A 72,089-nucleotide genomic window follows, 5' to 3' on the forward strand; every position below is an offset into this window, starting at 1 on the left:
GGATGAGCACCATAGTGCCTATCATGGTGACTGGGCGGATGAGTGGTTTCCTTGGTAAGGAAAGAGGGAGGAATGAAATTCCGAAAAGGGAGCGCGAATTCACGGAAAAGAAAGCGGCAGTGTAGAGTTACAATAGGAGTGGTCCGTCGATGGTCTTGAGTAAGTGTGTTGCGGCGGTAGAATAAAGCTCATTCGACTTGATATGTTGTTCAAGGGCGCGGAGGGAATACCGCGGCGTAGAGTCAGAGAGAGAGTCTTGGACTCTCAGTGAGATTCTGATCAGGGTTTTGGGTATGTATCAGCGGTTCACCCTGGAAGGATGTTTGAGGATATCATCTGTGTATCAGGTTATCCAAGCCGGAGGGTGCTAGAGCTAGATCGGCATGTGTGTGGAGAACTCGGGTGAGTTGCTCTGGAGTGGAAGAATGGATCTTTCGGTCGACATGGGATGGATAGAGTGGAATTCGGATCGGGTATCCAATGGTTCGTGGCTTATTAGACATATGAGTCAAGTGAAGGATGAGAATTGGAGTGGTAAGGCATCATGGGTAATTCTCGGTTGTTGAGTGTGGTTATCGGAGGGTACAGCTGGAGCCCGGTTTGAGTAGGTGGAGGGGACACCGTATGGAAAGAGAAGGTGAGCTTCTGGGTTCTATGATTGTACCTTGAGGGACTTGGTTCGGTCAAGGTCAGGTGGCGCGTCGTGGGAAGTACTTTGAAGATGAGATGCCGTAGGCTTCGAGGACGAAGCCTAATTTAAGTGGGGGAGAATTGTAACATCCCGGAATCGCAAGAGTAGAGTCGAAGGGCTAAAAGTGTAAGTTTTAGAGGGTGACTCGGCGAGTCCATGGATAGACTCGGCGACTCAGGTCGCGGCTATGGTCGCGTGTCAAGTGGCCTACTCGGCGAGTCCAAAGATGGACTCGGCGAGTAGGTGCTGTATGAAGAAAACCCTAATTTTCGGGGTTGAGCCCTATATAAAGAGCATTATACCCCTCCACAGCCTCCCTTATTCCCCCCTTGAGTTCCAGAAACCCTAAGTTCGTGGAGAGTTCATTTGTGGAGCAAATTAGAGCTTGGAGAGGTGTTGTTTGAAGAGATCTTGAAGGAGAAGGGGCTTGGATCAAAGGGCTTTGCTTGGATTCGAGTTTGGTTGCTATTGAGACATCTTTTGGAGGTAATACTTTCGTTCTTGGGTTGTATCTTCCTAGTTTCTCATTTTGGGGTTGTGTGGGGTGCTTGGTTGTGTGACATTTTGATGTAGGAGGATGGATCTGAGGTTGCTACCTCAGATCTGGAGTGGAGAAGACCTTAAGAGCATTAAAGCCCCTGTTCTTGTGTTGTTAATGAAGCTACCATGTCCCAAACCTTGGTTTTAAGGTGAATATGGCTTACATCTCGTTAGATTCACGTAAAGTTTGCCACTTTACGTGATGGATGGATTGTAGGAGGTTGGATCTATGCTTTGGATCAATTGCATGGCCTGAGATGCTTCTGTATGGATTCAGACCGGTGGTACTCGACGAGTCACATGGGTGGACTCGACGAGTTGCTTGAAGATGGCCTGGAACTCGACGAGTTTGAAGAACAACTCGGCGAGTAGGTTGAAGATAGCCTTGGACTCGATGAGTCCATTTGGACTCGGCGAGTCTTGTCGAGGAAGTCCCAATATTTCTGGTTGAGTCGATGAATCGGTGAGTCAAGGGATGACTCGGTGAGTTGGGTGCGAGTGGACTCAGAGTTGTTGGACTCGACGAGTCTTGGGGTGACTCGGCGAGTTGGGTCACTGATTGAAGGAAGTTCTGAGCATATGGACTCGGCGAGTCATCAGGTTGACTCGGCGAGTAGGGTCAGTCGGGGGTTGGCTTTGACTTGTCCAAGGTTGACCAGTTGTCTTCCAGGGGTATTTTGGTAATTAAGGGTATTTATTGGGTTGTATGTTTTGATGTTCAGTGGAGGAGTTCGTGTCAGAGTTCGGAGCAGCGGGATCTTATCTTTTCAGCCGACAGTTTCGAGGTGAGTTATCCTCACTATATCAACAGGGTCTAAGGCACCAAGGCCGGCCCTTTATTGGATTGAGATTCGGATATGGTTATGATGTTATCGTTTGATGTGTCTGCATCCTGGTAGTTAGGATGGTACATGCTAGGAGACCTTGTTAAGGTTAGTTTCCCGATATACAGAGTGATGCTATGCTAGTGACCGGTTAGGTCGGTAACCCGGTTAGGGTAATGATATGCTATGTGATCTGCTTGCTCGGTTTGTTGACTATGACTGTTATATGATTGTATGTTTTGTGCACATGGTTGTTTGGACTGGAGATGGGTTGAGGCGGGTCCTGCTTTGTGCTGTAGGCCAAGATACCCAGGGCGGACCGGTTATTCCGAAGGCCCAGCGAGCGGTCCGGATAGGCTGTAGGCCCCTCGAGGGCGGACCAGACGTGCCGAGGCTCGGAGAGTGGACTAGGCCGACTGAAGGCCCGATGCGGGCGGACCAGTTACACTGTAGACTCAGAGAGTGGACCAGGTGGGTTGAAGGCCCGATGCGGGTGGACTAACCCCACTATAGACTCGAAGGACATGACTAGACCTGGAGGATGGGTGCGATGGACTGAAGGCCCGATACGGTGGACCAGTCACACCGTAGACCCGATATGCATGGCTGTTCTATGTTCTGTTATGTTATGTATGTTTTATATGTTTTGGACCGGAAGGTCGCAGCCTGGAAGGGCATATACGTGGTTGGTATTTTGGGGGTATCTCACTAAGCTTTCGGGCTTACAGTTGTGGTTTAATGTTTTTCAGGTTCTTCCGGAGACTGTGGCAAGGCGAAGGCGCGATCGTACCGCTCCTCATGATTTTGTAGCAATGTGATTCTGGGAATACTCTAATGATTTGTATTGAAAACCTTTTTGTAATCATTTTAATGAAAATCGGGTTGTTTTGAAAATTTTAAATTTGGTTGTATATTTCGGATGTTACAAGTTGGTATCAGAGCCTTGGTTTGAGTGAATTGGAGGAACACTTGTGTGACTCCAGTCTCATATCGAGGAGGGTTTTCAAAAAGAGAATTTAAAATGGTTTTCAAATTAAGTAAAGGAGGACGCGGAGGTACGATCAGCCGGAGCCAGTAAGTAACCCCAAAACACCATACATGACAATTGTTTTATTGAGCTTTGATAGAACAGCATGCTAGAGTAGGCTAGGGATCTTCAGGATTTCTTGATGAGTTGCCTAATTTATGATGCCTGCTAGCCTAGGGTTCCTTGTGAGAGATTTCTAGTGTTCCTCTAGTTGTGAGGATAGAGTGTTGTTATGTATGTCACTAGGGTGTTGTGGGAGTACTTCATACCAATATGGGTAGGTGTGGAAGGTAGTATGGGCCCGTACTACTGGAAGCACGGACTCATACGCGTATCAGGGAAACCATGACCTCTAGGGTTGGGATGAGAGCTGGTTCCCGGGATAGTGGAATATGTCTGAGATTTGGTGGTTTATTTTCAGTATGGAGATTTCAGGGCACGCTGGGAGTGGATCCGGGTCATGATCAGGAGCAGGAGAGGGAGTTCTGGGTGGGTCTGTACAACCCGAGGTTGTCAGCCAGATGAGTACGCACGAGTTGGATGCGAGGATTCGTGAGATCTTGCATGATGAGGTTACTGCATTGTTTCGGGCTGAGCTGCCGGAGTTGTTTGGGTCGATCAAGACCGCCATGGTGGAGTACTTTGATGAGCGCTATGCGACTCTCACGGAGACAGCTGCCGTGGCGGCTACAGCAACTGTAGCAGCGGCAGGGGGAGGAGCTAGTAGAGGTTTTCAGTATCGGGACTTCGATAATACGAAGCCTCCCACTTTCGATGGAGTTCAGGATCCGATCGTTGCTATGAGGTGGTTATCAGATGTGGAGGGATGTTTCTTCACGTGTTCATGCCCTGCTGATCAGAGGGTGAGGTGTGCTCTGAACCTGTTGAGGCTTGGAGCAAAGGATTGGTGGAGATTGACCACGGGGTCGTACTCGGATGCGCAGAGGGCTGCGATTTCATGGGATCGGTTCAGAGAGATGTTCAACACCCGTTATGTTCCGCAGGTCGAGAGGGAGAGGTTGGCTCAGGAGTTCTTGGAGCTGAAACAGGATTCGGAGTCGGTGACGGAAATCACCAGGATGTTTACTGAGAGGGCGATGTTTTGCCCTGAGTTCGCTTCGGAGCAGTCTCAGATGTCCCGATATCTGAGTATGCTAAAGAGGGACATCAGACAGTTTGTGTCTGCGCAGAGGTGCGAGACTTTGCTGGAGTTGCAGGAGGCCGCCAGGCGGCGTGAGTTAGAGATTGAGTTACAGATGCGTGAGCTGAGGCAAGCTCCGGTTCAGTCGCAGCCGGCGATGAAATGGTCTAAGACCGTTGATTCCAGGATGGGAGATCAGGGTAGCCACGTCTGTGGAAAGTGTGGAAGGGGTCACGCCAGGGTTTGCCGGTCCGGTGGAGCATGCCGCAAGTGCGGAAAGGAGGGACACTGTGCGAGGGATTGTCGGCAGTCAGTGCCGGTTCGGGATTTGAGGATATGCTATCATTGTCATCAGGTTGGACATATGAAGGCCAACTGTACACGGCTCGCTGCAGGACCGGTGCAGGCTCCAGCACCGGCTACGTTGAGGATCACAGGTGGAGGTCAGGGTGGAGCGGAGCCCTCGAGGGCTTAGGGTCGTGTTTTTCAGCTTGCTGTTGTGGGTATGTTTCTCTTTATTGTTTTGATTATTTATGATTGTTGTAGAGTATTGTTATCTGTTGGTTTTGTTGGTTGGTTATGGAATGGCGTTTCGGGTTTTCGTGTGGTATCCGTTGTCCTTGAGGGTTTGGTGAGTTGTGATCGAGATTTCGTTTTGGTATCTTTTGTTCCCTGAAGGATCGTTATGGTTATGGATTAGAACTTCGAGCTATCGTTGATTATCCTTGTGGGGATTGGTGGCGGATGCGGCGTTGGTTTGAAGGTCGGGTAGATTCTGCAGACTGAGGAATGGATATTTGAAGATTGGGTTCCTTTCGAGCGGGTTGTTTAGTGTGGAAACATGATATTTTTATGAAAGTTGTTGGCGCTGGTGAGAAACATTTTGCGTATAAGTGTTGATTTTCTGCAAGGTTACCTTGGGAGATTGGTGTTGGCGACCGGTGATTTATTGTCAGTATCTTAAGTGGGGGAGAATTGTAGATTCTCCGGATGATCGTTGGGTCTGAGAGGTTGTTTAGATGCTTGGGGAAATTCAGCGATATTTCTATCAGTCGAGAGCAGGCTCGTATGGGTGAGTAATAGGCGTGCGGGGCGGGATACAGACCAGGAGCAGTTGATTGTGGAAGGCATGGGAGCGGGCCGGGATCGAGTATGTATGATGGAGATAGAGTTCGGAACCCCTAGAGGGCTAGAACGGTATGCACGGGAGGATTTCCCGAAGGGATAGTTCGGAATGATGAATGTTAGTTGAGCGGTCCGGGTAGACTGAAGGCCGGTAGGCGTACCAGTCAGGCCGAAGGCTCGGAGGACGGTCCAGTCAGATTGGCTGAAGGTCCTGAGAGTGGTCCAGAATGGCTGAAGGCCGGGGGAGGCGGTTCAGTCATGCTGAAGACTCTGCGAGTATTGTTGGATCGGTTCAAGGTTATGGGTTGCGTATGTTGCAGTGGGATTTCATTGGGAGGTCTGGCCCCGGGTAGCGATTTTGAGTAGTAAATGTAGTGCATGGGCTTGAGAGTCCCTGCAATTAGAGTCAGAGTGGTGGTGATGCATGGATGTCGGGTACGCTTTAAGAGGTAATGTAGCGTGGGATGAGCACCATAGTGCCTATCATGGTGACTGGGCGGATGAGTGGTTTCCTTGGTAAGGAAAGAGGGAGGAATGAAATTCCGAAAAGGGAGCGCGAATTCACGGAAGTGAAAGCGGTAGTGTAGAGTTACGATTGGAGTGGTCCGTCGATGGTCTTGAGTAAGTGTGTTGCGGCGGTAGAATAAAGCTCATTCGACTTGATATGTTGTTCAAGGGCGCGGAGGGAATACCGCGGCGTAGAGTCAGAGAGAGAGTCTTGGACTCTCAGTGAGATTCTGATCAGGGTTTTGGGTATGTATCAGCGGTTCACCCTGGAAGGATGTTTGAGGATATCATCTGTGTATCAGGTTATCCAAGCCGGAGGGTGCTAGAGCTAGATCGGCATGTGTGTGGAGAACTCGGGTGAGTTGCTCCGGAGTGGAAGAATGGATCTTTCGGTCGACATGGGATGGATAGAGTGGAATTCGGATCGGGTATCCGATGGTTTGTGGCTTATTAGACATATGAGTCAAGTGAAGGATGAGAATTGGAGTGGTAAGGCATCATGGGTAATTCTCGGTTGTTGAGTGTGGTTATCGGAGGGTACAGCTGGAGCCCGGTTTGAGTAGGTGGAGGGGACACCGTATGGAAAGAGAAGGTGAGCTTCTGGGTTCTATGATTGTACCTTGAGGGACTTGGTTCGGTCAAGGTCAGGTGGCGCGTCGTGGGAAGTACTTTGAAGATGAGATGCCGTAGGCTTCGAGGACGAAGCCTAATTTAAGTGGGGGAGAATTGTAACATCCCGGAATCGCAAGAGTAGAGTCGAAGGGCTAAAAGTGTAAGTTTTAGAGGGTGACTCGGCGAGTCCATGGATAGACTCGGCGACTCAGGTCGCGGCTATGGTCGCGTGTCAAGTGGCCTACTCGGCGAGTCCAAAGATGGACTCGGCGAGTAGGTGCTGTATGAAGAAAACCCTAATTTTCGGGGTTGAGCCCTATATAAAGAGCATTATACCCCTCCACAGCCTCCCTTATTCCCCCCTTGAGTTCCAGAAACCCTAAGTTCGTGGAGAGTTCATTTGTGGAGCAAATTAGAGCTTGGAGAGGTGTTGTTTGAAGAGATCTTGAAGGAGAAGGGGCTTGGATCAAAGGGCTTTGCTTGGATTCGAGTTTGGTTGCTATTGAGACATCTTTTGGAGGTAATACTTTCGTTCTTGGGTTGTATCTTCCTAGTTTCTCATTTTGGGGTTGTGTGGGGTGCTTGGTTGTGTGACATTTTGATGTAGGAGGATGGATCTGAGGTTGCTACCTCAGATCTGGAGTGGAGAAGACCTTAAGAGCATTAAAGCCCATGTTCTTGTGTTGTTAATGAAGCTACCATGTCCCAAACCTTGGTTTTAAGGTGAATATGGCTTACATCTCGTTAGATTCACGTAAAGTTTGCCACTTTACGTGATGGATGGATTGTAGGAGGTTGGATCTATGTTTTGGATCAATTGCATGGCCTGAGATGCTTCTGTATGGATTCAGACTGGTGGTACTCGACGAGTCACATGGGTGGACTCGACGAGTTGCTTGAAGATGGCCTGGAACTCGACGAGTTTGAAGAACAACTCGGCGAGTAGGTTGAAGATAGCCTTGGACTCGATGAGTCCATTTGGACTCGGCGAGTCTTGTCGAGGAAGTCCCAATATTTCTGGTTGAGTCGATGAATCGGTGAGTCAAGGGATGACTCGGTGAGTTGGGTGCAAGTGGACTCAGAGTTGTTGGACTCGACGAGTCTTGGGGTGACTCGGCGAGTTGGGTCACTGATTGAAGGAAGTTCTGAGCATATGGACTCGACGAGTCATCAGGTTGACTCGGCGAGTAGGGTCAGTCGGGGGTTGGCTTTGACTTGTCCATGGTTGACCAGTTGTCTTCCAGGGGTATTTTGGTAATTAAGGGTATTTATTGGGTTGTATGTTTTGATGTTCAGTGGAGGAGTTCGTGTCAGAGTTCGGAGCAGCGGGATCTTATCTTTTCAGCCGACAGTTTCGAGGTGAGTTATCCTCACTATATCAACAGGGTCTAAGGCACCAAGGCCGGCCCTTTATTGGATTGAGATTCGGATATGGTTAAGATGTTATCGTTTGATGTGTCTGCATCCTGGTAGTTAGGATGGTACATGCTAGGAGACCTTGTTAAGGTTAGTTTCCCGATATACAGAGTGATGCTATGCTAGTGACCGGTTAGGTCGGTAACCCGGTTAGGGTAATGATATGCTATGTGATCTGCTTGCTCGGTTTGTTGACTATAACTGTTATATGATTGTATGTTTTGTGCACATGGTTGTTTGGACTGGAGATGGGTTGAGGCGGGTCCTGCTTTGTGCTGTAGGCCAAGCTACCCAGGGCGGACCGGTTATTCCGAAGGCCCAGCGAGCGGTCCGGATAGGCTGTAGGCCCCTCGAGGGCGGACCAGACGTGCCGAGGCTCGGAGAGTGGACCAGGCCGACTGAAGGCCCGATGCGGGCGGACCAGTTACACTGTAGACTCAGAGAGTGGACCAGGTGGGTTGAAGGCCCGATGCGGGTGGACTAACCCCACTGTAGACTCGAAGGACATGACTAGACCTGGAGGATGGGTGCGATGGACTGAAGGCCCGATACGGTGGACCAGTCACACCATAGACCCGATATGCATGGTTGTTCTATGTTCTGTTATGTTATGTATGTTTTATATGTTTTGGACCGGAAGGTCGCAGCCTGGAAGGGCATATACGTGGTTGGTATTTTGGGGGTATCTCACTAAGCTTTCGGGCTTACAGTTGTGGTTTAATGTTTTTCAGGTTCTTCCGGAGACTGTGGCAAGGCGAAGGCGCGATCGTACCGCTCCTCATGATTTTGTAGCAATGTGATTCTGGGAATACTCTAATGATTTGTATTGAAAACCTTTTTGTAATCATTTTAATGAAAATCGGGTTGTTTTGAAAATTTTAAATTTGGTTGTATTTTTCGGATGTTACAAGTTGGTATCAGAGCCTTGGTTTGAGTGAATTGGAGGAACACTTGTGTGACTCCAGTCTCATATCGAGGAGGGTTTTCAAAAAGAGAATTTAAAATGGTTTTCAAATTAAGTAAAGGAGGACGCGGAGGTACGATCAGCCGGAGCCAGTAAGTAACCCCAAAACACCATACATGACAATTGTTTTATTGAGCTTTGATAGAACAGCATGCTAGAGTAGGCTAGGGATCTTCAGGATTTCTTGATGAGTTGCCTAATTTATGATGCCTGCTAGCCTAGGGTTCCTTGTGAGAGATTTCTAGTGTTCCTCTAGTTGTGAGGATAGAGTGTTGTTATGTATGTCACTAGGGTGTTGTGGGAGTACTTCATACCAATATGGGTAGGTGTGGAAGGTAGTATGGGCCCGTACTACTGGAAGCACGGACTCATACGCGTATCAGGGAAACCATGACCTCTAGGGTTGGGATGAGAGCTAGTTCCCGGGATAGTGGAATATGTCTGAAATTTGGTGTTTTATTTTCAGTATGGAGATTTCAGGGCACGCTGGGAGTGGATCCGGGTCATGATCAGGAGCAGGAGAGGGAGTTCCGGGTGGGTCTGTACAACCCGAGGTTGTCAGCCAGATGAGTACGCACGAGTTGGATGCGAGGATTCGTGAGATCTTGCATGATGAGGTTGCTGCATTGTTTCGGGCTGAGCTGCCGGAGTTGTTTGGGTCGATCAAGACCGCCATGGTGGAGTACTTTGATGAGCGCTATGCGACTCTCACGGAGACAGCTGCCGCGGCGGCTACAGCAACTGTAGCAGCGGCAGGGGGAGGAGCTAGTAGAGGTTTTCAGTATCGGGACTTCGATAATACGAAGCCTCCCACTTTCGATGGAGTTCAGGATCCGATCGTTGCTATGAGGTGGTTATCAGATGTGGAGGGATGTTTCTTCACATGTTCATGCCCTGCTGATCAGAGGGTGAGGTGTGCTCTGAACCTGTTGAGGCTTGGAGCAAAGGATTGGTGGAGATTGACCACGGGGTCGTACTCGGATGCGCAGAGGGCTGCGATTTCATGGGATCGGTTCAGAGAGATGTTCAACACCCGTTATGTTCCGCAGGTCGAGAGGGAGAGGTTGGCTCAGGAGTTCTTGGAGCTGAAACAGGATTCGGAGTCGGTGACGGAAATCACCAGGATGTTTACTGAGAGGGCGATGTTTTGCCCTGAGTTCGCTTCGGAGCAGTCTCAGATGTCCCGATATCTGAGTATGCTAAAGAGGGACATCAGACAGTTTGTGTCTGCGCAGAGGTGCGAGACTTTGCTGGAGTTGCAGGAGGCCGCCAGGCGGCGTGAGTTAGAGATTGAGTTACAGATGCGTGAGCTGAGGCAAGCTCCGGTTCAGTCGCAGCCGGCGACGAAATGGTCTAAGACCGTTGATTCCAGGATGGGAGATCAGGGTAGCCACGTCTGTGGAAAGTGTGGAAGGGGTCACGCCAGGGTTTGCCGGTCCGGTGGAGCATGCCGCAAGTGCGGAAAGGAGGGACACTGTGCGAGGGATTGTCGGCAGTCAGTGCCGGTTCGGGATTTGAGGATATGCTATCATTGTCATCAGGTTGGACATATGAAGGCCAACTGTACACGGCTCGCTGCAGGACCGGTGCAGGCTCCAGCACCGGCTACGTTGAGGATCACAGGTGGAGGTCAGGGTGGAGCGGAGCCCTCGAGGGCTTAGGGTCGTGTTTTTCAGCTTGCTGCTGTGGGTATGTTTCTCTTTATTGTTTTGATTATTTATGATTGTTGTAGAGTATTGTTATCTGTTGGTTTTGTTGGTTGGTTATGGAATGGCGTTTCGGGTTTTCGTGTGGTATCCGTTGTCCTTGAGGGTTTGGTGAGTTGTGATCGAGATTTCGTTTTGGTATCTTTTGTTCCCTGAAGGATCGTTATGGTTATGGATTAGAACTTCGAGCTATCGTTGATTATCCTTGTGGGGATTGGTGGCGGATGCGGCGTTGGTTTGAAGGTCGGGTAGATTCTGCAGACTGAGGAATGGATATTTGAAGATTGGGTTCCTTTCGAGCGGGTTGTTTAGTGTGGAAACATGATATTTTTATGAAAGTTGTTGGCGCTGGTGAGAAACATTTTGCGTATAAGTGTTGATTTTCTGCAAGGTTACCTTGGGAGATCGGTGTTGGCGACCGGTGATTTATTGTCAGTATCTTAAGTGGGGGAGAATTGTAGATTCTCCGGATGATCGTTGGGTCTGAGAGGTTGTTTAGATGCTTGGGGAAATTCAGCGATATTTCTATCAGTCGAGAGCAGGCTCGTATGGGTGAGTAACAGGCGTGCGGGGCGGGATACAGACCAGGAGCAGTTGATTGTGGAAGGCATGGGAGCGGGCCGAGATCGAGTATGTATGATGGAGATAGAGTTCGGAACCCCTAGAGGGCTAGAACGGTATGCACGGGAGGATTTCCCGAAGGGATAGTTCGGAATGATGAATGTTAGTTGAGCGGTCCGGGTAGACTGAAGGCCGGTAGGCGTACCAGTCAGGCCGAAGGCTCGGAGGACGGTCCAGTCAGATTGGCTGAAGGTCCTGAGAGTGGTCCAGAATGGCTGAAGGCCGGGGGAGGCGGTCCAGTCATGCTGAAGACTCTGCGAGTATTGTTGGATCGGTTCAAGGTTATGGGTTGCGTATGTTGCAGTGGGATTTCATTGGGAGGTCTGGCCCCGGGTAGCGATTTTGAGTAGTAAATGTAGTGCATGGGCTTGAGAGTCCCTGCAATTAGAGTCAGAGTGGTGGTGATGCATGGATGTCGGGTACGCTTTAAGAGGTAATGTAGCGTGGGATGAGCACCATAGTGCCTATCATGGTGACTGGGCGGATGAGTGGTTTCCTTGGTAAGGAAAGAGGGAGGAATGAAATTCCGAAAAGGGAGCGCGAATTCACGGAAGTGAAAGCGGTAGTGTAGAGTTACGATTGGAGTGGTCCGTCGATGGTCTTGAGTAAGTGTGTTGCGGCGGTAGAATAAAGCTCATTCGACTTGATATGTTGTTCAAGGGCGCGGAGGGAATACCGCGGCGTAGAGTCAGAGAGAGAGTCTTGGACTCTCAGTGAGATTCTGATCAGGGTTTTGGGTATGTATCAGCGGTTCACCCTGGAAGGATGTTTGAGGATATCATCTGTGTATCAGGTTATCCAAGCCGGAGGGTGCTAGAGCTAGATCGGCATGTGTGTGGAGAACTCGGGTGAGTTGCTCCGGAGTGGAAGAATGGATCTTTCGGTCGACATGGGATGGATAGAGTGGAATTCGGATCGGGTATCCGATGGTTTGTGGCTTATTAGACATATGAGTCAAGTGAAGGATGAGAATTGGAGTGGTAAGGCATCATGGGTAATTCTCGGTTGTTGAGTGTGGTTATCGGAGGGTACAGCTGGAGCCCGGTTTGAGTAGGTGGAGGGGACACCGTATGGAAAGAGAAGGTGAGCTTCTGGGTTCTATGATTGTACCTTGAGGGACTTGGTTCGGTCAAGGTCAGGTGGCGCATCGTGGGAAGTACTTTGAAGATGAGATGCCGTAGGCTTCGAGGACGAAGCCTAATTTAAGTGGGGGAGAATTGTAACATCCCGGAATCGCAAGAGTAGAGTCGAAGGGCTAAAAGTGTAAGTTTTAGAGGGTGACTCGGCGAGTCCATGGATAGACTCGGCGACTCAGGTCGCGGCTATGGTCGCGTGTCAAGTGGCCTACTCGGCGAGTCCAAAGATGGACTCGGCGAGTAGGTGCTGTATGAAGAAAACCCTAATTTTCGGGGTTGAGCCCTATATAAAGAGCATTATACCCCTCCACAGCCTCCCTTATTCCCCCCTTGAGTTCCAGAAACCCTAAGTTCGTGGAGAGTTCATTTGTGGAGCAAATTAGAGCTTGGAGAGGTGTTGTTTGAAGAGATCTTGAAGGAGAAGGGGCTTGGATCAAAGGGCTTTGCTTGGATTCGAGTTTGGTTGCTATTGAGACATCTTTTGGAGGTAATACTTTCGTTCTTGGGTTGTATCTTCCTAGTTTCTCATTTTGGGGTTGTGTGGGGTGCTTGGTTGTGTGACATTTTGATGTAGGAGGATGGATCTGAGGTTGCTACCTCAGATCTGGAGTGGAGAAGACCTTAAGAGCATTAAAGCCCATGTTCTTGTGTTGTTAATGAAGCTACCATGTCCCAAACCTTGGTTTTAAGGTGAATATGGCTTACATCTCGTTAGATTCACGTAAAGTTTGCCACTTTACGTGATGGATGGATTGTAGGAGGTTGGATCTATGTTTTGGATCAATTGCATGGCCTGAGATGCTTCTGTATGGATTCAGACCGGTGGTACTCGACGAGTCACATGGGTGGACTCGACGAGTTGCTTGAAGATGGCCTGGAACTCGACGAGTTTGAAGAACAACTCGGCGAGTAGGTTGAAGATATCCTTGGACTCGACGAGTCCATTTGGACTCGGCGAGTCTTGTCGAGGAAGTCCCAATATTTCTGGTTGAGTCGATGAATCGGTGAGTCAAGGGATGACTCGGTGAGTTGGGTGCGAGTGGACTCAGAGTTGTTGGACTCGACGAGTCTTGGGGTGACTCGGCGAGTTGGGTCACTGATTGAAGGAAGTTCTGAGCATATGGACTCGGCGAGTCATCGGGTTGACTCGGCGAGTAGGGTCAGTCGGGGGTTGGCTTTGACTTGTCCAAGGTTGACCAGTTGTCTTCCAGGGGTATTTTGGTAATTAAGGGTATTTATTGGGTTGTATGTTTTGATGTTCAGTGGAGGAGTTCGTGTCAGAGTTCGGAGCAGCGGGATCTTATCTTTTCAGCCGACAGTTTCGAGGTGAGTTATCCTCACTATATCAACAGGGTCTAAGGCACCAAGGCCGGCCCTTTATTGGATTGAGATTCGGATATGGTTATGATGTTATCGTTTGATGTGTCTGCATCCTGGTAGTTAGGATGGTACATGCTAGGAGACCTTGTTAAGGTTAGTTTCCCGATATACAGAGTGATGCTATGCTAGTGACCGGTTAGGTCGGTAACCCGGTTAGGGTAATGATATGCTATGTGATCTGCTTGCTCGGTTTGTTGACTATGACTGTTATATGATTGTATGTTTTGTGTACATGGTTGTTTGGACTGGAGATGGGTTTAGGCGGGTCCTGCTTTGTGCTGTAGGCCAAGATACCCAGGGCGGACCGGTTATTCCGAAGGCCCAGCGAGCGGTCCGGATAGGCTGTAGGCCCCTCGAGGGCGGACCAGACGTGCCGAGGCTCGGAGAGTGGACCAGGCCGACTGAAGGCCCGATGCGGGCGGACCAGTTACACTGTAGACTCAGAGAGTGGACCAGGTGGGTTGAAGGCCCGATGCGGGTGGACTAACCCCACTGTAGACTCGAAGGACATGACTAGACCTGGAGGATGGGTGCGATGGACTGAAGGCCCGATACGGTGGACCAGTCACACCGTAGACCCGATATGCATGGCTGTTCTATGTTCTGTTATGTTATGTATGTTTTATATGTTTTGGACCGGAAGGTCGCAGCCTGGAAGGGCATATACGTGGTTGGTATTTTGGGGGTATCTCACTAAGCTTTCGAGCTTACAGTTGTGGTTTAATGTTTTTCAGGTTCTTCCGGAGACTGTGGCAAGGCGAAGGCGCGATCGTACCGCTCCTCATGATTTTGTAGCAATGTGATTTTGGGAATACTCTAATGATTTGTATTGAAAACCTTTTTGTAATCATTTTAATGAAAATCGGGTTGTTTTGAAAAAATTAAATTTGGTTGTATTTTTCGGATGTTACAATTATACATGAAAATATGAACATTCCAAGGCATTATCCTAACTAGCATATAAAACAATGATTCATATGTAATAAAGCAAGTTAAAAGACATACCTTTTGATGTAGCTTGATTCCATGGAGCTTAAGAGCTTAGTGCCCCAAGTGTGACACCTCAAATGATTCACACAACACCAAATACACTTAGAATAACTTGTGAGAAATGAGACAATTCATGAAATCGGCTATCCCTCTCCATTCCTTCATTTTGACCGATTTTTGGGAAGAATAAGATGCTTATATAGTGTGTCACAATTAGGGTTACACCATGTAATTTCATGGACTTTCATTTCCATGATCCAGGGGTACATAAACACCATGGAGCATCCTATGGGTTTTAAGCCAACTTGATAATCCATGGAGCATTAACCAACTATAAAAGTATGGATGATTTACACAATCAACCCATATATTTAATTAGTCTCCTTTTGATAACTTAATTAATTCCAAATTAATCCTTGATCAATACTAATTAAATAATCTTATTAATATATTAGATCTTATAATATATTAATTAACCTTAAGTGTTATTTCTCTCATTTTAGTCTATCCAAATGCATGATGCCATGCAACCCAAATGGACCATGCCAATCGGGTCAAGTACATACCAAATATAGTTATAGACTTAGACACTAATCCAACAATGTAATCTTGGACAACAAATGAGAAACCCATCACATAAGGTGGAAGCTTTGAGAGTTGAGCTTGAAAGAGCCCATGAAAAATTAGATCGTGAACCAGATAATGAAGAGATTAGTGTTGAGCATGCGGTGTACCTGGAAGAAATCACCAAAGCCTTATGTGAAGAAAAATGCATCCTAAGACAAAAAGAGACACTTAATTGGCTTAAAGAAGGAGATAGGAATACTAAATATTACCATAAAGTCATTAAAGAAAGACAAAGCAGAAATAAAATTAACTCCATCACTAATGGGGACAGTATGGTGCATGGGGCTGATAAGGTTGCTGATATTGTTGTTGCTCATTTCTCTAACTTCCTTGGAAAGGCTAGAGATGTTGATCCTTTAGTCTCTCCAAACGATCTTTTCAGCAATACCTTAACGAATGAAGAGGAAGACTGGATGGTTAGACCAATTGAAGATGAGGAAATCAAACAGGCCATGTTTGATATTGGGAATGATAAAGCACTAGGACCTTATGGGTTCACTTCTACTTTCTTTAAAAAGGCATGAGACATAGTGGGTAAAGAAGTGTGCAAAGCCGTCAAAGAACTCTTTCTTTTTGGATAACTTTTACAAGTTGTCAATCATACGATCTAGGCCCTGCTCCCAAATGTGGAAGTCCCTAATATTGTGAAGGACTTTCGCCCTATATCTTGTTGCAATTTCATCTATAAATGCATTACAAATATCATCATGACTAGGATGGCCCCTTCTCTACACAATCTGGTTAAGGTGAACCAATAAGTCTTTATTCCAGGTAGAGTTATCACCGATAACATCCTTCTTTCATAGAATGATTCAATGGATAATGAAGTGTGTTTCGACCTTTTTTTTTTATCTATTAGCATAAATGGAGATAATAAAGGGTATTTCATGGGGAAAAGGGGGCTTAGACAGGGAGATCCAATGTCTCCTTATCTCTTTATGCTAATCATGGAGGGTTTTACCCTTATGATCAAATGGTGTATACAACATAATCCAAAACACAAGTATCACTGGAGGTGCAGGAAGCAAAAACTAACTAATCTTTGTTTTGCAGATGATCTATTAATTTTCAGCCATGGGAGTATTCAAGCAGTCCAGGTGGTCAAAGACTCTTTGCAGGAGTTCCAGTCAGTGTCGGTTTTGATTCCTAGTCCTCCGAAAAGTTTGATTTTTTATGGAAAGATCAATGATGCTTTAAAAACCCAATTTTTGAATATAATGGGTTTCGTGGAAGAAAAGCTCCATGTTCTCTATCTCGGTATTCCTTTGATTGGTACTAGAATGCTTGTCAAGGACTGCAACAAATTGGTAGAGCAAAGTGAAAGCGCAAGTTCATAGTTGGAAGCATAAAGCTCTATCATTTGCCGGAAGACTACAACTCATTAATTTTGTGCTCCAATCCCTCCAAGTTTATTGGTGCTCGGTTATGCTCCTCCCCCAAACAACCATTAAATATATTGAAAAAGTATTTAAGAGTTTCTAATGGAGTGGTGGCGACTTGAAGAAAGGCAGTGCTAAGATTGTTTGGAAAATTGTGTGTAGACCTAAAGATGAAGGATGATTAGGAATTCGCAATTTGCAGACTTGGAATGAAGCTCTTTTATCTCGATAGATTTGGAGACTTTTTACTGCAAAAGACTCTTTATGGGTTGATTGGGTAAAAATCCACCATCTTAGACAATAAACTTTTTGGGAGGTTAAAAGCAAGGATCTAGAAGATTTCTCTTGGTCTAATATGCTTTCTTTGCGAGATAAGATCTGGAAACACATATGGAGAATACCCGGGGATGGAACCAATATCAATTTATGGTATGACAACTGGTATTCAGGTGGCCCCTTGATTAATATTATACCGGAATATGAGAGGGATATACATGGGCTATCTAGTGACCTCACCTTGAACCAATTTTGCAGTAATCATAACTCGAGGTGGCATTGGGGATGGGGATTTCATTTTCCTAATCTCCAACTTTAGGGTCTCCATAGTCTTTAAGTCAACAAAGATGAAGAGGTTTATTGGTGGGACTTGGAAGGAAAGAATGTTGAGTACTCTCTTACTCATGTTTGGAAGGATATTAGGATAGCTAGCCCAGTTGTTTCATGGTATAAGGTGGTTTGGTTTAAGCTCAACATACCAAGCCATGCTTTTATTTTTTGGCTAGCCATACATAACAGATTAATGACTTAGGAACGAATGCTTATATGGCAAAACTCAGCGAACCTCCAATGTTTTTTTATGTAAGATGGTGCCTGATTCGACGACCCATTTATTTTTTAAGTGCCAGTATTTGCGCGAGGTTTGGACTAAGGTGTGTGATATGTGTAACATCCAAATCCCCGATTTTAAATTGAAACAAATAACCGACTATCAAATTTTGTGCCTTCAAAGTAATCACATCCAAAGAGACATTGAAAGACTTGCTATGGCATCCACGATCTATTTTATCTGGAAAGAGAGGAACTATCGACATCACAATGGTACCACCATCACCAACGCTAAACTTGCGATTGAAGTTTTCAACACTTTGAAAGCTCGATTATATGGAGTTCCCCTCAAATGGCCAGTCCCTATGGAAGAAGTGTACAAAAGATGGAAAATCCCAAGGCCTAACAATTGGCCTCCAATCAACAATGATGGTCATGTTGCTTAATATCGTTTACGGGTTATGGTGTATCTTCAGCTATCTGGTCTTATGGCTTGTGGGCTTTATGAGTATTAGTATTTTTTGTGTAATTTTCTCACTTATGTTGCTATTTGGGGTCTAACAAATGGCATGACTTTTTGTTAGTTGGTTAACCTATTCTAACATGTACTGTATTTTTTTTCTTTTTTTCTTTTAATGCATTTACTGGAGGCGTTGCCCTCTTTTCCCTCCAAAAAAATTAGAATATTCAAAATGTATAATATCATTCATTTTTCAATCAAATGACATATTTCAAGCTCTTTCAATCAAATGACATATTTCAATCTCTTGTATCATATCTATTTCTCATTTGTTATCTTTATTTAACTTTTTAAAAATTTCAGAAAAAACTAATCATTTCTTGAAATTTCATAATAGTTTTGTTTTTTCCGAGAAACCAAAATTTTATGTTTGGAATTTCATTTTGGGATGTAATATTTTCTAAGAAAAAATATTTCTAATGGAACATAAAGTTAGTATGGATTATGGAATGTCGGAAACCATCCATCTCGAAGAAAGATATAATTTTTTTCAAAAAAACAAAATACTTGATTATTTTGAATTTTATTTTTTATGATCACTTCTATCTATATATCAAATTTCAGTGAGAAATCTTTAGTAGATTCGTTATATTTGGAAACCATATTCAATTAATTCATAATATTTTCTTTTAGCAAATAAACCTAACAAGCATACAATTGTTTACACATTTAGGATGTTATCTCGGTCAACAAGTCACCAACTGATTATAAAAGAAAGAGAAATTAAATTGATTCCTACTTTTTATACCTACAAATGTTCCTACCCAATAAAATTATGACAAGTATCATCTTTCCATATTTTTTAAACTAAATTATTAAGACTATATTAGGAATATATCAAATACAATTAAATTGAATGGTGATTTATCATAATTTTAGTGGGTAGGAATAATTGTAGGAATAAAAGGTAAGAGGCAATTTAATTTCTCTTAAAGAAAATAAGGATTTTTTCATAAATATGATCAAAATTTAAAAGTTTATTTAATCTTGCTTTTATTATAGTAATTATGTTTAAACTCGTGGAAATTATGGCTCATAATTTTAGATAGAATCATAATTTTGATTGACAGGTGATATTATCTTACTTATATTCTCGATAAATTAAAAATAATAATATTCTAAAAGTTATAAAAAATTTATCTTAAAAAAAAGTAAAAAACATTGTCAAAAAAATACATACTTTGTCGAAAATTATAAAAACACTAATTTTGAAGAGAAAAAAAAAGACTTCCACAAAAAAAATACAAATACATTTATTTTTGAAAATGAAGATTCTTTGGCACATAAAGATAATATCATAATAATAAATTAACATAATATAATTTTTCATACAAAAAAATATATTAAGATAATAAAATAATATTAAATAAAAATACATAAGTTTTTTTAAATATCTTTCGATTTTGACCGTATTTATAAAAAAACTCTTATATTTTATCACTCATTGGTGATTTGTTTACCGAGTAAAATCCCAAATGTATAAACAATTATAATTTTTTTAGGATTAATTGCTAAAAACATTATTACGATATAACTGAATATAAAGTTAAAATATAAAGACGGTTTTAAAGATTTTCTTATTTTCAAATACTAAATTTTTTGAAGTGTAGCCAAAAAATGTTGGTCTATCGGTATCAAATATTGATGACGAATATATGTTCATGGACTAAAAGTTAGATTTTCAAGTCTTGTTGTAATACAAGATCTAAATTAAAAAGTAAAATAATGTATTCGTATACAAAGCGTTCTAATGAATAAATTAAAATAGAGATATTTCATTCAAATAATATTAATCTTATAAAATACTAATTAAATGGCAAAAATAAAGCAAAAACTTTATAAGAACTTACGAAATGCTCTATATAAAAGCAATTCTTTTTTGGACAGCCAGGTATCCGACCCCTTGAAAAGCCGTAATCCCGCCTATAAAACCTAACGAATCTCCGTTTCTTCCGGAGAAAAAAAGTCATTGAGCGCCGCTGTGTCTTAAATCCTAAAACCCTTTTTATTTCCACAAACAAAATCAACGCTACTATTACTATGTGTCCAACCGGAACTTCCCTATCCCTATGGCCGGCGAGGAATATCTCCGACCTACGCTCTGCATTTGAGGTCCTCGACACCGATCATGACGGAAAGATTAGCCGTGAAGATCTGAAAACATCTTATGCAGACGCCGACGACGAGGTCATCGCCACGATGATGACGGTGGCCGATTATAACAAGGACGGTTACGTTGAGTATGATGAGTTCGAGAAAGTGTTGAGAAGTGATTACAGCGGCAACGGCGGCGTGATGGCGGATGTGTTTAAGTCTATGGACAGAGACGGCGACGGAAAGGTAGGGAATGGAGATCTTACGAGTTATCTCAGTTCGGCGGGATTTGAGGTTAATGACGATGAAATCAAAGCGATGCTTGGATTGGGCGGAATAGACGGTGGTGCCGACGGTGTAACGTTCGATGAATTTCTCAAGATATTGGCGGTTTGATAAATTCTATTGATAAAGATGTCGATGGTGCCTATTTTCTTTGTAAATCAAATTGAAACTAATCGAATTTTAATGTGGTAAAGCTGAAATCATCAATTGAAATTGATTTTTTTTTTCAACTTTTTGTTGTTTTTTTAGTTCATAACGATTGAAAGCTATTATATCAATTTGTATGAGAATCAGTTCCAAAGTTAGCTTATAATTTAGGCAACAACGCCATACCAATTATTCGAAAATGCAGAAATAAGATATCGGCCAAACTAAATTCTAACGCTTCTATGGTAAAGGTATCATAAAATAAACGACAAAAAAAAATACATGCTTTTACTTTGGGAACTGATTTCCATTGTACGTTCTTAGTTTTATTCTAAATTTACTATCACATTTTTCAATTTCATTTGTTAATTAGTTTTCTAAAACATAAACAAGTTTGGGTCTAGCTTAATTAGCTAAAGTTTTGGTTAATTAGAAAGAGGGGGAGGAGTTTCCAAGTTTGAAACCTCTTCTCCTATTTTTTTTCTAGCATTTATATTATTTTATGATAAATTTCAAGTGTCTTATGTTTTTTAAGTTTACATGTGTATTATTTTAATTTTTGAAGTTAATGAAATTAAAGTTTAAGAAAAAATATGTTTGAGATGTTTAGTTTTTAAAATTAATTAATTAAAAAAAAATACTATAACAAATGTGCAATAAAAAAAAAAATTACAGGGAATCTGGCAAAACTGAAGTTGCGTTTATATGGGCCTAGGGAGTGTATCAACACTCCACAGCCATGAAAAATCAAGAGGTTTCAAGTCCACCGGTTGCCTGCCACGCGTAAAGTATGATAATTTTGCTGCCAGTAGAGAGAACACGTAAGCGGTCTGATTCGGCGGTGGAGGCTCGTTTTCTCTATGTACATGGAAGAAAATGGTCAAACTTTTGCTGACCATCTTTAAAAAATAAAATCATTCAACACTCTTTTCATACGTCATCACATACGTTTCCATTCTATTCTTTCGTATTACGCACGTTTAAACTTAAAAAAAAAAAAAAAAAAAAAATCATAGGCTTAGGTTTAAAAAAATATTAAACGTCGATCGTAGTTTAAAATGATATCATTAATATACTTTTTATTAATAAATTATTATATTAAACATATAAATATAAACTGGTGTATAAGTGATTGTTACTTTACTTATAATAAGATTTTATATATTATTAATAGTTGCAGAAATAAAAGTGATACTTTAAATTTACATCGTAAAAGTTTCAAGTTTCAAAAACCATATCTAATATATCGGTATAAAGTTTCTTATGATTTAAAAAAAAAATTACATATTACATGTTAGTTAATTTTTATATCCAGGTTAGAGGATAATAACAAATTTACGTTTCAATGTATATAGTAATGTAACATCAATTTCGATACATCAACATTAATCAACATTTAAATATAATATTTTTGCAATATAATGGGAGGTTCTGTACACAAAAATGATATTTTTTTTCCAATATCCAAGACGAAGTCGGTCGTAGGAAATGGACGTGGGCCTCAAGCCACATAATAATACGCACCATTGTTTCATTTGACTTTTATTTTTTTTATAAAATAAATGCTTCTTTTCTATTGTTTTCTTTAGTTTTGAATAACAAAAGTAAGTAGAATTAAGTTCTAAACAACGTTCATTACTTTTTATACGATTTTCATCAAATCGTCATATCATTAAGTTATTATTATTATTATTATTATTATTATTATTAAATAATAAAATACGCAAAGTAACTATTAATATAAGAACTAGTAAATAAAAAAATCTCGTTTGTTAAAGAGAAAAGCAATTACTAAGCAAAACGACGCGATCCCGCCTATAAATACAAAGAATCTCCATTTCTTAGGAAAGAAAACTCATTCAGCATTTGTGTTTTAAACCATAAAAACTAAACCCTCTCTCTTTATTTTCATACACAAAAATAACGCTACTATGTGTCCAACCGGAACTTCCCTTTGGCCGGCGAGGAATATCTCCAACCTACGCTCTGCATTTGAGGTGCTCGACACCGATCATGACGGAAAGATCAGCCGTGAAGATCTGAAAACATCTTATGCAGACGCCGACGACGAGGTCATCGCCACCATGATGACGGTGGCCGATTCGAACAAGGACGGTTACGTTGAGTACGATGAGTTCGAGAAAGTATTGAGAAGTGATAACAGTGGTAGAGGCGGCGTGATGGCGGATGTATTCAAGTCTATGGACAGAGACGGTGACGGAAAGGTAGGGTATGGAGATCTTTCGAGTTATCTCAGTTCGGCTGGATTTGATGTTAATGACGATGAAATCAAAGCGATGCTTGGATTGGGCGGAATAGACGGTGGTGCTGCCGACGGTGTAACGTTCGACGAATTTCTCAAGATATTGGCGGTTTGATAAAGATGCCGATAGCGATGCGGACAAAAATATAGGTCTCTGTGCTTATCGGTTTGTCGTATTTCTCTGCAGTAAGACTGAAATCATTAATTGAAATTGAAGTTTCTTCCCCTGAGGTTCATATTTTTGTTGTTATGTTTCTGAAAATTAAAAGCAATTATATCAAATTCCTTGAGAATCAATTCCAAACTAGGCTTGTAATTTAGGTAAGAACTATTCCACTTCTGTAAAATCGTAATTTTGGAAGAGGATTTGGGATTACGTCTTTTGGAATGTATACTATTTTGGTGATAATTTTGCTCTTCTCTTCTTTCTCGCAAAGTCAAAAGTCTTTTTATTATCGAATATATTATGTATTATATTTAATTTCTCTTATATTAAATTTGTTTGATAGATTCTAACGGGAATTAATCAAATTCCAAATTAAAAAAAAAAAAAAAAAAAAAAAAAAAAACAGTCATTTTTTATTGAGACCTAAAGTCGTGTTTGATCAACGTACAATGGCTAATTTATTCATTTAGCTTAAAGTTACAATACACCTAAGCCACATCTTATACGGCGTACTTGAAACAAATTTTTATTTGGATTTATTACTCTGCCACGAGGCCCACCACCATATGTAGAAGTAGAACACGAAGAACACCACATATATTTTCATGAAGGTTTTACGGATTGATACCTTTGTTGGTAATATTTGTATTAAGATAAAAGACAAAATGTCAAGATCTGATATAAATCTTTGCTTGAAATAAAAATAACGAAACAAAGTGAAGTTTAGAATATTGATTGTATATAACATTTTGGAGGTTGGTCTGAGATGTTACTCGATTTAAGTGAAGTTTAGAATATTGATTGTACATAACATTTTTGGAGGTTGGTTTGAGATGTTACACGATTTAAGCGAAACTTTATGTTATTAAATTCAAATTAGTTATTTTAAACGGCGATCACAAAAAGAAGAAGAGACTTGCGCGAAAAAAAAGAGACTTAAGTGAGAAGTTAAGTCACATTAGGAAAGACATACAACAAACACGTTGAAAATATTAAAGTTTACTTGCAAACAAACATTTTCGACATGTTTTTTGTTCTTTGTATACTTATAATTGATTCAAATAATGTTTCTATAAAGTTCCAAACCATTCAAAAATATTATTATAAATGGATGTGAGGATCATGTGTGATGACCCAACATATTTATTCTTAATAAAAGAGTCCCTAAACCGCCACGTGTCACTCTTATAATCTATCTTCTTGCCACATGTCACTACCACAGCTACGTTTTGCTTGTTTTTCCCGCCCATTCCTTGCTTCAAAAGTCAATATCGTCAGCTCCTATTAATCAACAAATCAGTTTAAATACTTCATTATTTACTTCCCTTAAAAACATTAAAATTTCGTTTTAATTTTGTAAATACAATAAGAATAGAGATACGATATCCCCCAAAATCAGGTATTGATATTTCATTTACCTTATCTTATAACAAATTTATCTCCAACATAATAGGAATTCAATCATAAGGATGATTAATTATGTAGATTTTTAATATTTAAATTTCGATTTGGATTATATATGTTTACCTTTTCAGTAGACTTATAAATATCAATCCCCTAAAATTGTTTTCTTCATTGGCATCTTCAAAGCTTTCAATCGATAATTCTTCTGAATCTCTGCAAACTACCCTTTGCATTCACATCAGGTTAGTATAAACATATAATTGTTCAGTGATTTATCTTTATGGGATGTGATCTACATTATGTTATTTACTTTATTTCTTTTTTCTTCTCCTCCTGTTACGATTCTGATGTACCCTCCTCTCAACAAGTATGTGGTAAAGGAAAGGTAAACTCACATAGTTAAAACACACACACAAATATAGATACACAGATTACACACACATTTAAAATACGTTTTATTGGGATGAATTGGTAAATTCATCTGGTTTGGCCTTGCAAAAAAAAAAAAAATGCAGAACATTGGTAAATGCATACAAAGATTAAAAGATTGTACATTTGAATTCACCACGGTTGGATGGAAGTGAAATAGGATGTTGCAGGGGTATAACAGTCTTTTTAAAAAAAACAACATAATGGTTAACAATTGATGACATAAAATCAAACAATAAGAACCTAAAATTCTTTATTTTTTGTATAATTTGTGGGAAAAAATTATACATTTGCTTTAAACCTTTAATTAAAGAACTATTTTTGTTCATTTTTTGAGAGACCATTCCTATAACTTTTTTATACATATAGACACATTGATATTTGATGCATTTTTACACCATTGGATGGTAGATGCATTAAAACGCATTGTACTTTCTAACTTTAAGTCTACATAACATTTTACTTTGTAAGTGTATAAAACAAAAGTAAGTTGCTAATTTATAATATTTTAAAAAATAAGAGCATTTTATTAGATCTTGGAAAGTAAATTGTTAAAAGTCAATGAACAATAAGTGGTACTTCTTTCAAGATTGATTTCTCAGACATCCTAATAAAAAACTGATCATTTGCAGTTATGGATTATTATTGTGTAATTTGCATCTTTCTTAAACAATGAGACAGGAGGATGAGTGTCAATTTCGATTGCTTGAAATAAATGTAACTTTAAATGTGTGTAGTATATCTTCTTGATATGTTTTCTACCAAATTACTATATGTTTTCTTCTTGATATGTTTTGTTAGTGTTTTGTGAAAAAAAAAAAAAAAAAAAAAAAAAAAAAAACCCATAAAAAAGTTACATTTTTTTGGTGTGTTTGATATATAAACCTAATCATATTCAAAATCAATTTGCTTGCCCAACCTTACATTCAAAGTATTTGAGATTGATAGTGTAAGTGGTTAAGCAACAAATTATAATCATTTATTTGAATCGTGATTTAATTAAACCAAGCGGGAAATCTCAAATCCGAAAATTCATTTACACTAGCTGGAACTAAATTTTTTTCAGGATATATAGAGATAAATTCAGGATTTGTCTATTCACTACAATCAAATGTTATATACGAAGATTGAACCGGTAGAAAGTATTCGACCTGATTGCAAACAATTTGCAGCTTCCTAAAAAAGCCCTAATTACTTACCAATTAAAATCGCATAGTCGGTTCAATATTAGCCAGAAAATCCTCACTTTCTTTTTGAAATCGCAGCAAATCGAACCTCATTTGACCATTTTTCTTCCAAAGCTGCACAAGAACTTCCATCGTGTGGATTGTGAAGGTATTTCCCCTTTTTCTCTATTCTATCTCTATTCCATGTTCTGATATGTGATTATTTTCAACAATAAGATAAAATTTTAATTTAGTCCCCATACTTTAAAATAATACCAACTGATTTCGTTCTCTTATTTTTCTTTAAATCATGTTTAAAAATTATATATTGTATTTTTTAATCATAGATAGGTTTATAACATTCATTTAACAAAAACATTTTGTAAAAATGAATATTAATGTACAAAATTTGTATGATACACAAGTTCATTAACAGTAGATACAATGTATACAATGTTTGGTATTTTTTAAAATTATTACATGGGCAAAAATAATATCAATTGTAACAAAATATACTTTGTATTGTAAAATAAAAACACAAAAATTATCCTAAATACATATTTATAAATGTAAATATGTACTTTTACATGCTACAAAAACAATCGTTATATTTAATTTATAATAAATACAAACTCCTTAGTTGAAATAAACAATCACAATCACTTTATAACATATTATTTATAAATTATAATATTAATATGAATCATATATTTCAAAATGTAGTTTTTTATTTAACGTTCATTATTTTATTTCATTAAAATTTCATTACCAACATATAAGCTATTTAGTTCAATTGAACACTTCCTTAAAAAAAATTCTCAAAATAATACACTTTAATCTTATCTTCTTTTTGTTTAAGTAAGTAGTCCTTTTGCAGATTCTATAAACAACGTGGAGAATAATATCAATCGTCATACTGGAAGCAATAACGACATCAAATTTTTATTTGAAGATTGTCTTTAAAATTTTTAGCCGTCAAAATTTCTTATGGTTGTTTGTTTTGCTATTATCATAAATAAAAGTCAATGTCAATCATTGTCAAAGGTTGATTTGTTTTTACGAAATGCGGTAAGTTATATGTTGTTTTATCCAGAATAAATAGCAGATAATGATTAAAGTTATTAATTTTAGATAAATATTTTCAATATGAAATACATTGCTTTTTATTTTGTTAACATCTAATATTTTTTAATCTATATAATAAAAAAATTCAAACCGTGGTTCTCACGGGTTATAACCTAGTTCTCTAATAAATGAAGGTTTTTATTTTTTTCCACTTGTCATATTTTTATTTATTTTGCCACATGTTATTTTGTGGTTATTTTGAATTAATTTTTATTCCATACTAGGTGTAAAACCCATCTAAGGATTGATTAAATAAAGATTAAATATCAAAATGAAAACAATAAATATTTTTTAAAATAAAATTTTAAAATAAGGAATGAAAAACATATTAATTGCAATTTATTATCAAAAAATGAAAAATGTCAAAACTTATGAGATTGACATGTGACAAAATTGATCTTCATTTATTATAGTAGATGTAATTTTGTGGTTTTCCTATTTTATTAAATTCCATATAGTATTTAAATTTAATAATAAATGCATATCAATTTCATTAATGGACTTTCCTTATAATTTCAATATTTTAAAATAAAATGTGATTAATTTGATTTCATTATTTTATCTAAATGATTTGTTTAAATTTAAAAGAAAAAAAAAGCACTTTAATTTTAGTAATTCAATATTTTTTTCATTTTTTTTATAAATTCAAAATTCTCAAATGTTTATATATATATATTTAATTATTTTAAATACATTCATGTAATATATTGGACTTACACCTAATGTTGAATAAACAAAATCCATTTAGCTTCAATACAAGTCATAGAAGCTTGCATTTCTTATCATAGATTGTTAACTAAAATCATCACCGCTTGATCTTTACTTTGAGTTGATAAATCAACCCTTGTAATTTTTAAACATGTTTTCAAACTCTTAAAGCTATAGATCAATCCATAATTGAAACTCAATGGATGCATTCCTTAGCTTCAAGTAAGTTACAAAATGTCATTTAAGCTTCAAATTAATATCGAATTCATATATACACCTTAGAATCCGAAATCTACTATTAATGGAGCTTGATGATTCCCAAATTCATTATAACTCAAATATTAAGTAATGAATGAGCAATAGGAGATTATACTTCTGATCTATAAGTCAAAACTCACTAGAAATAACAACTAAACAATCGTGTTATGACTTTTTGGATATGAGATTTTAACCCAAACCTTAGATCGAACTAGGTGAAAAATATGAAGAGGAGAAGATTGATTTGTTCCTTCTAAGGTCTTCCTAGTGCAGCATTAGCTTCTCTACCTCAAATGCTCTTTGATTCCATCTCTATTCTCTCAAAATCATCCAAGCTTCCTTCTCATCTTCTCCAAGTCGATTTTAAGGTCAAACGGAAAAGAGAGGTGGAGCTTAATGACTAGTTTTTAAAATATATACTATTTACTCCCTACAACTTTCAAGTCACGTCTAAAATACATCCAACTATTTTTTTTTTTTGCCATAATATTTCATATCCAGTCCCTCCTTAGCATGGATCTTAACAAATGGTCCTTACAAGAACTAGCCAAGTCAACTTTGGTCAAATACTAGCTTTTAGTTTAAATTAACAATTTATCCCTAACTTATGTATTTTACCTATGTTAATTTTTAATTCACTTTCCTTGAATTTTATAAATAAATAAATAGTAGAGTAAATTAGATGAACGGTCCCTATGGGTTGCGGTAATTTGCACGTTTGGTCCTTAATTTATTTTTTTAACTCGTAGGTCCATATTGTTTGTTTTTGTTGCGCGCTTGGTCTCTGTCTTACCTAAAAAGCTTATTTTGCCCTTTAGTTTTTTTAAATTGTACTTAAATAAAGACACTCCCAACCTGACTTCCACTTCACCTTACCTTACATTACTTACTCCACTTTATTTAAATAAAGTAAAAACTCAAGGGCAAAATAGTCTTTTTAAGTAAGACAAGGACCAAGCACGCAACAAAAACAAACTGTGGAAACCTTCCGAGTTAAAAAAATAAATTAAGGACCAAGCGTATAAATTATCCTAAATAGTAAATTACATGAATGGTCCATGTGGTTTGGATAATTTGTGTGCTTGGTGTAACAACTGAGGAAAGTACATGTCACACCACCAAACCAAGGATGGTGGAAACGTCCGGGGGTTGAGGACTTCATGTATAGTATTATATCAACAATTATAATAATGTTCAAAGTATAGACAACCAACATAAATATAATTGAAAAGGTTACATCATAGTATATGTTTACATGTTTCCAAATCAATTACATTATGTTGACAAAAAAAATGAAACATTTGACGCCTTAGCGTTCCATCCTTAAAAGCGGCCGATTACCTGTTTATTTATTCCCTGAGATACAAGTAGTTTTGAAAGAGTGTCAACAATTAAGTTGGTGAGTTCATAAGTTTTTGAAAGTGATACTAAAATCCTCTTCTTGTAAAAGTGATGTTTGTTCGAGAAAAATATAATATTTTCCTTTTGTAGTGCATTGTAGTCTTAAAAGTCAAGACTGAAGTGTACAAGTATTTTACCACACTTAAAGAAATTTATACAAGTTTGAATCGACATAAACTCATTAAATTTAGAAGTAAAACCCGTAAATCTTATGTTTTGTTAATACCCCATGTGAGTTATTATAACTATACTGTGACTTAGACGGCCTCGTAATACGACGTTCTTCAGGCGTCGCAAGTTGAATGACACTTATCACCCCAGACCTGCCGGTCTAGCTGTTGCATGCAGCTCAGGTGTGGGTTTGTCAGACCCAATATATATCTATACACAACTATCACGTTCTCCCTACAAGAGACTCTGGTTACAATTTACAGAACTTTTGATTTTGTTACTTTGGATGTAACACGAAGCGAATGTCTCACAAATTTATTTATTAACAAATTTACGTGAACTAAACTGAAAACCTCTGGTAATGATTTTGAAATGTAATTGAAACATAAACTATACCTATTATAGTTTAACATAATTGGTTGTAATGTATATCAAACATAAACTATACCTATTATAGTTTATCCAAAAACGTTTGTAATGCAAATGAACCCCATTTTATGTGAGTCGAATGTATAGTAAAAACAAAACTATGTTTATCATGCCTTATCGTGTATTATTTGTAATGACAAAGGACTCTACCAATCAGTGAGTATTTTCTTTTATATAATTATACTACAACGGAAAACACAGGTAAAATATGAAATCATCAAAGATTAACACTTTGCTCAACACGTTACAAAGTGTGATGAAAGTTGTAAGCTGTTAACTTGTTTTTAACATTTCTGCACTGTTTTTGAAAAATCACAGAAAAATCATACGAAGTCAAAAATTTAATCTGTAAACTCTGAGAGTTTAGAAAATGTGTCTAGTTTGTTCAAAATTTTTCTTATGATTTTTAGATGTCTCTAACTTGTGTGAAAGTGTCCATATTCACAGACTGGTCTGAATTCATAGCTACAATGATAGGCAGTTTTGTAAAAATCACCATAAATTGTAGAAAAATTGTATGGACATGTGCAAGTAGTCATTTTAAAGGTATAAACCTTAAATATTTTCACCTAACACATTTTTGAAACCTAACAAGTTTAAGATGCTTAAAAAAATTTGTGAATGAACATTAAGTTTTCTGTTGAAAGCTGTTGTTTGTGTTTAGTTATGTTGTTGGTGATTTAACTTGTATTCTCCCCCTAAAACTTGAAGAAAATAGGAACATTTGGGGGTATGAACTCACCTTGAGTGATTTCAGAAGATGGATGGTGAAGAAAAGAAGTGTTCAACTCAAGAACACTTAAATGATGCTTGAAGATTCGATGATCTAACAACAAATATGACGATATTTGTGTAAGGAACTCATGATTTGTGTGAAGGAGTGTAAGGAAATCAAGTGTGGGAAGAGATTTACTTAACAAGGTGTACGAGAAGCCTTAGAACTCCTGGAGAATTCAAGAATTTGGAGAGGAGAGTGAGATGGAAAAGTGTTTGCTCTTTGGTGAAAAGTGAGTGAAATGAAAGGAGAGAGTAGATTTTCAGCCTTTGGTGAACCTTTACAGCTGGAGTAGGGGTATCAAAGGACAAATAGTTGACTAGGTAGAGGGAATATTGACTGAGGGTTATACCATAAAGGTATGGGGGAGGTTGCTTGTGTTACACACTAAGGTAAAGTCAACACTCCACCCATAAATCTTACCTACAAAATTTTATTCTTAGGCAAGGATTTTCCCTAAAATATAATTAAAATATGAATATTTAGGGTTTATTATGTTAAAATACGAGTTTGGGTGAAAATCCTGCGTTAGAATCACGAAAAACGGGATTAAAACGTGAAAATGGTCAAAAACTAGGAAAATATGCGAAAATCCGAGATCAGGACCGGAGGTTAGGTCCCTTATGATTAGAACCGAAAGTAGGATGGAGCCGAGGGGAGGGCTCGGTCATCGGAAAGGAACCGAGAGAGAGGTTCGACTGGGAGGTGAGAACCGAGAGCGAGGACTGGTTGGGTGAATTCGTAGGCGAGGAACCGAACTCGGAAACAAGGAAGCAAAGGCGAGGTTCGGTTCTGATATGATCGGCTTTGACAAGCTCGGTTCGGTTCCCAGGGTTTCGGCTGATGCGAGGTTCGGTTCCGGCAGGAGGTTTCGGTTCTTTAGGAGGCTTTGGCTCCTTAGGAAGGCTTGGCTCCTTAAGGCTGTTTTTCGCGTAGACTTCCGTTTTCGAGCGGTTTTCAACTAATTTAAGGGTCGGGATCCCCCAAGTGATTATAAGAAGTTGAGAGAGAGATTTTGAGAGAGATTTGACATACTTGGAGAGATTTGACATTCTTGGAGAGATTTGGGAGAGATTTCACATACTTAGAGAGATTTGGGAAAGATTTCACATACTTGGGGAGATTTCACATACTTAGAGAGATTTGGGAGAGATTTTACATACTTGGGGAGATTTGGGAGAAATTTCACATACTTGGAGAGATTTGGGAGAGATTTCACATACTTGGGGAGACTTCTCACATAAAGAGAGATTTAACATACTTAGAAAGATTTCACATACTTGGGGAGATGTAGGAGATATTTCACATACTTGGGGAGATTTGGGAGAGGTTGAGAAAGACTTTGTTTGTGACCTTTTATGGGTGTTTAGCTTTTCAACGCAAGGTTCGTACACCCCGTTTAGCTTAGTTATGATGGTATTATGCCCCGGAGGGATATGAAATGATGTTTTATCGAATAGTTTCATCACTAACCCTGATTAGGGTTTGAAATTTCTGAATGAATGAACTTTCCAAGTGATATCTTCTTATTAAAATAGTGAGTTGCACAATAGTGCGTAGTGTAAGCCCTAATATACACATGTTAGATGATTTGATCGGTTTGACCGGTTGACTTTAACTTGATCAAAATTGACGATTGTCACATCATCCCCCCGTTAGAAGGAATTTCGTCCCGAAATTAGCGTTTTGCCTGGTACTTCAAGAAATTGGGAAGAGATATGGGTATTTTTGTTTCATTTGATCCTCGCGTTTCCAAGTGAATTCGGGTCCTCATTTAGCATTCCAACAAACCTTCACAATGGGAATACGACTGTAACACCCCATTCTTAAAGTGTTTAATTATGAGTCCCTAAGATTTAAGAGGAAGGGTAATTCTGGTCCTTTTACGGGAAATGGGTTTCATCCGAGAAGGTTTCGGGCTGGTGTATGTTGTTAGAAGCATTGGGCTTCTCGTCACCCTCGCATGAATGTAAAGTTATTTGGGAGCGGGTTTAGAGTAGAGGAGTTGCGGTGTTCGGAAGATGATTATTATTTATAGCTCTTTGTGGAATAAGTGGAAAAGGTCCCATGCATGCATGGCATGCATGTATTTTGAAGTTTGGTTGGGTACGCCCAGCATAAGCTGGATGTACGCCCAACGTAATGGCGAGAAGTGTGCGGGGTGGCCGGGTGAGTACGCCCAGCGTACTAGAGGTACACCCAGCGTACTCTCAGAAACCCCAAACCCTAATTTAGGGTCAGCCACTATATAAGGAACATGTTGGTTCATACCCTAGCCTCCATAAGCTCCTCCTTAACCTCAGAAACCCTAGAAGCCCGTATTCCCTCCATTATTGGGTGGGTTTGACCTTGGAAAGCTCATTTTGGCAAAAGAAAGACTAGAAGGAGAAAGGAGAAGTTGTCAAAGAAGAAGAGGAACGATTGGAGCTTGTAAATCTGAAGAGATATCATCCTTTGGATCTTGTTTGAGGTATAAAGCTTCTTGCTTGCCAATTATTTTGCATAGATCTAAGTGTTGTGAAGTTTTTAGCATCTTTCTTGTCCCAAAGTTCTCATCTTGATTCATGCTTTGTGTTGGCCGAGATTATTTATCCTTTCAGACCTTTGGAGAGGTCTTGAGTGAGAAAAATGAGGTCCCAAGGGCTGTAGTTGTTCCATGTGTGAGATATATAGGTCTTAATGGATTAAGACCTGGTTAAGGTCGGTTTCCTGATATGTAGGGTGATGTTATGCTAGTGATCGGTTAGGTCGGTATGCTGGTTAGGGTAATGATATGTTATGTGATCTGCTCGATCGACTTGTTGACTATGAACTGTTATATGATTGTATGTTATGTGCACATGATTGTTTAGAATGAAGTTGGGTTGAGGTGGGTCCTGCTTTGTGCTGTAGGCCAAGATACCCAGGGCGAACCGGTTGTTCCGAAGGCCCAGCGAGCGGTCCGGATAGGCTGTAGGCCCATGAGGGCGAACCAGACGTGTCGAGGCTCGGAGAGTGGACCAGGCCGACTGAAGGCCCGATGCAGGCGGACCAGTCATACTATAGACTCAGAGAGTGGACCAGGTGAGTTGAAGGCCCGGTGCGGGCGGACCAACCACACTGCAGACTCGAAGGACATGACAAGACTCAGAGGATGGACCCGGTGGACTGAAGGCTTGACACGGAGGACCAGTCACACAGTAGACCCGATATGCATGGTTGTTCTATGTTCTGTTATGTTATGTATGCTATTTATGTTATAGGCCGGAAGGCAGTATGTTATGAGCCGGAAGGCAATATGTTTTGGACCGGAAGGTCGAGCCTGGAAGGGCGTATATGTGGTTGGTATTTTGGGGGTATCTCGCTAAGCTTTTAGGCTTACAATTGTGGTTTAATGTTTTTCAGGTTCTTCAGGAGACCGTGGCAAGGCGAAGGCGTGATCGTACCGCTCCTCGTGTTTATGTTTATGACATGGTTCTGGGAATACCCTGATAATAAATGTATTGAAAACCTTTTTGTAATAACATTATTAAAATGGGTTGTTTTTGAAAAGTTTAAATTTTGTTGAAATTTTTGGTCGTTACAACAACTTTGCTTTGTTCTTTTGATCTCCCGATCCATGATTTCAACCGGTTCTTCCATGAAGTGGAGATTCTCGTTAACTTCGATTTCCTCGAGTGGTATTATGAGGGTCTCGTCGGATAGGCACTTTTTCAAGTTTGATATGTGGAAGGTATGGTGTACGTTATTAAGTTCTTGTGGTAGTTGGAGTTTGTATGCCATGGAACCAATCCTGGAAAGGATTTCAAACGGCCCGATGTACCTAGGGTTTAGCTTCCAACGTTTATCAAAACATATTATTGTTGGATAAGGTGTCTAAGTCCATAACTTATTTGGTACATACTTGACCCGACCCGGCATGGTGCATTTGGGTTGCACTTCATCCGAACAATTTATATGGATAAACTTATGAGAATAGTATGTTTATGATTTATTAATATATTATAAGTTATAATATATTAATATAAAGTCATGTTATTTAATTAAGTCTTAAATTAATTATGAATTAATTTAGTGATTAAAAGGAAGACTAATTAAATATGGGCTATTGCATTTTATATAATGTGGGCTTAAACTCATTAGGAATGGGCTAAGCATGCATGGGGGTCCATGGATGATCCATGGAGCTTTTAACCCATGGATCCTTGGAAAGGAAAAAACATGGGTTATTAGGGTTTACCATAATCCTCCACACTATATAAAGATGCACATATTGCAAGAATTAGCAACTAGTTGTGTGAGAACTAAGGGTGGCCGATTTCTACATAAACATATTATTCTCTCAAGGTTTTCCAAGTTTGTGGTGATTTGTGATTCCACTTGAGGCATTCACATTATTGGTGCTAGGCTCTCAAACTCCAAGCAATCAACCACCATCAAAGGTATGTATTTTTACTAGTAGTTTTATGATTCATAATCCTTATACTATGCTAGTTAGGAAGAAACCTTGGAAATTATTATTTGCATGTATTTTAGAAGAAAACATAGATCCAAGGTTTATAGGGTTGCATGCACACCATAGGAGTGTTAGAATGCTCAAAACCCAACAGTGGTATCAGAGCCTAGGCTTGTTTTCTTGAATACTTGATGCAAATTGCTGAAAATCGAAGTTTATGTGCTGTCTGCATAGCAGACTCGCCGAGTCCATGAAGGGACTCGACGAGTCCTAGACAAAATTCATCCAACTCGGCGAGTTGGTTCATGCACTCGATGAGTTGGACCCCCAGACAGCATATCTTCGAGTTTTGGTGTTGGAATTGGTCTAGGATCATTGCCTTAAACTATTTTGATCTTATAAAACCTTCTTTTGATGTGGTAATGATGACGGTGGACCAATTTCAAAGTTATAATCAAAGTTTCAAGTTTATATATGTTTATATGATCCTTGAAAGTTGTTGATTATGAATGTTCATGAACTTATGAGTTTTGTTAGATCATAGGAATTATTTGAAAATTGTTTGTTAGTTAATTCTTGATCTTAATGTGTTTTAATGGAATTCATAATTTGTTCTCAAGTTATTGAATTCCAAAAGTTTTTTCTTATAAATATATTTTTTTAAAGAAGTCATAAGTTACACTTTTGAAGAGTTTTTCTAATAAATGCTTTTATGGACTTCATAACTTGTCCTCAAGTTATGGATTTCCAAGAGACTCTTCATTAAAAGCTTTAAACACTAAATTAAAACTTATAAGTTATGAATATCCACAAGTTTATGAATTGTTCAAAACTTGCCCTCAAGTTTTGAAATTTGTAAAGTCTCACACAAACTTTAATTCCAAACCCTTAGAGTTTTAAAAGTTAAAATTCAACACTTATACTATTTATAACATTAATGGTTAATTATTATTATTATTATACATATATATATATATATATATATATATATATATATATATATATATATATATATATATATAAGAATAAGTCGTTTTACCATTAGTAGGCCTCATTCACGAAGCCGGTCTATAAGGTGGGTATAAGGTTGTTGCCTATAAAATGGCAACTGAATGGGTGTCCACTCTCACCTACCGCTTGCTTGATCGGTGGAGGGTCGTTAGCCGAACGGGTAGGACAATGACTTTAAATTCTCATTAAAAGTATAATGATTATTATAAAGTAACTATATATATATATATATATATATATATATATATATATTAATTCCCAATCTTAGTTACTTTAGGAAAAATGTGAATTTGGTGCTAGCCCATGGAATTCACACTTTGTACCTTACCAAGTCGTTGGTGGAGCGTGTGTGGTTAACTGGCACACTAACGTGGACTAGTAAGGATCACGAAGGGTGACTTAATGTTTGTAATAGATCAATGGAGCGTGTGTGGTTAACCGACACATTGATTAGGTGATAATATTAAGGGTACCAAGTGAATTGGTATGGTTATTCACACCTTGTTTTGTGATCCTCGGCATCCCAGTCACAAAATTTGAGAGGGCACACTCGAGATTGAAACATGCCATTGAAAAGTTCAATGAATCTCAAAAGATCTAGGAATTTCAAATCCAATTAAAACCTAATAAATTATTTTGTTTTTCATGGTGGAAATTGGTGAATCGTCATTCGCCTACCTTCAAATATTTTATAGCTTGGATTACGGCATCCCTCTTCCAAATTATAAAATATTGTGTTGGGTCCTAGCCTTAATATTTCATATTGGGTGTTATATTAAGGACTTTGAGTCAACTAACTTGATTTTCTCCCATTATAGATGTCTGGTTCAGACAACTATGATCTTCCCAAATCTCTTGAAGATGGTGTCCCTCAACATCATGGTTCACTTCCTCCACCTCCTCCATTTATTCTCCCAAACCCACAAGTTTAAGGTCACTCAAGCCCTGTTGGCAAGCAAGATCTATATGTGATCACATATTAGTGATGGAGTCACGTATTGACAAGCCGAGAGAGTTGGGTGTCAAGGTCTTGTGAAAGTTGGATGTTCAATCACTTTCTTGGTAACATAGTGAGACTACTATGAGACAGACTATAACATGACCCTTAGTGATCTTAGCTATTTGCTTGGTGCTGCGGAATCAGCAATGATTTGGAACACTAGTAAAGAAAATTTTATTAGAAGATCAACTTCCGAAACCTTAAATGGACATTGGCAATGGTAGCATTGGATATCTAGAAAAGCATTTCTCTTCCCAATGGAAAGGGATCGACCATGGTCAACTTGGTTTACTAAATGGTAAAGAGAAAGGCTAAGTCTAAGATAGTCTCATGTGCCATTACCAAAGGGTCTATATGTTTTATTGCCAAAGGAAGGGAAATTGATTGCGAAGCTGCCATATTTACCTGAAAGATCATAAGATTGATCAAGTCAAAAAGTTTGACTCTACTTCAGTTAAAGTGCACTGACTAACTCTATTAAGTTCCTATTTGGAGATTCTTATCACATAATGTGAATGGGTCACATGTTGATGTTTTTAAGAATCAAAGAAAAGATAGGAAGCTTAAAGAAGTATATGCTGATTCTGATTGCGAAGATGAGTTTCAATCACATGGTTCGGTGATCAGAATTTTGAGCTGTTGCTTGAGAGTTATGATATATTACTTAGGAATAGATAACAACTAGGTTTTCATATGGATTGTAAGGATAAGTTTTTCCGCAAAGTTTTAAAATAAAAAAAAGGGGTTTGAATTTTGTTTATTTTAAAAATCCTTACAATGGAATTTGTGAAAAGTTGTTGCTTATATGTTTCCAGTAGTAGCAATATTGGAAAGTGGATTTGATTCTTTCATTTGTGGTAGTGTCTGAATTTACCAAATGAGGAAAGGTTCTCATCACTCAAGTTTCAATTGGACCGAAACTTGGAATCATACAAGCTGTATTGTATGATGGATGAGAATTTTCATCTTTGGAAAATTAAGACTGATTCCTCATATGAACAAGGATAGGACTAAAGGGATCGAGTACACATGCTTGTGCACTGGTCAAGTCCACCACAAAGATTGATAAGACTATTCGTCATGATTTGCTAAAGCTTAGTAAATATGGTTATACTTAAAAGTTTAAGTATAATTTTGAAGCATTAAAAGTTTTCAATGTGTGACAGAACGAATGGGAAAGAATCAAATTAGGCAGAAAGATAAAAGGTTCTCAAATCTGAAAAGATGGGAGAGTACTTTAGTATCATGTTTTATGATCATCTTAATGATTGAGATACCATATCACAAATTCATACTCTAAGGACATCTTAGTGCATTGTTATGACTAAGAAGAGGGGTCATGAATTGTTGGAATGGTTAAAATCAAGAAGATGAATCATAATTCCTTCCAAAACAACTCTTAGAGTCATACTCCAAGATTGTAATAAGGAGTGACATAAAGTAAGGTTTAAAACACTTATCAAATGTAGTGTAAAATGTTTTCTACTCCTGTACATTTGAAATTGGTAAGTGTGATGTCTTGGACAAGACAAAGACCAACTAAGACCAATTGTGTGAAGTGTTTGTCTCGATAAGCATTCGCACTATCCCTTGAATATTTGTTTTGTCAAGGAATGGTCCTTGACTAGGGAAACTTATATGTCAAGAGGATAGTGGGAGTCTTAAAGATCCTGAAAGGATTTCAAGATTTAATCAAGAGTAAAACCTATAGTTTATCACTAGCACATGACTTAAGGTTTGCAACATATCGTGTTGACATAATTCTTATTTCTGTGCCTACTTCAAATAAGTTGAATATGCATGCGAGTTATCAGAGTTCAACTTGGAAGCAATGGTGGGCTTTTGTGCTACCAAGTGGCAAGAAATTAAGATTGAACAAGTTCAATCCATATGAGTTTGAATTTGTCACTAACCTTGTCTTGTGATTATGGTTTTGAAAAATTCACATGGATAGGAACTCATACACCATGAAATCTAAGTGTCATAAGCTTTCTCTCCGATTCATGAGAATGATGGTGAGGAAACGCTTTCACTAAATAGATTTTAAGTAGATAGCAATTGTGTTATTTGCATTTTCAAAAGTTGTTAGTGGAGCGTGTGTGGTTAACCGGCACACTAACATGGACTTGTGAGAAATGGAAAAGGTCTTAACAATTGAGACTATGATTATGGCATCCCTTTTCATAGTTCTTGAAATTGTTTAGACACACATGTGAGCTATCTATGGAAGGGTGTATGAATCTAAATTTTAGAAGTCCAACCAATTTCTGAATACATGTCAAAGCTAGTGGGAGCATAAGTGTTATGCTAATAATCATCATGTTAGTGGGAGCATGATAATTATGATTAGTATTGCAAGCTAGCAATGTTAATTATAGAAAAACAAAAGTTTCAATTCGTGAAGTTGCATGGGTTGAAAAAATCGTTTTGCTATAATTAAGGGAGAGGAAATTATACTTCATTTCAATTATAGAAGCTTAGATTGAGATTTTAATCATCCTTAGTCAAGGACATATATATGAATTTTATGTCTGAATGGTTCGACTTAAGGAAATTCATATATATATATATATATATATATATATATATATATATATATATATATATATATATATATATATATATATATATATATATATATTGCGTTCTCAAAATTCAATTATGACTATGGCATCCCTCTTCATAGTTAAATTTTGAAAACATGGCAAATAAAAAATATTGTAGCAAGAGACTGGTCTAGTATCATGTCTTTATCTGAGACATCATGAATCATGTGCCATATGCTTCGGATATAGGATTGATTTCATGTGCTATAATATTCATCATTTCTAAATTTTCCAAATGCTCAGGGCATTTAGAAGGGAAAAGTCTAGAATTGGATATGACTAAAGTGATTAAGCAATTGTTGAGGACAATCTGAGGTTTGCCAAAGATTGGTTGCTCAGGGACATTTGGAAGTATAGTGTTAATTTTGGCAGGACCATATTGACATTTTCTGAAAAAAGGCAACTCTTGTTCAGAAGTGATAGTCAAAATAGGACTATGGAAATGTCTCCATAGGTGGAAGTTATTCAATCAGTGTAAGATTAGACAACCTTAATGCAAGAAGGATGTTCAAAGCAATGTACTTTGAATATGAGACTTCGTTTCCATAGAGCTGATCTTCTTTGGAATCCTCTGTAATGACTGATGACAAGGTTTTGGTGACCTTGTACATAATCATTATGAGAGGATCAGTGCATATAAGTTTAAAATCTGACAAATTTTTGGTAAATGGTAGGAATTAGAAATTCTTACATTTACAATAAGGATTTGGGATTGTGAAATGAGCATCATTGGAATCATGTTCAATTGATCTATTTCACAAAGTAAAGATCATAGACAAACATAATGTGCATACTTGAAGTATGACATAACTATTGTTTAGAAAAACAAAGTGTACATGCTAGGACCATGGGATAACTATTGTTTTATTCAAGTATTAAGTTGATTATTTGAAACATTATACAATGAATAATGTGTAATCAATATGGTGATAAATAAAAGGTGGTTTTATTTATATTCAAAACGGTTCTGAGACCATATTGGATTCGATTATTATTGTGTTTCACTTTGCATGTTTTGACTTCCATAATAGCTAGGATATTCTTTCGAATGACTAAGTTATTTAAACGCTCCACAGTCGTTCATATGTTGGAAATAGGTATGAATTAAGACTATCATGAATCGAGGTTGTAGATGACTAAATGGGTATAGACATAGCAATGGTTGCTACAACATTCATGAGTGCTCATAAGTTATGAGTATTAGATTAAACCCACGCTCACTTATATCACTTCATGGAATTTATCTCGAGTGATCGTGAGACGGTAATATCATATAAATCTTCAAACCTAGAGATATGAGTTGTTACCTATGAGTTGGTTGTGCATTGATTGCACGTAAACGCATGAGTAACTTGATGTTATAAAACATGCCTTTGTGTACAATTCAACAAGTAGTAGAACAAGCATATGAGTCGAAGTTTATCTGTTCCTTCTAGAAATAGAAGCGATATCTGGGCCCCTCGATGATTTTGTGCTGACCCATGTACTGGGCCCGGTCAGAATCTAATTGATGTGTTCAATTTAGTTCTTTGTCAAACAAATCAGAAATCGAGAAACAACTGCCAGACAATAAGTAAGACATTTTTCCATGCATTTGTCCGTCTGATATCATGAGAACAGAGGACTATATGATCACTTATCTAAAATGGCGCTTCATAGTTCAATAGAGTTTTCGAGAGCTACGATTGCTGGTTGGTTCCTGAAGTAACATATGCAAATACAGTTATTAGACTTATCCAAGTGGGAGACTATTGGATAAGGTGTCTAAGTCCATAACTTATTTTGTACATACTTGACCCGACCCGGCATGGTCCATTTGGGTTGCACTCCACCCGAACAATTTATATGGATAAAATTATGAGAATAGTATGTTTATGATTTATTAATATATTGTAAGTTATAATATATTAATATAAAGTCATGTTATTTAATTAGTTTTAGTCTTAAATTAATTATGAATTAATTTAGTGATTAAAAGGAAGACTAATTAAATATGGGCTATTGCGTTTTATATAATGTGGGCTTAAACTCATTAGGAATGGGCTAAGCATGCATGGGGGTCCATGGATGATCCATGGAGCTTTTAACCCATGGATCCTTGGAAAGGAAAAGACATGGGTTAATAGGTTTTACCCTAATCCTCCACACTATATAAAGATGCACATATTGCAAGAATTGGCAACTAGTTGTGTGAGAACTAAGGGTGGCTGATTTCTACATAAACATATTATTCTCTCAAGGTTTTCCAAGTTTGTGGTGATTTGTGATTCCACTTGAGGCATTCACATTATTGGTGCTAGGCTCTCAAACTCTAAGCAATCAACCACCATCAAAGGTATGTATTTTTACTAGTAGTTTTATGATTCATAATCCTTATACTATGCTAGTTAGGAAGAAACCTTGGAAATTATTATTTGCATGTATTTTAGAAGAAAACATAGATCCAAGGTTTATAGGGTTGCATGCACACCATAGGAGTGTTAGAATGCTCAAAACCCAACAATTATACCCTTCCAAGATGAGACTTTTAATAGCACACGGTCTCTAACCTAGAACTCCAATGGTTTGCATCGTTTATCGGTATAACTCTTTTGTCGGTCACGAGATACTTTAATTCTTTCTCATATTTGAACGATCTTTTCTATGGTTTCCCTTATGATTTCAGGACCATTAAGGGCGCTATTTGGGACTTGTCCCTTGACTAGTTGAGTGTCCCCCACTTCGGTCCAACAGAGAGGTGATCTACATTTACGACCATATAGAGCTTCGAACGGAGCGGCCTTGATGCTGGTATGATAACTATTATTGTAAGAGAATTCGATGAGTGGTAAGTAGGCATCCCATGCTTTACCAAAATCTAATACACAGGCTATTAGCATGTCTTCAAGTGTCTGAATGGTTCTTTCGCTCTGTCTGTCGGTCTGCGGATGGTAGGTTGTACTCATGTCCAATCTAGTCCCGAGATATTTTTGTAAAGATTGTCAATATCGTGAAGTGGATCTACTATCTCTGTCAGAGATAATGGATATTGGTACCCCATGCAGTCGTACAATCTCTTTAATGTAAGTCCTAGTTAGTTTCTCCATCTTGTCCGTCTCCTTGATCGACAGGAAGTGCGCGGATTTAGTAAGCATGTCCACGATTACCCAAATGGTATCCATTCCACTCATCATCTTGGGTAACTTGGTTACGAAGTCCATAGTTATCCGTTCCCACTTCCACTCGGGGACTTCTGGTTGTTGCAGTAAGCCTGATGGTTTTTGGTATTCCATTTTCACCTTAGCGCAAGTCAGGCACTTGCCCACGTAAGTACCAATTTCTGATTTCATGTTCGGCCACCAGTATAACTTCTTAAGATCCAGGTGATGGGTTTTAGCCATAAGAACATCCTATGTGCTCATGCAAACCCTAAATCTTGTATCTAGGTTTCTCTATTGTACATGCAATTCATCCAAGACTATAAACCCTAATTCTAGCATATGATAATCAATATTAACATAATAATGAGTTCAAGATATTACCTTGATTGTTATGTGGCAATAACAATCTCAAATCCTTCTTGTATTGACTTTAGAAAGCTTAGAGTCACAAATGTCACTCCTCTAATGGTTCACAAACACCAAAAGCAAAAGGACAAAGAGGAGAAGAGAAGGAGGCTGGCCAAAATCGTCCAAAACCCTAGAGGATCTCATCACAACGTTTTTGGGGCTTAAGTGTGCTATTTATACATGTAGGCTATTAGGGTTTTAAACTAGGAAACTCTAATCTGACTGCTTAAACCCTAAGCAGCCCATGGATTCCTTTCTTAAAGGCCTTGGACGATTTCTAATGGGTCTCCCCATAGAATTCGTCCAACCTTATATAATAAGGTAATCCATAGCCCAATTGTAATTATCTTAAAATTACAATTCCAGTCCCTTAAGTTTAATTAATCTCTTTTAGCCACAAACTTAATTCTTATTAATTCTTGACTAATATTAATTAAACAATATGATTTCTCTTTTAATATATTATTCTCATAATATATTAATAATTCATATTTAATCCGTTCTCTCCATAATTCATCCTATCAAGTTGCTTTGGTGAAGGCAACCCAAAAGGACCACGCACCATCGGGTCAAGTACATACCAAAATAGTTATGGACTTAGACACTAATCCAACAGTCTCCCACTTGGATAAGTCTAATAACTATTCCGCGTATGACTTTAGATCCCGATCTACAATCGTAGCTTTCTAAAGCCGCTGTCAACTCTGATCTTATCAGATTCGCGTGTCCTTTAGATAATGGATCATATATTCCTCCATTCTAGATATCGTATAGACTGAAACATATGTGGATCTAAATCATTTTCTCTGTCTATATGCTGTTTCCCGAATTCAGATTTATGACGACTGACAACAGACTACAATTGAACACATCAATTTAGTCATGGCTTGGCCAAGCACTTAGGTGCCATCACTAAATCATCGAGGGGCCCACAGATATCGCTTTTATCCTACTTTGGATATAAGGAACGGATAAAATTTGACTCAATTCTCGCTTGCACTCGCTTACCGAATCACACACGGCAATATATTTTATGACACCAAGTTACTAGTGCATTTACATATTATGAACGTGAAACCGATTTGCAAGATACAACTCACACATCTCGGTTTCAAGAATATAAGATGTTATCGTCTCACCAATCACCCGTGATAAAATCCATGAGGTGATCCAAGTGAGCGTGGGTTTAATCCAATGCTCAAATCATATTCATAAGCACTCATGAACGTTGTAGCAAACATTTGCTTATGTCCAATACCCTTTAGACAATCCACACACCAATTCACGACAGTCTTCATTCATACCTACTTCCAACATATGAACGACTGTGGCCCGTTTGAATAAATTGACTGTTCTCAACCAATTAAATCATTCAGGAAGTCAAAACATGCAAAGTGAAACACAAGAATAATACTAATCCCATATGGACTCAAACCTTTGAGTATAAATAAAACACCTTTTATTTATCACCATCTATTACTCATTATTTTTTGTTTCGGGTAATCAACTTTTTACTTGAATTATTACAACACTTGTCCCATGCTCTCAGCATGCACACAATGTTTACCTATAGTTCTTACTTTGTGAAATAGATCAAATGAACACATTTCCAATCATACTCATTTCACAACCCCTAATCCTTTCCACAAGTGATAGAATATCAAATTCTTGCCACTTATAGAATATGTTAGATTCTAACATTTTATGCAATGATCCTTTCCTAATGTCACTGCACTAAAGTCACAATGACTATTGCCAATGAAATTACAAAGTCCTCTATCGGGGATTGTTATAAACAATTCCATAGATGTGATGTCTCTCACTCAAAGTACATTTCTTTGAACATCCTTTTGCATAAAGTTTCTAATCTAGACATAGATTCTCAATATCTAACTCCTAATATAGAAACCTTTCCATACTTGCCATATCACAAATCATTCTTAATAGAATCTTATCTATTCATAATTATATTGATATGCTCCATTCAATATCATACTTTCAACTACTCACAAGCGACCAATCCTCAGCGAGCTTTGGATCGTCCTTTGATAGTTGTTTAATTATCTTAGTTAAAACCGATTCTAGTCCTTTTTCCCTCTAAATGTTCTAGACATTTGAAAATTTTAGAATGGTCAAATATTATAGCATTTTCAATCGATCCTATACCCGAAGCATATGGGACACGATGCATAACGTCTTACATAAAGATATGATACTTGGCCATAATATTTTATGTGTCTCGTTCTTACCATTCGAACTATGAAGAAGGATATCGCAATCATAATTGAAATTTAAGAACACACCATGTATCCTTGACTAAAATTATTAACATTCCACGACCTAAACCTTTAGATTTGAAACGAAGTATAATATTCTCTCCCTTAATTATAGCAAAACAACTATTCAACCCTTACAACTTTGCAAAGTATGACTCTTGTTTTCTATAATTAATATTGCTAACTGGCAATACTTGACTTAATAATCATATAATCATAACATTTATGCTCCCACTATCATGATGATTATTATAAACATAACACTTATGCTCCCATTAGCTTTGACATGTATTCAAAAACAGTTTAACTTTCAAAAAAACAATAGCTATTGAATTTCTTAAGTTCATGTTTCTTATACCTAATGATTTGATAATATTTTATCTAAGCTTATACACCTTTCCTTTAGATATCTCATATGTGTCTAAACAATTAAGACTAATTGCCAAATCTCACAATTCGAATCTTTGAAAGGGATACCGTAACCATAATCGAATTTGAGAATACAATTTCACAATCACTATCTTCTTAAAATCTCTATTAGTGAAAGCATTTCCTCACAATCATTTTTATGAAGGATGGAATCTTATGACACTTAGATTTTAATGGTGTATGTGTTCCTATCCACGTGAATTTGTCAAAAACAAAGTTTACGACAAATTCAAACTCATATGGACCGAACTTTCTTAATCTTGATTTCTTGCCTTATGGTAACACGGCTGCCCACCATGTCTTCCAAGTAGTTAAGAAACTCACCCTATCTTATCAATGTACCATTCATTGATCAAGGTCTTTGCCTTTTATGCATTCAAATGAGAACTCGTAGAGCTCACATGCATAATTAACTCGATTGGAACGGCACAGATACAAGATAACGTCAACATGATGGGTTGTAAGCTTCAAGTCGTATGCTAGTGATGTTTGATAAGGTTTATTTTGATTTGTTCTTGAAACCTTACAAGATCATTAAGACTCCCACTAACTCCTTGATATTTAAGATTCTCTTGTCAATAAACATTTCTTGACAAATATTCAAGAGTTAGTGTAGCTTTTAACAAAACAATTCATAAAATTGGTGCTAGTTGGTCTTTGTCTTTTCCAAGACATCACAACTTTCAAATTTCAAATGTGCAAGAATAAGAAAACTTTTCATATTCTACATTTGATGAGAGTTATAAACCTTCTTAAGACTTGTCACTTAATATCACAATCTTAACTTTAAGACTTGTTTTGGAACGAAGTATGATTGACTTTGCGATTTAACCATTTCTTCAATCCTTGATTCCTCTTCTTAGACATACAATTGTACTAAGACTTACTTAGAGGAACAATTGAGATATGGTTCTTAATCATTAAGATTTATCATAAAACATAATAAAAGGTACTCTCCCTTCTTTTTAGAATAGAGAAGCTTTTATCTTTCTGCCTACTTGATTCTTCTTATTCGTTCTGCTATTGATTTAAACTCTTAAAATCAACTAAGAATTACACTTAATCTCATAAGTGTAATCATATTTACTTAACCTTAGTAAATCATGACGACTATCTTTGTTACTCTTGTGGTGGACTTGATCAACACATAACCTTGTGTACTCGATCTCCTAGTCCTTCACTTGACAATTTGTCAATGAATTAGTCTAATTTCCAAATATGAACCTTCTCATTCATCATACAATACTTGTTGTATGATTCCAAGTCTCTATCTAATTGAAACTTGGGTGATGAGAAACTTTCCCCATTTGGTAAATTCTTGACATTTCCACAAATAACATAATTAAGAATCACATCCATTCGTTTTAGAAATATGCAAACATCCATTTTTCATAACGATTTTAATGCAAGGAAACACGTAAATAAATGAGTTAAACCAAAATTTATTTTATTCATAAAAGCAGCGGAAAACATTTGTCCTTACAATGCAAAATCAACTGAAAAACTATGTAATCAAATATTCCTGACTACTCTATCATAACTTTCTAAGCTCAAAACCTAATCTTCAAATCCATGCAATCGAGATCCATTTCTTCATGATTAGATTCATCTTTCTCTTTCATCAAGCATCCTCTCTCTTAATTGATTCTGCAAAACATTCAAATGCAATCTTATCATATTATGTATCAACGAATAGGAACTTAATTGAGTTAGATAGTGGATCTTACCTAAAGCACAATCATACTCTTTGACTCACCTATCTTTTGGACTCTTTAGGTTCTTAGGGCAGACTCGTATCCAACGCCCTTTCTCTTGGCAGCAAATGCAGGTCGGTTCTCCTAGAACGTCCTCGGAAGTATGGTTGGTTGACTTTCCCAACAAATACGCTCCATTGCTTTGCCAAATCATTTCTGATTCTGCAGCAATGAGCATGTAAGTTAGGTCAATGAGGTTTCCGGCATGATCCATCATATAATACTTTCTTTTGAACTCATTATATGATTCGGGAAGTGACTGCAGAACCCAGTTCACAACCAACTTATTTGGGAATGACACACCCAACATTTTGAACCTACCAATGTGTGATTTCATTCCTAGAACGTGGGCACGCACGGGTTTACCATCTTCATGTTTCATTTCCAATAGGGCTTTAGTGACATTGAACCTTTCAATCTTCGATCTTGTGGGTTAGCGAGAACAACGGGAGGAGGGGGAGGAAGTAAAGCATGATTTCTTGTTCCTCGATCGAATCGTGGAATATCATCTTCATGTGGAAAGCTTGTTCCACGGGATTTGGGAAGACCATAGTTGTCGAACTTTGACATCTACAAAACAGGAGAAAACAAGTTCAAGTTAGTTGATCGATTGAGTCCTTAACAAATCACCCAAATGAGATATTAAGGCTAGGATCCAATACAATACGCTACAACCTAGAAAAGGGATGTCGTAATCTATTTGCAGAATATTTGAAGGTAAGTGAATGACGATTCACTAATTTTCCACCATGAAAAACAAAAAAGAAATTTAAGTTTTAAATCTATGAAACCTCCTAGATCCTTTGATATTCATTGAACATTTCAATAGCATGTTTAAATCTCGATATGCCCCTCTAGTTTGTGATTGGGATACCGAGGATCACAAAGCGGGTGTGAATAACCATGCAAACTTACATGGTGCCCCCACATGTTACAATCACCTATTCGATGTGCCGGTTAACCACACACGCTCCACCGAACTATGACAAACATTGAGTCACCCTTTGCTACCTTTGCTCAGAACCATTTAGTGTTCCGGTTAACCACACACGCTCCAGTAACTTCTTCGCAAGGGCACAAAGTGTAATTTCATGGAATTGCATCAACTAAGATTGGGAATTTGTAAAAGCATTTAGTTACTTTTGTACTTCATTATTACTTATAATGGAAAGTTTCTGTCCTATCCTACCCGTTCGGCTAACAACCCTCCACTAGTCAAGTGTGCGGTGGGTGAGAGTGGATACCCATTCAATTGCCATTTTATAGGCAATTTCCTTAAACACCCCTTATAGACCAGCTTCGTGAATGAGGCCTACTAATGGTAAGACTGACTTTTACTCATATATATATATATATATATATATATATATATATATATATATATATATATATATATATATATATGTATATATATATATATATATATATATATATATATATATATAATGTTAGACTTTTAATGTTATATATACTATAGGGTGTATTTTACACTTTTAAAATAGTAGGTGGTCAAATTTAATACTTATACTTTTAATTCAATTAAATTGCAAACCAAAACTTTATGGATTTATTAAATCTCTTTTAATTATACACCTTAATTAATTAATAAAACCATAAGGGTATGATTTGAACTTTTCAAAATAATACTAGGGTTTTAGAATTTAACATTTCCACAATAAACCTTTTAATCAAAATTTAAATTCCAAAACTTGAGGGCAAGTTTTGAAACATTTCAAAACATTAGGGTTTAGAATTTAAATATACATCAAACATAAACTTTTAATCAAAATTTAAATTCCAAAACTTGAGGGCAAGTTTTGAAACCTTTTTCAAAACATTAGGGTTTCAACTATTTAAATTTCAAAAGTAAACTTTTGAGTTTAAATTTAAACTATAAAACCTAAAGGGAAAATTGAAACTTTTCATAATATAAGGATCAAATAACAAATAATATAAATTAAATAATTAATTTCATCATTATCTATATTTAACCTAATTTCAATTTCTTGCAAAATAAGTTATCCAATTAATACAAATAATCAACTTTAATCATATACGGAAGTTATGATCTAATAAATTGGTAATTATCTTGTGTTTTGGCAGGGATATTCTTTAAGAAACAATAAAATTTGTATTTTATAGGTTTAAAACGAATATGGTAATTATCCTTAAGCAAAACAGCAACAAAATCCGAAAATCCCTCTGTCTGACGCTCTAACTCGCTGAGTCACACTCTGGAACTCGCCAAGTAGGGCTGACTCGCCGAGTCCAGGTAGTGACTCGCCGTGTCAGGTCGAACAGAAGGCCAGAAAACGATTTTCAGCTACATAATGCATCAATACAATAGAAACCAATCTAGGCTTTGATACCACTGATAGGTTTTGGTCATAAGAACATTCTATGTGCTCATACAAACCCTAATGCTTGGATCTAGGTTTCTCTATTGTACATGCAATTTATCCAAGACTATAAACCCTAATTCTAGCATATGATAATCGATATTAACATATAATTAGTTTAAGATATTACATTGATTGTTATGTAGCAATAACAATCACAATTCCTTCTTGTAACGACTTTAGAAAGCTTAGAGTCACAAATATCACTCCTTTAATGGTTCACAAACACCAAGAGCAAGAGGATGAAGAGGAGAAGAGAAGGAGGCTGCCCAAAACCATCCAAAACCCTAGAAAACAAGTTCACCACGTTTTTGGGGCTTAAGGGTGCTATTTATACATGTAGGCTATTAGGGATTTAAACTAGGAAACCCTAATCTGACTGCTTAAGCCCTAAGCAGCCCATGGATTCCTTTCCTAAAGGCCTTGGTCGATTTCTTATGGGTTTCCCCATAGAATTTGTCCAACTTTATAATATAAGGCAATCCATAGCCCAATTGCAATTATCTTATAATTACAATTCCAGTCCCTTAAGTTTAATTAATCTCTTTTAGTCACAAACTTAGTTCTTATTAATTCTTGACTAATATTAATTAAACAATTTGATTTCTCCTTTAATATATTATTCCCATAATATATTAATAAATCATATTTAATCATGTCTCTCCATAATTCATCCTATCAAGTTGCTCTGGTGAAGGCAACCCAAAAGGACCATGCAACATCGGGTCAAGTACATACCAAAATAGTTATGGACTTAGACACTAATCCAACACTGTGTATATAGTCCACCTTGTGCTATAGAAGTAGTGTCTCCAGATCTTCAGGGCAAACACCACTGCTCCTAATTTGAGATCATGAGTAGTGTAGTTAACTTCGTGCGTTTTAAGTTGTCTTGAGGCATAGGCGATGGATTTTCCTCTTTGCATGAGCACACATCCAAGGCCTTGGTTCGAAGCATCGCAATAGACCACAAAATCTTTAGTCCTTTCTGGGAGAGACAATATCGGTGCATTGCACAGGGCTTGCTTCAAAGTTTGGAAGGCAATTTCTTGTTTAGCTTCCCAACTAAACGCCACACCCTTCTAAGTCAGGGTGGTGAGTGGTTTTGCGATTTTGGAGATGTTGTGGATAAATCTCCAGTAATACCCTACAAGTCCTAGGAATTTTCGGATTTCCGTTGGTGTTATCAGTGTAGCCTAGCTCTCGATTTCCTTGATTTTTGAGGGGTCTACATGAATCCCTTTCTCGCTAACCACATGGCCAAGAAATCCTACTTCTCTAAGCCACAATTCGCACTTAGAGAATTTAGCATAATGCTTTTCAGTTCTTAGAGTCTCTAATACTAGACTCAGATGCTGGTTGTGCTCTTCTTTGCTTCGCGAATAGACCAAGATGTCGTCGATGAATACAATTACGAATTTGTCTAAAAAAGGTTGGCACACTCGGTTCATTAGGTCCATGAACATCGCAGGTGCGTTTGTTAGTACGAAGGGAATCACCACAAATTCGTAATGGCCGTAGTGCATTCTGAAAGCTTTCTTGGGAATATCATCCTCTTGAACTCGTAGTTGATGATAACCCAACCTCAAGTCTATTTTTGAAAAGTAATTTGCTCCTTGTAGCTGGTCGAAGAGATCATCGATTCGGGGTAGGGGATATCGATTCTTGATAGTAAGCTTGTTTATCTCCCGATTGTCGATGCACATGCGAAAGGATCCATCCTTCTTCTTCACAAATAGGACTGGTGCTCCCCAAGGTGAAAAGCTTGGCCTGGTGAATCCTTTGCTCAGTAGCTTATTCATTTCACTGGACAACTCTTGCATTTCTGCCTGCGCGAGACGGTATGGAGCCTTGGCTACGGGGGTAGCTCCTGGAACCAAATCGATTCGGAATTTGACTTGTCGTGCATGTGGTACGCCTGGAAGGTTTTCTGGGAACACGTCGGCAATGTTACAGACCTCCGGGATGTCCTTGATGTCCTTCGTTTCTTGCTTCTTATCTACCACGTGGGCTAAGAAGGCGTGGTATTCCTTTCGGAGGTACTTTTGAGCCTTGACGCAAGAAATAATTTGTAGACTTGCACTGGGTTTATCGCCGTAGATAAAAGAGTTTCGCCATTTGGCAGATTAAGGCGAATGGCCCTTTCGTAACATAAAATGTCGGCACGATTAGAACTTAACCAGTCCATACCAATGATGATGTCGAAACTTTTGATTTTGACTGGCATTAGATCGATTTTGAATGAATGGTTGTCTAGAGTGAGGTACACCCTGGGTAACTATCATTAGTGCGCTCAACCTTTCCATTTTCCATTTCTACCACGTATGAATCTTTTAATTATTGGGGATTTTGTTTAAGTAAATGTTTGAATTGGTGGCTCACGAAACTCCTTTCTGCCCCACTATCGAAAAGTACGCATGGATAAGAGTTATTGAGCAGGAACGTATCGGTAACCACTGTGAGGTCCTTGACTGCTTCTCTATGCCCTAAAACTAGGACTCTTCCTGCACCCCTGGAATTGGCGTTTCGTGCTTTTGGGTTGTCTCTTATGAAGTGCCCTATCCCTTCATAGCCGTAACAGGTTCGGCTTGCTTTGGTGTTGACGACCGGGGCAACTTGAGTGATGGATTGGGCTAACACTTTACAGAATCAAGAAGTGTGCCCCTTCTTGTTGAAATTACTGCAATGCATTTCTCGACAAGAACCGGTGTGGTGGAATTGCACTTGTTGCATTTGGGAAGGGTTCCAACATATTTCCTTGGTGGTGTTGGAGTGGTATGAGTAGTGGCAGCACGAACAACAACTGTCTGTTGTCTCTTGGCGGAGTCTGGTCCTGACTGTTTCTTTTTGTTGCTCCAGAATTTTCTTTTATTGTTTCCTCATCTTGCTTGATCGGAGGCGGCGATCATGGTACCACGGCTGGCCCTGTGATCGATAAGTTGTTGTGCCAATTCTTTGGCACCTTCAAAAGTAGTGGGTTTCGAGGCCAACACACTATCTTGAATCTGGGATGATAGCCCCCAGAGGTATCATTCCACCTTCTTCTCTTCTGGAGTGACCATCGCTGGACAGAGGAGTGCTAAGTCAATAAATCGGGTAGTATAAGTTTCAAGATCTATGCCCGACATCCTGAGGTTCCAGAGTTCCTCTTCAAGTTTTTGCACTTCACCCCTCGGGAAATACTCCTTTAGCATCAACGCTTCCAAGTCCTCCCAACTTATAGACTTAGTCATTGTAGGAGTAAGTGACTTAACTTGTCCATTCCATTAAGTGAGAGCCCTACCGGTGAAAGTGAATGTCGTGTACTTGAGTTTGCTTATTTCGGGACAAACACAGATTTCGAAGACTGCTTCGGTTCTCTCTAACCATTGCATTAGCGCGATGACGCCCCCGCTTGCATTGAAAGAATCGGGTTTGCCATTCGTGAAGTCTTTGTAAGATCACTCTTTTGTGCGCCCCATACTGTCCCCTTGATTAGAGTGGGTATCCCGGGATCCAGAGCCGCCGACACCGTTGGTACCCCTCTGCGACATTGTTGCCGCCACAACTGCTGTTACTGTAGCTTGGAACATCACGAAATCAAACTGTAGGGGTGGTGGTGGAGGAGGTGGTGCCGCGCTGCTGGAAGGTCTTGGTCTTTTCCTTAGTGGCATGGTTATGTCATAAATTTTTAAGGATGAAACGTTGGTGAGTTTTCAATTAGTAAGGATGAGTCGGGTGCTATTTGAGCTAAATTATTGGTATTAAATCCAACTTTATTGTATTTTCAAATCATTTTTGATACCAAGTTATGAGATCCAGTGCCAAACATCCAATAAAACGCAAGTTAATTTCTTTGACATAAGTTTATTTCATAATACTTAAGTGACAACATTGAGATTTCAAACTTGGTCTGGCATTTCCCAATTCTGGTTTCCCAGATTCGTGATATGCTGGACCATGACGGGGAGAGCTCTGTAAGCCGGTCCTCCGTGGCTAAGGTCGTCGTAACCCCATTGATCGCCATATGGTGATCATTGGCATTGCTTTCGGCTCCACCTCTTGATCAAGGTTGCCCAACGGGGCTTATGTCCGTTGTAGCAGAAACGGTTCGAAGGCACCCTGGAGATGTAAGGAGGGTTGATGACTTCCTCCTCTAGTACCTCTTCTTCTTCTTCCTCTTCAGATTCTTCTTCTTCGTTCTCCATTTCATCTTCCTCCTCGGGTTCTTCTTCTTCTTCAACCTCTTTAGGGTCTTCTACAAGATCCTCCTCGAGCATTTCCTTGGGTTCTGCCTCGAGCCATCCAGCGTTTCCCTCATTAGGGAAGTAAGGGTCTCCAGGTAGATAGAATCCTGCCATGTCGTCTGTATGAGAATAGAGGTGTAAGAGATATGTAATGAACTTAAAATGTCGAGCTATGAAGTTACAAAATACTCCCATAGTATTTTTAAATGTTATGTTTGGTTTTTATCCCATTCATTATAGGGTGAATGTTAGGTTGTTAGATTTGTTGCCCACTACGACTATCCCCCGATATATGCAAATCACTTCTCGGACATATATAGTTAATAAGGCTATATCTATCCCAGACTTGACCACATATCCGGATGCATACTCGTAATGCACGACTCCTCTTTTATTTTATGTTCTTCCTAGTTATTACACTACGCGAGCATGTATGCATGTACTTATACTTTTAACAAGAAACTGTTTAATTTCTAAAAGTATAGTCATTTGAAATTGTTTAATCAGACACTGTTAGTCCCAAATGCGTTTATAGTTTGTATATATTATGTGGTTCGATATACTTAGTTCACTATAAACATTGCTCTGATACCAATCTGTCACACCCCCAAACCAAGGATGGCGTAAACGTACGAGGGTGGAGGACTTCATGTATAGTATCATAACAACAATTATAATTGTGCTTAAAGTATAGACAACCAATATAAATATAATTGAAAATTTTACATCATAGTATATGTTTACATGTTTCCAAATCAATTACATTATGTTAACAAAAAGAAATGAAACATTTGACGCCTTAGCGTTCCATCCTCAAAAGCGGTCGATTACCTGTTTATTTATTCCCTGAGATACAAGTAGTTTTGAAAGAGTGTCAACAATTAAGTTGGTGAGTTCATAAGTTTTTGAAACTGATACTAAAATCCTCTTCTTGTAAAAGTGATGTTTGTTCGAGAAAAATAGAATATTTTCCTTTTGTAGTGCATTGTAGTCTTAAATGTCAAGACCGAAGTGTACAAGTATTTTACCACACTTAAAGAAATTTATACAAGTTTGAATCGACATAAACTCGTTAAATTTAGAAGTAAAACCCATAAATCTTATGTTTTGTTAATACCCCATGTGAGTTATTATAACCATACTGTGACTTAGACGGCCTCGTAATATGACGTTCTTCAGGCGTCGCAAGTTAAATGACACTTGTCACCCCAGAACTGCCGGTCTAGCTGTTGCATGCAGCTCAGGTGTGGGTTTGTCAGACCCAATATAGATCTATACACAACTATCACGTTCACCCTACAAGAGACTCTGGTTACAATTTACAGGACTTTTGATTTCGTTACTTTGGATGTAACGCGAAGCGAATGTCTCACAAATTTATTCATTAACAGATTTACATGAACTGAACTGAAAACCTCTGGTAATGATTTTGAAATGTAATTGTAACATAAACTATACCTATTATAGTTTAACATAACGGGTTGTAATGTATATCAAACATAAACTATACCTATTATAGTTTATCCAAAAACGTTTTGTAATGCAAATGAACCCCATTTTATGTGAGTCGAATGTATAGTAAAAACATAACTATGTTTATCATTCCTTATCGTGTATTATTTGTAATGACAAAGGACTCTACCAATCAGTGAGTATTTTCTTTTATATAATTATACCACAACGGAAAACACAGGTAAAATATGAAATCATCAAATATTAACACTTTGCTCAACACGTTACAAAGTGTGATGAAAGTTGTAAGCTGTTAACTTGTTTTTAACATTTCTGCACTGTTTTTGAAAAATCACAGAAAAATCATACAAAGTTGAAAATTTAATTTGAAAACTCTGAGAGTTTAGAAAATGTGTCTAGTTTGTTCACAATTTTTCTTATGATTTTTAGATGTCTCTAACTTGTGTGAAACTGTCCATATTCATAGACTGGTCTGAATTCATAGCTACAATGATAGGCAGTTTTGTAAAAATCACCATAAATTGTAGACAAATCGTATGGACATGTGCAAGTAGTCATTTTAAAGGTATAAACCTGAAATATTTTCACCTAACACAGTTTTGAAACCTAAAAAGTTTAAGATGCTTAAAACAATTTGTGAATGAACATTAAGTTTTCTGTTGAAAGCTGTTGTTTAAGTTTAGTTATGTTGTTGGTGATTTAGCTTGTATTCTCCCCCTAAAACTTGAAGAAAATAGGAACATTTGGGGGTATGAACTCACCTTGAGTGATTTCAGAAGATGGATGGTGAAGAAAAGAAGTGTTCGACTCAAGAACACTTAAATTATGCTTGAAGATTCGAAGATCTAACAACAAATATGACGATATTTGTGTAAGGAACTCATGATTTGAGTGAAGGACTATAAGGAAATCAAGTGTGGGAAGAGATTTACTTACCAAGGTGTACAAGAAGCCTTAGAACTCCTGGAGAATTCAAGAATTTGGAGAGGAGAGTGAGATGGAAAAGTGTTTGCTCTTTGGTGAAAAGTGAGTGAAATGAAAGGAGAGAGTAGATTTTCAGCCTTTGGTGAACCTTTACAGCTGGAGTAAGGGTGTGAAAGGACAAATAGTTGACTAGGTAGACGGAATAGTGACTGAGGGTTATACCATAAAGGTATGGGGGAGGTTGCTTGTGTTACACACTAAGGTAAAGTCAACACTCCACCCATAAATCTTACCTACAAAATTTTATTCTTAGGCAAGGATTTTTCCTAAAATATAATTAAAATATGAATATTTAGGGTTTATTATGTTAAAATACGAGCTTGGGTGAAAATCCCGCGTTAAAATCACGAAAAACGGGATTAAAACGTGAAAATGGTCAAAAACTGGGAAAATATGCGAAAATCTGAGATTAGGACCGGAGGTTCGGTCCCTTATGATTAGAACCGAAAGTAGGATGGAGCCGAGGGGAGGGCTCGGTCATAGGAGAGGAACCGAGAGAGAGAGAGGTTCGGCTGGGAGGTGAGAACCGAGAGCGAGGTTCGGTTGGGTGAATTCGCAGGCGAGGAACCGAACTCGGAAACAAGGAAGCGAAGGCGAGGTTCGGTTCTAACATGATCGGCTCTGACAAGCTCGGTTCGGTTCCCAGGGCTTCGGCTGATGCGAGGTTCGGTTCCAGCAGGAGGTTTCGGTTCTTTGGGAGGCTTCGGCTCCTTAGGAAGGCTCGGCTCCTTAAGGCTGTTTTTCGCGTAGACTTCCATTTTCGAGCGGTTTTTGACTAATTTAAGGGTCGGGATCCCCCAAGTGATAATAAGAAGTTGAGAGAGAGATTTTGAGAGAGATTTGGGAGAGATTTGACATACTTGGAAAGATTTGACATTCTTGGAGAGATTTGGGAGAGATTTCACATACTTAGAGAGATTCGGGAGAGATTTCACATACTTGGGGAGAGTTCACATACTTTGTAACATCCCAAAATACGACCCAAAAAGTTTTGATTAATCATTACTAAAATCATTAGATCAATACCATAGAATAAAACCCATATGTCAATGTATCTAAACCATAACAAAGTATCCCAAGAAAACTGTATCAAGACTATATCAAATCATGTCAATGAAAAGCTAATCGACTCCCAGGACAAAAACTGAAGCTGCGGTGTGTGCGATGCCATCATCCCGAGCTCTTCCCTTTACTCGCAGAAGTACCGGAAACGAAAACAGAAACTGTAAGCATGAAGCTTAGTGAGCTCCCCCAAACTACCACATACTATACAATAACATATAAACACATACTGGGCCTTGCCCACTGCATCAGACCAAGTCCGGAAACTGCATCGGGACGCAGTCCAGAAGTAATTAGGGCCTTGCCCACTGCATCGAAACGAAGCCCGGAACTAACTAGGACCTTGTCCCTGCATCAGACCGAAGTTCGGAACTAGATGCATCGGATTGAAATCTGGATCTGACTGGGACCTTGTCCCCTGCATCGGACCGAAGTTCCAGAAACTGACTGAGCATAACATGGTATAGAATAAACATATCAACTAGCATAAGCACATATACTGCATACTGCATCGGACCGAAGTCCGGAACACATAATACAAAACATACTTGAATCACAAAGACATCAAGCAATCTAACTACTACACCGGACCGAGGTCCGGAACTACTGCTAACTAAACGGGCCGACATTGTGGCCATAGACCCGTTCCTACTAGAAGGAAGACTCACCTCATACTCTAGCTGTTGAATGAACTGCTCTGGAATATGTCTGTTGCTGCTCCAGTTTCGCCCCGGCTACAATTTTCATAAGTACACTCAATCAAATACTGATAACTATACTGAGGGTAAAATGACTATTTTACCCCTGATCAAAGTCAACCTCTTGGTCAAAGTCAACATACAGTTGACCTGACTCGTCGAGTTGGGCCACAACTCATCGAGTCCCTACTCTCATTTCTCAATTCCGCTCGGTACTACTCGTCGAGTTTGGCATAGACTCGACGAGTTCCTCTTTGATTCAAACACTTAGTCAATCTGCATCCCACTCGCCGAGTTGTATGAACAACTCGTCGAGTTCTCCTTCATCATATGAACACTCCTACTGGGAATCACAGAGTTGTATGAACAACTCGTCGAGTTTGTTCTTGAGATATGAAGATTGTCTTGGACTCGCCGAGTCAGGGCATTGACTCTCAGAAATCCCTCCATGGATGAGTCTGATCTCCGACTCACTGAGCCCCCCTAAAACTCAATGGTTCCACTCAGCATAATACATAGAAGGGGAAAACTCGAGGACTTGCGACCCGACTCCCCGAGTCCGAAGAACGACTCGTTGAGTCGCATGCATGCAATCACTGTATACTCGATTCTACTTGAACCCAGTGCATTCCATCCATAGATCTGGGTTCTTAGGGCTCGATTAACATGTAAAGTTTCCAACATTACGTGTAGATAAACACCAATGACGAATTTAAGGCTCAAAACACACTAAAAGAGTAGATCTAGAGCTTTCATGCAATATGGCTCGATAAAGGCAGTAGATTTGGGCTCTTGAAGCTCAAACCTAGCTAGATTCAAAGGCCATTCCACTCAATATGATCTCTATATTACAATCAAGCTAGGAAATGGGTAAAGATGGCTTAAATGGGGTTTTTATAAAGAAAATCATCATGGCAACAGAAAGGATCCGAAATATACCTTAATGGACTCTAGATTGAGTTCTAGATCCTTGCTCTTGTCCTTCTCCTTGGTCCTTCCTTCCTTATCTTCTTCAAACTTCAAGGAAAATCACAAAAACACTAAATCACAAAGGGGAGGGTTAGGGTTTGATAAAGGGTGCTCTGAGAGTGAAGGGGGGCGAGTTTAGGGCACATAAGGGGGTTAAATAGGGTGTAAACCCTTGAAGTTAGGGTTTCATCCAGACAGGCGGACTCGCTGAGTCCTGGATATGGACTCTTTGAGTTGCCAACTCAAACATGCTCGATATCTCGCCTCTACTCGGTGAGTCGGGCCTGCAACTCACCGAGTTCTAGCTAAAAATGCAAAAATAGTTAGGTTAAAATACATACCAGGAACCAGGTGTTAGAACTCTCCCCCACTTATTTTAGACTTCATCCTTAAAGTCTGTTGCTGTAGCATCTGGAAACAACTCTGGGTAGTGCTCCCTCATATCCTCCTCAGCCTCCCATGTCCACTCAGACCCTTTTCGATGCTGCCACTGCACCTTTACCAGCTAAACCACCTTGTTCCTCAAGATCTTCATCTTTTGATCCAAAATCGCAACCGATCTCTCTATATAATTCAGGATGCTATCAACCTGAATATCCTCCAAGGGTACAACTACTGACTTGTCTACCAAACACTTCCTCAACTGGGAAACATGGAGAGTGTTGTGGATCTAGCTAAGCTCTGCCGGAAGATCCAACCGATAAGCAACCCGACCCACCCGGGCCAAGACTCTGAAAGGACCGATGAACCTGGGACCCAGTTTGCCCCTCTTCCGAAACCTGATGACACCCTTCCAAGGTGATACCTTCAGAAGGACCATGTCGCCTACCTAAAACTCCAAGTTTGACCGCCTCCTGTTCGCATAACTCTTCTGCCGACTCTGCATAGTCTGCAGTCTACTACGAACCTGCTGGATCAACTCTATTGTCTTGAGCACCACTTCGGTGCTTCCAATGACACGCTGACCGACCTTGCCCCAACAAATCGGGGTCCCGCACTTCCTCCCGTAGAGCACCTCGAAGGGAGGGCGGTCAATACTCGCATGATAACTGTTGTTATATGAAAATTCCACTAACGGAATATACGTATCGCAACTACTACCGAAATCTAGGACACATATCCGGAGCATGTCCTCAAGAGTCTGAATCGTCCTCTCGCTCTGCCGTCCATATGAGGGTGGAAAGCGGTGCTAAAATGGAGATGAGTACTCATCCCTTCATGAAACCGCTTCTAGAATCTGGAAGTAAAACGGACATCTCGATCTGACACCACTGAAACAGGAACCCCATGACATGCCACAACCTCTCGCACATAAATATCGGATAGTTTCTCCGCCGATATGCTCTCCTGGATCGGTATAAAATGAGCACTCTTCGTCAACCAATCGACTATAACCCAAATCGAATCCACTCCACGTGCGGTCCTGGGGAGCTTAGTGACAAAATCCATGGTGATGTCTTCCCATTTCCACACTGGAATGTCTAACGGTTGCATCTTACCGTCCAGTCTCTGGTGCTCCACCTTAACCTTCCTACAGGTCAGGCACCTCTCCGCATACCAGGCGACATTCCGCTTCATGCAGGGCTACCAATAGTCAGGTCGAAGATCCCTATACGTCTTCGTTGCCCCTGGATGGATGGAAAATCGAGACTTATGAGCCTCGTCCATTAGCACTTGCCGTACTCCGCCCTAGTACGGTACCCAAACTTTCCCATGAAGGGTCAACAATCCTCGATGATCATAGTCGAAGGAAGCTACTCGGACCACAATCCTATCACACTTCTACCTCTCCTCCTTGAGGCCCTCGACCTAAGCCTCTCTGATATGCTCTAACAATGGAGTAATTATTGTCATCCTCAAACATATGTCTCTGATCGGGGCCACTGCCGCCTTATGGCTCAGGGCGTCGGCCAAGACGTTAGCCTTCCCTGGGTGATAAAGGATCTCACAATCATAATCCTTTACCACATCTAACCACCGCTGCTGCCTCATGTTAACATTCGGCTGATCCATGAGATACCTCAGACTCTTATGATCCGTGTAGATGGTACAACAGACCCCATAGAGGTAATGCCTCCAAATATTGAGAGCAAACACCACTGCCCCCAGCTCTAAATCATGCATAGGATAGTTAGCCTCATGAGGCTTTAACTGTATCGAGGCGTAAGTTATCACACGACATCGCTTCATCAACAATGCTCCCATACCTGTGATCGAAGCATCATAGTAGACTACAAAATCCTCTACTCCCTCTGGTAAGGATCGGTGCCTCGCATAATCTCTGCCTGAGGGTCTCGAATGTTGCTTGCTGCTTAGGCCCCCAGCGAAACACCACCGACTTCTTAGTCAGTCGGGTGAGCGGTACAACTATCTTGGAGAAATCCTGGATGAATCTTCTATAGTACCCTTCCAAACCTAGGAAGCTATGAATCTTAGATGGAGACTTCGGGACCTCTGACTGCATCACGGCCTCTATCTTAGCCGGATCTTCCAGAATACCCTTCTGATTGACGAGGTGCCCAAGGAACTGCACCTCGCGCAACCAGAACTCGCACTTGGAGAGCTTTGCGAAAAATCTCTCCCTCCTCAGAATCTCTAGCACCTCCCTCAGGTGCTCCTCATGCTACTCCTGAGTCTTGGAATAAACCAAGATGTAATCAATGAATACTATCACCGACCGATCCAACAACGGCTGAAAAATGCGGTTCATGAGATCCATGAATGCGGCTGGAGCGTTGGTGAGCCCAAACGGCATCACCACGAACTCATAATGACCATACCGGGTCCTGAAAGCATTCTTCTGCACATCCTCATCCCTGACTCTCATCTGATGATACCCGGAGCGTAAATTGATCTTGGAAAACCAAGACGCTCCCTGCAGCTGATCAAAAAAATCATCTATCCTTAGGAGTGGGTAACGGTTCTTCACCGTTACCTTATTCAACTCCCGATAGTATATACACATACGATGCAACCCGTCATTCTTCTTCACGAACAAAATCAGTGCTCCCCAGGGCAAACTGTTCGGCCTGATAAAACCCTTGTCTAGAAGCTCATGCAGCTGCGTAGACAACTCCTGCATCTATGGGGGAGCCAACCGATACGGTGCCTTAGCTATCAGAGCCGCACCAGGGACTAGGTCAATCCTAAACTTGACCTATCACTCGGGAGGTATTCCAGGAAAATCCTCTGGAAATACATCCTGGTAGTCTCGCACTACCGGAACATCATCAACTGTTGTCTTGCCCTTCTCCCGGGCATTTAAAACACAGGCAATATAGTCGGTGCAACCCTACTGGAAATAGCGCCTCGCTCTCGCTGCTGAACACAAAACTGGTCCGCGTTGTGGCCTCTCGCCCTGAATCATTAACTCTCCCCCACTGGGAGAGCGAACCCTCACTAACTGCAGCTCACAATCTATCACCTCTCCATTGGGGCTCAACCAATCCATGCCTACTATGACCTTATTCCCTCGCAGGTGAATATGGACCAAGTCCACCGGAAACTGCTCATCGAATAACTGTAGAGAACATCCTCTGTGTACTCTCGCCACCCTAATGGTCATGTCAGCTGCTGTCTTAACCTGAAGTGGGCAATCTAGCTCCCCTGGAGCTCTGCTAAACCTCTTGCTAAGCGCAAGAGAGACGAATGATCGGATAGCCCCCGAATCAAACAATATTGTGGCTGGATTGCCGTTCACTGAGAATGACCCTATACAAAACATATAACCATAAGAAACAATCAATAATAAATGCAGAGATAAGGGAAACATACATAGCTGTCACCACGTCAAGATTCGCTCGCACTTCCTATGCTATCAGCTGAAAAGCCTTACTCTTCGCCACCGGCGTCTCAACTCGGCCGTGACAGCCATCTGTAATCCTCAAAGTAGCAAGATTAGGTGTTGACACCTTCCCCGCAGCAGCTAAACTCGGACACTGAGACTTTTTATGACCCCTCTGATTGCACTGGAAGCAAATTAGATCTGATGCTGCAATGGCGGTAGTAGTGGCTGTACAATCTCTGCTCATATGCCCAGTCCGACCGCACTTGTAGCAGCCGGAACTCCCTGCCTTGCACGCCCCGTCGTGCAGTCTACCACACTTGCCACACCGAGTGTAGCTCTGCTGACTCCTGGATCTGTGATCTGAAACCTTGGGGTTTTTTCCCTAACTCCTTGAACCTGAAGCCGCTTCTGGCTTCCTTTTTCTCTTCATCTCTCTCTCTCTCTCTCTCTCTCTCTCTCTCTCTCTCTCGCCCTAGCAATCATGTCATCTAACGTTTTACAGCTGGACAAGCTCACAAATTGGAGGATGTCACTCAGCAGCATCTCATGATAACGGGCCTTCTTCATTTCCTCATCAGCTGCGTACTGAGGAACAAGAAGTGCCCTATCCCTGAACTTGGTGGTAATCTCCACCACCGTCTCTATAGTCTGGGTGAGGTCCTGAAACTCCCTGGCTAACTGTTGCACCTCAATAACCGGTGCGAACTCAGCTTTGAACCTGGCGGTAAAGTCAGCCCAGGTCATAGCATCCAAAGTTGCGTCATCTCCAATGACATGTCCGACCTCCTCCCACCAATCCTGTGCCCTGTCCTTTATAAGACAGGACACCAATCTAACCTTGTCCCCCTCGGGACATCTACTCATGTGGAAAGCGTTGGCCACATCCGCCAACCATCTAGTACTTGCTATGGGGTCTCGCGCCCCGTGATAATCGGGAGCTCCACATGCCCGGAACTCCTTGAACGTAAGCATCCGCGACCCCATCATGGCCGCCACCTCAGCACAAAATGTGCCTAGTCTCTCCTCCATCAACTCTAGTATACCTCCTTGATCGAACCAAAGATCACTAGAGTTTGCTCAAGAATGATACGGGTCACCTATGAAGTGAGTAACTCTCTTGTCTGCTCATCTAGATGCTCGGCTCCCGATCCTGATCCTGATCCCTCTCCGGCACCTGAACTGCCGGCTGCTCGCCTAGGTCGCAAAACCACCATTCTGAAAACATATCATGGAAAACGTCAGTACACTGAAATATCTCAAGGGATCGTTGCTACTATAAGCTTCCCAGTCTCATCTCAGCCTTCCTTGATTCGTGTACGGATCCTCTGCTTTCAGTAGTACGGGCCCATACTACCTTCCACATCTATTTGTACTTTCCTCAACAACCGCCTCGACTCCACCAAGTCACTCTACTGCTACTGACTTCAGCTACTCACATCCTAAGCTTGCCCTAGGGAATCCTTTGACTCCACCCAAACCAGTCCTCAGCTGCTGAAGGCCTCCTTGCAATGCCAATTAGCCACCACCTGAATACCATCACATGTAATGAGGCTCGAATAATCCTTCAAGTACAAGACTAATCCCTACAATAGTTAGACTCAAACGAGAGATGACATTAGGGTCAAATCTGGCACTCTGAGATTATCCAACCCTGACCACATGTGATGTGATGTATTCACCTAATGGCTAACTACCATCACTCAGAGTCCCACTAAGCACAAAGCAAACAACATTCGGATAAAGGAAACATACTCATGCAACTATTCTCAAGAAACTGTACTAGCATACAATGCTAAGCTCATGATATCAGACATAACCTACACAGAAAATCCTACTACTTCCTAGTCACTACTAGCATGCAATTTTCATCAAGCTGAAACACATAAAGCAGGCACATTAGGCATCCTCCTAGAACCTTAGTCCTATTCTAGCATGTTGTTCTACTAAAACTGAAACTGGAACTGGAACTAAAATTGAAACTGAAACTGATACTCATAAACTTGTATGGGTAATTTAGGAGTACTTACTTGAGCTCGGCTGATCGCACGCACCAAACCCTTTTCTCTTTATCACAACTCTTTTTCTTTCTAAGTTCTTTTTCAAAAAAAAAAATCTTTTTCGAAAACGTTTTTCCTTTCAAAATATTTTACCATTTCCTTAGTTTGAGTTCAGACACACCCGAAAGTGTATCCGAATCCCTCAAACCAAGGCTCTGATACCAACTTGTAACATCCCAAAATACAATGCAAAAATTATTGTTTAATCATTACATCAATACCATAGAATAAAACCCATACATCAATTTATCTAAACCAAAACAAAGTATCCCAAGAAAACTGTATCAATATTGTATCAAATCATGTCAATGAAAAGCTAATCAACTCCCAGGACTAAAACTGAAGCCGTGGTATGTGCGATGCCATCATCCCGAGCTCTTCCCTTTACTTGCGGAAGTACCTAAAACCAAAACTGAAAAACTATAAGCAGGAAGCTTAGTGAGCTCCCCCAAACTACCACATACCATATAAGAACATATAAACACATACTGGGCCTTGCCCACTGCATCGGACCGAAGTCCGGAAACTGCATCAGACCGCAGTCTGAAACTAACTAGGGCCTTGCCCACTGCATCGGATCGAAGTTCGGAAATTGCATCGGACCGAAGCCGGGAACTAACTGGGACCTTGTCCTCTGCATCGGACCGAAGTCCGGAACTAGCTGCATCGGATCGAAATCTGGAACGGACTGGATCTTATCCCCTGCATCGGATCGAAGTTCCGGAAACTGAATGAGCATAACATGGCATAGCATAAACATATCAACTAGTATAAGCACATATACTGCATACTGCATCAGACCAAAATTCAGAACACATAATACAAAACATACTTGAATCACAAAGACATCAAGCAATCTAACTACTGCACCGGACCGAGGTCCGGAACTACTACTAACTAAACGGGCCGGCATTATGGCCGTAGACCCGTTCCTACTGGAAGGAAGACTCGCCTCGTAGTCTAGCTATTCAATGAACTGCTGTGGAATCTGTCTACTGCTGCTCTGGTTTTGGCCCGGTTACAATTTTCATAAGTACACTCAATCAAATACTGATAACTATACTGAGGGTAAAATGAATATTTTACCCTTGATCAAAGTCAACCTCTTGGTCAAGGTCAACATACAATTGACCTGACTCGTTGAGTTGGGCCACCAACTCGTCGAGTCCTTACTCTCATTTCTCAATTCTGCTCGCTACTACTCGTCGAGTTTGGCATAGACTCGACGAGGTCCTCTTTGATTCCAACACTTAGTCAATCTGCATCCGACTCGCCGAGTTTTATGAACAACTCGTCGAGTTCTCCTTCATCATATAAACACTCCTACTGGGACTCGCCGAGTTGTATGAACAACTCATCGAGTCTGTTCTTGAGATATGAAGATTGCCTTGGACTCACTGAGTCCCTCCATGGATAAGTTCGATCTCCGACTCACTGAGTCCCCCTAAAACTTACTGGTTCCACTCGGCATAATACATAAAAGGGGAAAACTCGAGAACTCGCGACCAAACTCGCCAAGTCCGAAGAATGACTCGCCGAGTCGCATGCATGTAATCACTAGATACTCGATTCTACTTGAAGCCAGTGCATTCCATCCATAGATCTGGGTTCTTAGGGATCGATTAACACGTAAAGTTTCCAACTTTATGTGTAGATAAACACCAATAACGAATTTTAGGCTCAAAACACACTAAAAGAGTAGATCTAGGGCTTTCATGCAATATGGCTCCATAAAGGCAGTAGATTTGGGCTCTTGAAGCTCAAAACTAGCTAGATTCAAAGGCCATTCCACTCAATATGATCTCTATATTACAATCAAGCTAGGAAATGGGTAAAGATGGCTTAAATGGGATTTTTCTAAAGAAAATCATCATGGCAACAGAAAGGATCCGAAATATACCTTAATGGACTCTGGATTGAGTTCTAGATCCTTGCTCTTCTCCTTCTCCTTGGTCCTTCCTTCATTCTATTCTTCAAACTTCAAGGAAAAGCACAAAAACACTCAAATCACAAAGGGGAGGGTTAGGGTTTGATAAAGGGTGCTTTGAGAGTGAAGAGGGCGAGCTTGGGGTGCATAAGGGGGTTTAAATTGGGTGAAACCCTTAAAGTTAGGGTTTCATCTAGACAGGCGGACTCACCGAGTCCAGGATATGGACTCGTCGAGTCGCCAACTCAAACATGCTCGATATCTCGCCTCTACTCGGTGTATCGGGCCTGTAACTTGCCGAGTTCTAGCTAAAAATGCAAAAATACTTAGGTTAAAATACATACCAGGAACCAGGTGTTACATACTTAGTGAGATTTGGGAGAGATTTTACATACTTGGGGAGATTTGGGAGAGATTTCATGTACATGGAGAGATTTGGGAGAGATTTATCATATTTGGGGAGATTTCTCACACATAGAGAGATTTCGGAGAGATTTGACATACTTAGAGAGATTTGACATACTTAGGGAGATTTAGGAGAGATTTTACATACTTGGGGAGATTTGGGAGAGGTTGAGAAAGACTTTGTTTGTGACCTTTTTTGGGTGTTTAGCTTTTCATCGTAAGGTTCGTACACCCCATTTAGCTTAGTTATGATGGTTTTATGCCCCGGAGGGATATGAAATGACGTTTTATCGAATAGTTTCATCACTTACCTTGATTAGGGTTTGAAAATTTTGAACGAGTGAACTTTCCAAGTGATATCTTCTTATTAAAATAGTGAGTTGCACAATAGTACGTAGTGTAAGCCCTAATATACATAGGTTAGATGAGTTGACCGGTTTGACCGGTTGACTTTGACTTGATCGGAAATTGACGGTTGTCACAGTACATGACTGACCGCTGTTAAAAATTAGTTTAAACAAGGGAATGAAATAGTACACAAATTCAATATTTGTAGCATGTTAATAAATATATGTATTTACATCCTTACATCTTCGTAAAAGTATGAGCCTTTAGACCAAAATGCTAGAAAATAAGTGTGCGAAAAGTCGTGCCGACAAATGAATGTTTTTACATAACCGGAAATTACAAGATGGCGTAATTCCAAATCTAAGGGCTAATGATAAAAGTTGGAATTAGGAAAAATAACCAAAAGAAAAGTTGTAGTGCTCGTCAATATCTACGTGTGAATAAAAAGAACTTCGAAATCGAAGATCGTTTGAGAGAGTTACAAAATTTAGAAACTTAATTTCGTCTAGACATTTTGTAGGTGTGCGGTGTGCGATGTATGCTCAGAGGTTAGATTCTCCGAGATACAGGTGACATGGCCCACTAGTAAGAAGACACATGCCAGCACCTGACTGAGGCACCACACACATACACGATGAGCCCCCATAAATCAGGCTATAAATAGAGGGCTCATCAGACCCCATTGTGCACTCTATCATATCCTCTCTCTATCTATCTATCTATCTCTCTCTCTCTCTCTATCTCTCTCTTACTCTCTGATTATGCTCTTTAGTCCTGAGCGGTCCTTGAGGTTCCCGATTCCCGACGCAACACTATTCGCTCGATTCACGTTACTAGGGTGAATTCACGGCCCCACTATTACTAGTTTTTTTTAAGTTTTACCCGGGGGGGGGGGGGGGGGAGGGGGAGGGGGATACATGTTATAATGCTACATTATCGATTTTATAATATAACATTATTTGTGATATATCAGTAGTTTATAAAATGCATGAAACATTTAGATGATATTATGTTTGATAGTTACCCTGCTAAAAATTTTAGGAATAATATTATGCCTAATAGTTATACTGCAAAAACCATATGATGATATTATGCCTAGTAGTTACCCTACCAAAATCGTAGGAATAATATTACGTCTAGTTGTTATGTTGGCAGGTTCTTTAGGGTGACATAGTGCCTTGTAGTTATAGTGGCCAAACTTAAGAATAAACATAGTACCTAATCCTTACTCTACCCAAAATATTTTATCCAGAACATCAAATACTATATATATATATATATACACACACACACACACACACATATATATATATATATATATATATATATATTGGTATAGTTATAGCAATAAGAGAAATTAAAATAAGGAAAAAAAGATCAAAAACAAGATGTACTATATGGCATATCAAAACAGTTGGTAGACGAGGAATGATACGATTCATCCTTAGATGATTAGTGTTAAGGCTAACCTGATCCTATAATCGTTAATCTTAAGTGAGCATGAATGATATGTATTGTAACATCCCAAAATTCGAGACCAAAAATTTCCTTTTTAGTTTAACAATTCATAAAACTATCAATAATAAAACATCCATATCAAAGTCCCATGTCAAAACCAAGGTGCGAATAATCAAAACAAGTTATCTTAAAACAATATCAAAGTGTAATCCCAAATATCTCATATGCGGAAAACATAGTGTGATGCGTTGCGATCGAGCTGACTCCTTTCCTTTGAAAACGAAGTACCTGAAACCAAAACTGAAAACCGTAAGCACGAAGCTTAGTGAGTTCCCCCATCCTACCACATACCATACAAGTAACATACTGTCAGGCATATCTGGGTGCCCGACCTACCCCTTCGGTCTTTTTCAAACGGTAACCGCCTAGCATATATGGGTGCTGGCCTACCCCATCAGTCTCTTTTACCAGTAACCGCCTAGCATATCTAGGTGTTGGCATACCCCTTCGGTCTCTTTTAACCGTTAATCGAGGACTGTTTCACCCCTACCACTACCACATAATATCCAAACATATACACAAAAATCACATACTACCTAGCATATCTGGGTGCTGGCCTAGCCCTTCGGTCTCTTTCAACCGGTAATCAGGGACTATTTCACCCTCCTACCAGTACCACATAATAACATAGAATACTAACACATACAACATAACAAATAGTGGAAAACCAAACAATTATCACAAAGACAATCATCTCAAACATAATCACCTACTGGTGGGCCGACATTGGTGCCTTAGACCCACCTCTACTAGAAGGTACCTCACCTCGCGTTGCTGAAGTCCATTGCAAGAAATCCTTAGTTGTTGTCTTGGCAACTCCTCGAACTAGCAACACCAGAATATCACCCAATTAGAAAATGGGTCTCAAACCATGCTCCTTAATTCTTACTTGGGGTGAAATGACAGTTTCACCTCTGGTCAATTGAATACTCACAATCGAGGCCCAAAACTATAAAATCCAATAAAGTCCATAAATGGCCCAATTTTACAAATTGGGCCCAAAACCTTTCATGGGCCTTTTCCTAAAGCCCATTTACTTTTCTAAACCAGTGACTTTCTGATGGCCCAAAGGTCCAAACCCATTGGGACCAATCAAAGCCAAACTATGTTGGGCCCACTAAGGCCAAATTCATCATCCAAGGCCCATTAGGGCAAGCCCAGCAAGACAAGCGCAACCAGAAGTCCATTACTCTAAAATCCTTAGCCCATTATGAGCCCAAACCAAAGGATAAGTCCAATACCAAGCTAGCCCACAATAAAAGAGCCCGAAACTTGCGTAGATGATGCTCACATCATGAGGTCGTGATTTTGGCCCAGAAACTTCCTCGAATACACTCTCACGTCGTGAGGCTTCATTCCTCACGCTGTGAGTTCAGATCTGACCAAAACAAATGAGCATTAAGCTCCTAATTCATTAAGCGTTAACGTGGGACAATCTTGAGGGTCTTCCTTGAACCCAAGGACCATAAAAATAAAAGCTTTTTAGTCACATATGTCCAATACATGACTTAAACACTACTTAGGTCAAAGGATGGGTATAAACATTAAGATTCAAACTTGGAGTCCGTAACTTGCACCAAAGTCAAGATCCAGGGGTTCTAATAAAGCAAATGAACCAATGGTTCATAAATTTGCTAACTTTATGAACCTCATGCTTGGTAAGCCAAGATCTCATGCGAAGAAGATAGCCAAAACCTATATCTAGCAACCTCAAGTGAAAAAGGTTAGATCTTTATACCTTACTGGAGCTCACATGTTCAACTAGTCCATAAAGATGAGCTTATCTTGGCAAAATGAGTCACCACATGATCTCCTTCTTCTTATTCTTCAAGGGAATGAAAGCACCATTAGCACACCAAAACCACCAACAATATCTCAAGAGCTCAAGAGGGCCGAATCTAGGGTTTTTCGGTGACTTGGGAGTGAAAGAGGCTGAGGAGAAACAACCATAATCATCCCATACCTTTAAATACCCAAAAATTAGGGTTTTAGTGCATCAGGTGCATCTCACGTCATGAGCACTTCATGCTCACGTCATGAGCCTTAAATGAGCTTGGTCAACAAGTCAACGATCATTCACCCGAACAACTCCAACTTCAAACGGCCATAACTTCTTTGTTTCAACTCCGGTTTTGACGTTCTTTGTATCCACTAAAGGTGGAGAGAAGCTATACACACACACACACACACACACACACACACATATATATATATATATATATATATATATATATATATATATATATATCAACTGATCCTCACTTCACAACCTTCAGAAAAAAATTCCAAAATTCATAAAGAGCTCAAACAACCACTTTAGCGATT

General features: G+C 39.3%; 1 protein-coding gene and 1 pseudogene across 1 annotated transcript; both read left to right on the forward strand.

The window, feature by feature from the left end:
* Positions 1 to 19,908: 19,908 nt before the first annotated feature.
* Positions 19,909 to 20,640, forward strand: LOC145003390 (calcium-binding protein CP1 pseudogene; annotated as a pseudogene).
* Positions 20,641 to 22,392: 1,752 nt separating this feature from the next.
* On the forward strand, positions 22,393 to 23,229 carry LOC145001945 (calcium-binding protein CP1-like). Its single transcript, XM_078961273.1, has one exon. It carries the CDS (start codon positions 22,489 to 22,491, stop codon positions 22,933 to 22,935), a length of 447 nt encoding a protein of 148 aa, XP_078817399.1. The 5' UTR covers positions 22,393 to 22,488; the 3' UTR covers positions 22,936 to 23,229.
* Positions 23,230 to 72,089: the final 48,860 nt, after the last annotated feature.

This window comes from Lactuca saligna, chromosome 6 (genome assembly GCF_052625555.1).
Source record: "Lactuca saligna cultivar CGN05327 chromosome 6, ASM5262555v1, whole genome shotgun sequence".
In the NCBI taxonomy this organism is placed as follows: domain Eukaryota; kingdom Viridiplantae; phylum Streptophyta; class Magnoliopsida; order Asterales; family Asteraceae; genus Lactuca; species Lactuca saligna.

Coding starts and splice junctions, on each gene's coding strand:
- LOC145001945 (XM_078961273.1), top strand. CDS start 22,489: ATGTGTCCAACCGGAACTTCCCTTTGGCCGGCGAGGAATATCTCCAAC.